Consider the following 72,089-nt stretch of genomic DNA (forward strand, 5'->3'; position numbering starts at 1 on the left):
TTTTAGATACAGTTAAAGCCAGATTTAAAGGGAAATTTACTGCCTTAAATACTTATCAGGAAAGAAGAGAAGCTGGGAGAAAAAAAGCAATATACCAAATTTCCATCTCAAGAAATCATAAAGGGATATACAAATGAACTCAAAGAAAAACAGAAAGAGAAAAATAATAAAATAGAGAGCACAGATATAATAGAGGAGATCAACAGTTAAAACTGGTTCTTTTTTTTAAGTTTATTTATTTTTGAGAGAGAGAACGCACTCATGCGCAAGAAGAGCATAAGCAGGGGAGGGGCAGAGAGACTCCCCTGCTCTCTGAATCCCAAGAGAGACAGAATCCCAAGCAGGCTCCTTGCTACCAGTGCAGAGCCTGACACAGAGCTGGATCTCACAACCATGAGATCATGACCCGAGCCCAAATCAAGAGTTGGATGCTTATTAACTGACTAAGCCACCCAGGTGTCCCAAGAACTTCTGAGACATGAAAATTACAAGTCAATCCTATTCATCAATAGAGATGTGAGAAAAAGAAAGGAAAGAGAGAGAAGAGCAACAAAATTTTTAAAAATGGAAAAACCAGGACAAGTGATCAGGCTCAAGAAGCTGAATCCCAGGCTGACAATGGAAAAAGCCAAGAAACAAATCAATCTACACTGTGTAACCCATAAAAAACTTAAAAACAGCACAAGGTACTGCTAGAAATAGGTTAAACTGGGGTTAAAAAAAGAAAAAAGTTCCAGCTGTGAACATGGTAGTAGCTGCTCCTTCCACATCCTAACAGAAAGCCAGAAGTTAATGTTCTATAAAGTGTACGAAAAGGATCTTCAAATTAGGGGAAATGCGGCACAGTTGTAAGAAGGAGAAACATACGTAAAACAGCAATTAGGTAAATGTATGAATTACTGGGTACTAAGCCTCTGCAACCTATTATTCCCATTGGGCTTCCAAAATGCTGACAACCAGCTCTTCACTTTGCAAGCAGGAGGAAAAAAAAAACCAAAAACCAAAAAACACCTTTCCTGAAAAATGAGACCAGCTGAGGAGGAAAAAAGCTAAACACAGTGAGAATTCCACACAAAATAGCCCCCATACATCATTTTATAAGCCTAACCCCCCACAGAGAACTTCCAATCGGCATTTTCATGCTCTACTATAAAATGTGAACAGACAATACGAACAGACAATTAAGGATCACAAGACAGTAATAAACGTCCTTAACGAAAGCTGAAGACAAACCCAACAAATAAAAAAATAATTAAAAAAAACAAACAAAAAACCAAGGGGTGCCTGGTGGCTCAGTTGGTTTAGTGTCCGACTTCAGGTGAGGTCATGATCTCGCGGTTCATGGGTTCGAGCCCTGCATCAGGCTCTGTGCTGACAGCTCAGAGCCTGCAGCCTGCTTCAGATTCTGTGCCTCCCTCTCTCTCTCTGCCCCTCCCCTGCTTGCACTCTTTCACTCTCTCTCTCAAAAATAAATAAACATAAAAAACAAACCAAAAACCAGCAAGAAAAGAATACTTTTAAATAAAAATACATCAAAACTACTCTCAGGGGCGCCTGGGTGGCGCAGTCGGTTAAGCGTCCGACTTCAGCCAGGTCACGATCTCGCGGTCCGTGAGTTCGAGCCCCGCGTCAGGCTCTGGGCTGATGGCTCGGAGCCTGGAGCCTGTTTCCGATTCTGTGTCTCCCTCTCTCTCTGCCCCTCCCCCGTTCATGCTCTGTCTCTCTCTGTCCCAAAAATAAATAAAAAACGTTGAAAAAAAAAAAAAAACTACTCTCAGTTTATAAAGAACTTGAGCAAAAGTTTTTAAAAACTAACAAAAAAACAAAAACACTTAAAAATTCAGTGGAAGGACTGAAAGATAAAGGAAATCTCTCAGAATATAGAGCAAAAGGATTAAAAGTTGAAAAATAGAAAATGCAAAAAAATTGGAGGACCATCCAAGGAGTCCCATATTAAATTTTTTTTTTTATGTTTATTTATTTTTGAGAGAGAGACAGTGAGAGCCAAGTGGAGGAGGGGTAGAGAGAGAGGGAGACAGAATCTGAAGCAGGCTCCAGGCTCTGAGCTATCAGCACAGAGCCCGGCGCAGGGCTCGAACTCACAAACCACGAGATCACAATGTGAGCCAAATTTGGATGCTTAATTCGACTGAGCCACCCAGGCGCCCCCAAGGAGTTCCATATTTGATAAATAAGATTTCCAGAAGAAAACAAACCAAAAAAAAAAAAAAAAAAAATCCATAAGAAATATTTCAAGAAAATTTATCAGAACTGAAAGATTCCAAATTAAGAGACTCAGAGTATTCAGCCTAATAGATTAAAACATCCTCGCCAACCTACATCAGTGTGAAAATTTGGAAAACTGAGAGGAAAAAAATTAAGATCTACAAGTTTACAGAAAGGCAAAAACAAATTTTCAATAAAATATAAACTATCAAAATGACATCAGACTTCTGAAGATCAAATTTGAAAGCTAATGCAATGAACAAGGACTTTAAACCTTTTCAAATCAGAATTCTATCAGCCGCACAATTAAATAAAACAATTTTTTTTTTACCTATCAAAAACCTCAAAAGCTTTACATCCTATACACGCCTTCTTATGTAGCTTCTAGAGTACACATTCCATCAACTAAGAAAAGAAGTAGGAGATTCAGGACAGAGAATCCAAGATAGAGAAAGGTAAAGAGAACTTCCAGAATAAAATAAAATGAGATCTTAAGATCTTTAGGGTAACCAATTTAGAACAAAGTAGGTCAAAATCTCAGGAGAGACTTCTGCAAGATACGGATAGAATTCCAATGTGTCTGAACACACCTGGAAGAGGAAGGTAAATGAAACAAGACAATTAGCACCTTCACGAAGACAAAAAGCTGAGCAGGGAAGGAAAAGAAACAGTGTTATATGACTCAGCTGTGATTACAATAAAATATTACTGTATATTAATGCTGGATATCTACCTTGACAAAATTATGTCCCTTTACTGGGAGGCTGGCTGGTGTCTATCTGTGTAACGGAGCACCAAATGGAAAGAATAAAATCTTCATCTTCCATAGTGGGAAGTCATTGACAGAGTATAAAACAGAAATACCAAGAAGCAGCAATATAAGCACATTACTAAGAGGAAAGGAGGTAAATACCAAAACAATTAGCTAAAAGAGCTAAAAATAGTTTCCATAAGAGAAGAGGCAACAGGACTAGGGGTAAAATACTGCAAGGCTACTGTTTTTTGCAACAAGCTTTGTAGAACTGCTTGATTTTTCTAAACAATGTACATGTATAATTTTAATTAAAAAACAAAAAAACTATATTTTTAAAAGGTAGAACACTTACCAGTATACTTTTCTTGCTTTCTGAATAGAGGTAACTGTTTGGACTTCTTTTAACGTTTGCTTTGTTTTTTTTTCTGCTGATTTAAATGCCTATTTATAAGAAAAAAGTTTTTAAATAATTTGTTGACAATGTATTTAAATAACACTAAGTAAATGATAAGACAAGAAATTATTTTTAAACGTCACAAAATGGCAACTATTTACATACATACACCATATACACACAAAATAAAGATTTGTACCTTAAATATTAAAATAATTTAAGTCAAAGGTTAATGTATACAAATATTTGCTCAATACCTACAAATTTTAAAAAGTTTCATTTGTTAACAGATACTGAGTATCTATCATACGATAGGTTCTGGGCTAGATGCTGGGACACAATAGTGAATAAGAGGAAGTTCTCACTCTCACCCTACTAGAGGGTCGAGGAGAAGACATGAATATCAAACACATAATCATTCAAATAAACATGTTAAGTGCTTCTAAGGATGCTATGAGAATATAACAAGAGAACCTAACTTATAAATGCTTGTGGTCAAAGAAGGTATTTCTAAGGAAATGGCATTTAGGCTAAAGTCTGAAGGGTAAATGGAATTATCAAGGCAAAGAATAGGAAAAGCACTATAAGCAGAAAGAAAAGGCCAACTTCACCAAGAAAGTAGTGATTACACAGTAAAATGTCAAGAAATGAGGTTGGAGAGAGAGATAGAAGACAAGTCATGAGGGCTACTCATTTAACAGATACACATATTTTTAATGTTTATTTGTTTTTGAGAGAGAGCGTGCGTGAGCAAGTGAAGGAGGGGTTTGAGGGGTGGGGGGTGGACAGAGGATCTGAAGCAGGCTCTGTGCTGACAGCAGAGAGCCCCATGCCGGGCTCGAACTCACCAACTATGAGATCATGAACTGACACGAAGTTGGACCAAAGTCGGATGCTTAACCAACTGAGACTCCCAGGCACCCCTCATTTAACAGATATTAATGTTACTATGTTCAAGGCAATATTCTAGGGGCTGGGACAAAGCAATGAACAAAACAAAGATCTTACTTTCATACAATCTACATTCTAGAGGAAAGACAGATCAACATATGTTGGGAGGGGTGTTTTTTAAGAAGAAAAATAAAGCAGAATAAGAGGGAGTGGTTGAAGGTACTACTATTCTTTTTTAATGTTTATTTGAGAGACAGAGAGAGAGAGAGAGAGGACACCAGCAGGGGAGGGGCAGAGAGAGGGAGAGAGAGAATCCCAAGCAGGTTCCATGCTGCCAGTGCAGAGCCTGATGCAGGGCTCAAACTCATGAACCATGAAATCATGACCTAAGCGGAATCAAGAGTTGGCCCCTTAACCAACTAAGCTACCCAGGTGCCCCAAGGGTAGTACTACTTTTAGTAAATATGGTCAAAAAGGCCTGTCTGGGGGCATCTGGGTGGCTCAGTTGGCTAAGTGTCTGACTTTGGCTCAAGTCATGATCCTGCGGCTCGTGAATTCAAGCCCCACATTGGGCTCTCTGCTATCAGCTCTGAACCGGCTTTGGTTCCTGTCTCCTACTCTCTCTGCCCCTCCCCAGCTCGTACTTTCTCTGTCTCAAAAATAAATAATAACATCAAAAAAAGGGGCACCTGGGTGGCTCAGTCGGTTAAGTGTCTGACTTCAGCTCAGGTCATGCTCTCACCATTTGTGCATTCGAGCCTGCATCAGGCTCTGTGCTGATAGCTCAGAGCCTGGAGCCTGCTTTAGATTCTGTGTCTCCCTCTCCCTCTGCCCCTCTCCCACTCAAGCTCTCTCTCTCTCTCTAAAAAATAAACATTAAAAAAAATTTTTTTAAACATCAAAAAAAAATTTTTTTAAAGAAAGGCCTCTCTGATAAAGTCTCATTTTAGTAGACATGCCAATGAATGGAAGGATCAAACCATGGAAACTTTAAGGGAAAAACATTCTCTGTAGAAAGAGCAACAAACACAAATGTCCTGAGAAGTCAGCATGCATCACTGTTACAGGAACACCTAAGATCCCAGTGTCGCTGAAAAGAGTGTAGCAAGAGGAATGCAGGTGATTAAATTGGAGGGGAGTGGATAAGGCAGGACCTTACAGGGCAGAAGGGCTTTGACCTGTCTTGATAAGATGGGAAGCAAATGGATTTTGAACAAAGAGAAATAACTTCATTTTTTATTTAAAAGGATCACTATGGCTACTGTTTGAAGAACAGACTGTAGGGGGGAAAGGGTAGAAGGCAGAGACCCAAGAAGAGGCTACTATTACAGTCTATGTGAACAGAAATGACGGGGGCTGGGATTATTGAGAAGTGGTCAGATTCTGGTTATACTCTACAAAAGACCTACAAGGATTTGCTGATGGACTGGATATAATTTATGAGAGAAAAGCCTAGGATGACTCCAATACTTTTAACTCAAACAAAGGGAAAAAGGAAGGTGCTGTTTATAGCAGGGGAAGACTGGGGAAGGAGCAGGTTTGGGGAAGAAAATAAACACTGGAAATACATATAATTACAGCAAAATTAAGTTTGAAAGTTATTTCTGAATTAGAAAACCTCATTTAAACGAAATAATTAAAGCCACTCATTTAAAGCAGAGAAAAAACAATTCACATTCACTCTAAGAAACAGTAAGTACCTTCTCAGCAGCTTCAACGGTCTTTTGTGTTTTCTTAGCAGCATACCTCTTGTGATCATAGTATCTAGAAAAATGCATTTCTCTTAATTTTAAGTAAAATTAAGCTATTAAAATTTTAAGTAAAATTAAGCTATTCTTTAGCTTTCTATTTGTTACTTCTGATTTTACACATTCAAATCATATGGAACAAATTTTGTGGATTATGCAGCTTTGTTTTGTATGTTTTGAAAACAAAGTCGTATAATGCACAAAGTTAGATTTTAAAAAGTGTTTTCACCCCAAAGCACATACATACGTAATATATATACATATATTGTCCTTATTATCCTGATTTATTGCAGATATTTTACTTACAATTCATACTTAACACTTACTTTTTGGCATTGGCATATGCTGACAAACTGAGATCAACATCAACAAGTAATGGCCTATTTTTTTGAGGCTTCTGCAGCTGTTTATTCTTTTGCTTTTTCTTTTTTCCTTTTGGTGCTTCGGTTTCATTTTTTTCAACAGTGATGTCACCATCAACATCGTCATCTTCCTCCTCTGATAACAAGTATGGATTTCTATTAAAAATATTCAATAGTATTTCACTAATGTCAATGACATCACTTTTTTATTTTCAATTTTTTTCCTCAATGAAATTATAAAGTATTTGCAGTATTTAAATAGTTGCATTATTTTAATGTAAATAATGTTTTTTCTGTATCTTCAAGGATAAACTTCCAAATACAAGAGAAAAAATTTTAAATGAATACAGTGAACAATTAAACAGCAAAATAAAAACAAGCATTAACTGCTTAACTAAGAATCAAACTCACCTTAGTAGCATTGTAACATGGTTTGTTTGTAGTTTTAATTCTTTAATTGCACTTGCAACAGGGTCTCCTTGAGCTTGGGCTTCTTTCACAATTAACCCAATTTCTGTCCAATCAATCTGGTTGGCTAAAGCACTTCGAACAACCTGAATAGCTCTGTCAACTATCTGTAGGTTCATTTCTATGAGCTCTCCTTTAAGTTTGTCTATTTCCTTAAGAAACAAAAACATTTACTGTAATACCATGTTAAAGTTATGTTTTTAGTTTTTATTTTAATTCCATTTAGTTAACATACAGTGTTTTATTTAAAGTTACCATTTGTGAAATCTGGGAAAAAGCTAAACAGAATACCTGAGCCTGTTGAAGAGCTTCTAATCTGTTTTCGTGATCCTTCCGGACGTTATCTAATTTCTTCAATGCTTGTTTTTCCTTTTGTGGGCAAAACATATTTTTTAAAAATTAGTTTTCTTCTGCCTTCTGCACCTTTCCTCTCTTACATCCTGAAACTCTCCCTCCTCCACTTCAACCCTACAATGCTGTCTGAGGTTCCTGCAGTCCAACACCCAGGTCTACCCTACCCCAAAGTGTTTCAAGCTCCCAAATTACCTCTCCCCACTACCTACTTCCCATTCCCTATATAGGAATGTATTCTGACTATAAGACATTTTCTTCTTATCACCTAACTGTAAAGTTTTAGGGAAATGCATTCTTAAAGAACACAAATTACCAAAAGAGCTTCTTTTTAAGTTATTGCTGCTTTTAATTTTCTCAGTATTATTTCTGCAGAGTACTCTTTTTCTTAAATTAATGCCACAAAGTCTCACAGTAGTTAATCTACCTTCTATATAGCATTTTAGCATTTATCATTTGCATTTCAAGGTTATTGATTTCAGGCAAATTTTCTAACACTAGTAACAGAATCATCAGTTAATGAAGGTTTGAATCATGGGATGTAGTATTTAAAAGATTTGAATCATAAGAATGGTGACTATTAAAAGAACACACAGTGATTACTAAAATAATTCATGAATATTCTGATGCACATAAAAACATGCAATCCAATGTTACTGCTAAATATCTGTTTACTAGCTAAAGTGCTGCCACCGTGTGGCAGGCACACTATTTAATTCACTCAACCCACCAGCTTTGAAATTGTGCTGTTAATTTTTTAAACAGAGGGGAGGGCACAGAGATTCATATAATTCCAAACTTTTGCACACATATTTCAAGAATTTATTAATATTTTTGAAAAATTAAATCCTCTTCAAATCAAGAGTGACTGTGGCTAATTTCTAAAACAACTCTGTGGCAATGCTCCAAAATCATGGTCAAATGTACCAAGAAACAGAGCATATTAAAACTTCCTGTGGAGTTTGAAAGCCCACTTAGAATAAAACCCAGTTTAATGAAAAATACACTTATTTGTACAGAAAGAACATTTCCCCTTCTTTTGGCCTACTTAAAAATCTCCTTGGAACAATGTTCCCTTAACAGCAAAGGTTGAAAAGCTTTGGGTTGCTGTAATAACCCATATTATACTAGGGAATAAATAACAGGACTCACCTTCCCATTGTATTTTCCATTTTAGAAAATATCTTACGTACAGATGGAACAAACGAGGGAATGCTTTTCAACAGTGAGATCTCCCCTGGACCATTATCAGTGAGCCAAGGGATCAGGGCATTCCCATACTACTTCTGAAACGTCACCAATTCCTATATGAAAGCATCGTCTACACAGCAAATCACACCAAGCCTAGTTAGTTTAATGTTTTTAACAATACCATACCTGTTGTAAAGCTTTTAAATCTATTTTCTGACCTTCTATCTTGGAATAAAATTCATCCACGGCCTTATTTAAAAAACAGAAAAAGACAGTAACTGGTTAAAAAAAAAACAAAACAGGGTCTCTATTTCAACTTAGATACACAGAATTTTAGAGTCCATTTTGTTTCATAACACTACCCAAAGAACTTGAACAGATTCCCAGGAAATGTATTATATAGCTCAAAGGGCCAAGAATCAAATTAAGTTCAAACCTTTGGTCCTTCATCTTGAAATAAAGTGACAATAAAAATTTCCAACAGTTTTTATTTGTGACTGCAATGATCTTTAATCCTCAGATACAGTGATTGTAAACCAGAAATATTTTTAATTTATCAATCAAATCAAGTTGGTGTTAATTTAATAACTCATATCATACTAACTGGTCAAAAAAACAGAAGTGGAAAACCCACCTTGTCAAATGATTCAAATTCTATATATGGACATTGTGAATGTTGAGAAAACAAGAAAGGATGAAATTCCTCATACCTGCAAAACATATTTATTACATCATTCAAGAACATTAATAAATATCCAAAGTAAACTGACTCATGCCTATATGCTTACGTGAGTATGTCTTCAGTTGGTTTATCTACTTCCAAGCTTGGTTTTATTTCTCTTTTCTGAATGATGTACCCCTACAAAAATCCAATATTAAAATTCATTTCTCTTCATAGTTAAGATGTATCTTCCATGACTGATACCGATTTTATTAAACTTACAAAATTATTCTAGTTTTAAATAATCTGCTACATTTGTCTATTGATTGTATCAATTCTCAAAATGATGTTTCTAGGCTCAATAAGTATTATTAAATAATACTTTTTTTCATATGGACAAGAAAAATAAGGAATAAAGAAAATTAAAACTAGCGATTTGATAAAATGATGGGATTATCCGTGTACATTTTGCTTTTTCTTCCTAATTTTAGATATTCTGCAACTTTAAAAAGTCAATAGCACTTTACTTTCAGGAGAAAAAGTCTTAGGTTTACTTTGTTGGTAAGAAATTTTAATTCATTTTAAAAACTGGGCAGGTGTATCTGCACTGAATTTAGCTGGAATTAATCAGAACTTCCTCTGAACTTCTAGTATAAAGTTATACTTTGAATAGGGAACAAAAACAAGATATGAGATGATTCAGAGGATGTTTACCTATTAGAGTGATGTAAATTGCTAATTTTTTAATTAAGTGCTAGCAATTAAAAAGTATTTCTCTAAATAAAATCAACCTAAGAGGAATTATTTTCAAATTCCTCAACTTTCCTGGTATGCCAATTGTGACCTGACCTAGTACTTTCTATAAAAAGAAGAGAAGAAGGATGCCTGGGAGGCTCAGTCAGCTAAGCATGTCACTCTTGATTTCAGCTCAGGTCATGACCTCAGGGTTCATGAGATCAAGCCCCATGTCAGGCTCTGTGCTGACAGGGCAGAAGTCTGCTTGGGATTCTCTTTCTTCCTCTCTCTCTCTCTCTGACCCTCCCCTTGTTTGCATGCTCTTGCATGTGCATTCTCTCCCTCTCTTAAAATAAATAAACTTAAAAAAAAAAAAAAGGAACAGAAGAAAAATTATAACCCAACAGCAATTAGGAAAAAAAAAAAACCAAAAACCCCTAGAATAAGCATATTACAGATGTTGAATTTCCAAATTAACAAAAAACTTACATGTAGTGATCCCTAATTAACTGTGAATTCTGAAAATCTAAAGAAATAAAACCACAATATACAATAGTACAATATACAATAAAAATATGTGGTACTACCTTTCCACTGAAGTTGGATGTTGTTTTCATATAGTCTTCTGCTTTCTGCAGACAAACAAGTACTTTTTCAAGGTCTAACAGAACAAAATGGAAAAAAGGAATGCCAATCAAGTGTCAATTAACTATTACAAAACCATACTGAAAACAGAAAAGTGCTTATGAAATAATAAAAGTGTTCAAGAAAATTAAATATAGTTACTTCATGTTTATAATCAGTATATGTAAATAAGAATATGTTTTGGCCAGCTTGTGATCCCAATAGTTTTTTACTGAATCCATCTTTACCCTCATGATGTTAAAGATACTTCGTTTATATACTAAATTCCCATATATATGTGGGCCTGTTTCTGAATTTTTCATTTTGTACTTTTTCAAAAACTATTAGGTTCTTAATATACCTTTATCTGTAAAAGGGTTATTCTCCATCACTACTACTATTTTCCAAACATTTCCTGAACATTTTCACATGCTTTTATTCCACAGTATTTATTTAAAAAACCAGAACACTGCAATTGCAAAAACAATACCACCTGTTGGCATTTTGATCAGGATTGCACTGAATTAGTATGTCAAACACAAAATCACTCACTAAAACATTAATTTGTATTTTTAAACATAAAAACGTTTACAGCATAAAAACTAATATCCCCAAATCTTAACTGATATGTAATCCCAAAATATAAACACGAAGAATATATTTTTGTAATTTTACATGAGAATCTGCAAATAAATTTGTCAAAAGTCAAGTCTTCCTTTTCCCTTATATTTCCTCTAATTTTTTACTGTCCTAATCTGGCAATTTAGTTAGATTCCCTTAAGTAGTTACAAAAGCCTAATTCATCACATAGACACACTACAGTTCTTATAGAATTAAAATGCATGAATAAAACTATTACTAAAAGCACTCCAACTTCCTAGTCAGAAGGTGAATAACTCAACTACATCAAGTGTTATACCAGATCCTACCTCAAGTATGGTAACCACTTCAATTATTCAGGGGAAGGAGAATACTGTAAAGTTGAAAAGTACTAAGGTAGGTCAAGAGACTGAACTGTGAGTTACCAGGGATAAAGTGCCACATTAGAGCAGGAAGGCAGAAATGCCATATGGATAGAACATTCATAGACCTGGGGCGCCTGGGTGGCTCAGTTGGTTAAGCGCCTGACTCTTGATTTCGGCTCAAGTCATGATCTCACAGTTCATGGGATCAAGCCCCATGTCCCTCTCTGCCCCTCCCCTGCTCGCATTCTTTCTCTCTCAAAATAAATAAATAAATAAATAAATAAACAAACAAACATAAAAAAAATTAATAGATCAAATATTTTATAGTTTTTACAGATTTACTACCTGCTCACTTTTATTACTTTCCCAGAAAGAATTTTCATAGTTTTTTACAAAAGGAAATACATGAAACATGAAAATGGGCAAAAATTGTAGCATGCAGGCATACCTTTACTTTCAAATTTTTCATCCACTTTGACATTGCCAGAGAATCCATTTTCTATAAGACAGTGTTCAATGAGAGCTGGTCCATAGGCTATAAAAGCAGAAGATATTATTTTTAGTATTCCCCTATATAATATTCAAAATATAATACGGAATTTACATCCCAATATAAATATCTACTCAGAAGTCAATGAAAATAACAATTTACTTATTTTGCTTTTTATGATTTTATGATTTTATTTTTTTACTTTACTTATTTTGAAATGTAATTAGAAATGATAATTCAAGTACTTACAAAAATTTGAGACTACAACTGCAGAAGTCAGTGCATAAATTTTATAAGAATTTAATGGAATTGAGCCACATATAAAGGATTTCAAATCAGGAATGAAAGATTGCTTTAGCATGCAAAAACTGGTTAATACAATACCCCATATTAATAAATTAATTTTAAAAATCCAAACTTAACAATTTTATGTATGCTATACTAACAGTTGGAAAGCTGTAAGGGTAACTTATTAACGCATTCTAATTTCAGAAGAGAGGACAAGTGACTCCCTAATGCCCAGTAATTGAGGATACCTGCCTGCCCAAGTCCTCTCCAGATTCATCAGTATAGGGATGAGTAATGATTTTTCAAGTATAAATTTATTGGATTATCTTTATCCTGACTGAAAGTACCTGACAGATTCTGGGGTACCCTGAGACACACCAATTAAAAACAAAAACAAAAACTCAAGTGGTTATTAAATCAAAGATTCACAATGAAAAGAAAACACAATTTCTGAGAATAGTACACTAGCACTAAAATGCTAGATAACATACTATCAGTTTATTTAGCTGTATTGCTTTTAAATAAAAGCTAACACATAAAGGTCAAACTTCATGTGGTATAACAAATTCCTCTTTCCTTAAAAATAAATTCTTATTTATTCAAAAGATAATTTTAAGCTCCCTTCTACATTATCAAGTTGTTGTAATACTCTCTTAAGTTATAAAAGATTTAAATATATTCCTGAAAACTACATTTTCTTGCAAACATTTCATTGCTCTATTTAGGCTTACTCACGAAGTAATGGATTAAGAACTCTCTTCAGTAGTTCACCTTTAGGTGCACTGGCTATTATTTCAGTCAGTCTGTGAAAACAAAATTAACACGCCTCTCATTATCTTTTATTTAATAAAACTTACAGCAATATTCATATTTACAATTCTTTCATTTCCATCAAATTGCCTAATCATCACAATACTCTAACATACAAGAAGAATTAGTTCACTTTGTAGGTAAGAAAATGGGTCATAAAAGTAATTTACCCAAGGGTAGTAGGTTCCTGAGCAGCACACTAGGACCTGAAACCAAGTCTTCTAAGAAAAATCAATACTTTTCAACTTAGTCATATTGTTTAATGAAAATGTGCCCATATGTGTTAAGAAAGAGATGTTCCTATATAACAGGTAAATGTTTGTAGAGCTTGGTGATAGATCTTAATACCTGGAATGGCTTTACCTAATTATGCATTTAGTAAGAGTTCTTAAGGATGCTGTTTGGCCACTCTGATCCCCAGATCAGCAGCACAAACATCACCTGAGAACTTGTAAGAACTGAAAATTCCTGGGCTCTACACCAGATCCACTGAATCAGAACCTGGAAGCAGGGGCAGGATATGTTTTATCAAGCCCTCCAGGTGAATGTGATGCATGCTAAACTCTGAGAACCTCTGCTATCGCTATTAGCAAAACCTTCCAGCCAGAAGAGTACCTAAAATCAGCACCTTATCCCACGGTACTCCCTTTTCTTAGCTAAACCATTTCCATTTGTACTCTGTGCAAGATAGCCATCTGTCTTCCCACAGAATAGCTAGTAAGTTCCCTCACTTTACCAAGAAATCATCAACACCTGAAGTAACACCAGACTTAGATTAAAAAGACACACAGCTGCTACTTGCAAATGAGGTTTAATTGCTTACATGCACATTTAAATAGTTCAAGCAGTCCAAATTTAGTTATTTTATGCAAATGAACAAAATATTTTATGTGACAGTTCTTTAATATTCTGACATATGATCTATTTTACCTTTTAATACAACATGAAATGAGTTTAGAAACGAAACATGTTACCTTTCCAAAGTAAGCAAAGGTTCAGCAGCTCTAGCATGATCAACTGGGTAGCGTTCACGAACAGCAAATTTAACATCATCTGACTCATCAGTTCGAAATCTTAGTATATTCAAAATTAGGTACTCATAATCTGTAAGAACAATGTTTCCCTGTAATAAAATAAAATAAAATATAATTTATTGCTTTTCCCAATCATTCTTGAAACTTCTTAAAAAGTGAGAAAGAAAATGGGGTCTCTTAAAAACCTGAATCAAAGCTACAATGAAGTTACAAACAAAAAGCACTTGAGTCACATCTAAACAGTGCTCCTTGCACTTGTCCATCATAGACTGAAATAAGATAAACAAATAAAGGACCCCAAGCAACTTTAAACTCACTGTCTGATCGTTCTACTGAGTCACTAATGGAAGTACAACAGTTATCACCTACTTTTCACAACTTTGCTTTACACCGCCTTGCTTTCTTTTTTTTTTTAATTTTTTTTTTCAACGTTTTTTATTTATTTTTGGGACAGAGAGAGACAGAGCATGAACGGGGAGGGGCAAAGAGAGAGCGAGGCACAGAATCGGAAACAGGCTCCAGGCTCCGAGCCATCAGCCCAGAGCCTGACGCGGGGCTCGAACTCACGGACCGCGAGATCGTGACCTGGCTGAAGTCGGACGCTTAACCGACTACGCCATCCAGGCGCCCCTTTTTTTTTTTTTTTAATTTTTTTTTTCAACGTTTTTTATTTATTTTACACCGCCTTGCTTTTACAAAAGACCTACATTAATACCGGTCTTCACTGACCGAAAGAAATCTGAAATTAATTTTCACTTTTATGAAAATAAGGCAAAAAACAAAAAAAAAAGCACTCAGTTTGTTTGGCAGTGACCTGTTATAGAGTCAGCAGGCAACTCAAGCAGTGAGTCAAACCCCATTCCCTGGGAACTTAACTCAGCATTTCAGCATGAAGCCATCATAGCTTTGAACTGTGAGCATCTGTGCTTTACCTCTACTTATTTTGTGCATCTATTAGTAAGATATGTCCTTAAAGTATCAGAAAAGCCTAAGAGAAGGTATTTTCTGGGGATGTTCAAAAGTTTTTCTATATAAATTGGTGACAACTGCTTCTTTGCTTTATGCCATTTCAGCTTACAAAAGTTTCCATATGAACGCTCTATTTTCGGAGAGCAGGAGAAACCTGTAGTCAGTTAACACCTTGATGATCACCAGCTAAACTTACTGTTGTCCTTGCAGGAGGTAGGTCTACAAATACCGTGGCTTATTAAAAACAATTCAGAACAGACAGATATTTCAGAAACCAAATGAAGAGATATTTATACTTTCATCTGCAATTTGTCTTTGGATAGCAATAGTTATCTGGCAAAATCAATACAGATAGTTACACTTCATACCCACGTGGTTCCACACTTGTAATGTAGCCTAATGTAAGAACTCCATAAAACCAAAAGCTATATGCTTAAAGATATTCACTGCAGTTTATTTCCAATAGAAAAAAATGGAAACAGCCTAAATGTAAAAATTGAGGAAATTGCTGAATTATGATATATCAACCTAACAAACTATTTAAAAGCTGTTAACTTATGAAGACTGTTTTGAAAAAGTAGGAAAATGTTTATAATCTTAAGTAAAAAATAGCAAGACACAGAAAAAAATCTGTATCCTAGGAAGTGGAAAGCAAATATATGGAAAAATGAAAGTATCTATTAAAAAGTTAAGATTAGGGGTGTCTGGGTGACTCAGTCAGTTAAGCGTCTGACTCTTGGTTCCAGCTCAGGTCATGATCTCACTGGTCTGCAAGTTCGAGCCCCACCTTGGACTCTGTGCTAAGCATGGAGCCTACCTGGGATTCTCTCTTTCTCTTTCTCTTTTTCTCTTTCTCTCTCTCTCTCTCTCTCTCTCCTCCCCCACCCCATCCCTCTCCCTGACTTGCAGTCTCTCTCTCAGAAAAGAAAAGAAAAGAAAAAGTTAACTGAAAAGCAAAGTTTGGGTGAGGGCTCGGAAAGAAGTCCACATAGGGTCTGACTGAAGAAGATGTAATTTAACGTGACTTGCAAAACAGACCCAGCCATAGAGCCTGGCACAGAGAAGGTGCTCAATAAATGTTTGTTGAATCAAAGTGTGCAGTTATCAAGAATATCTGGCAGATTCCAGCAAGGCAGTTACTTTCCTGAAAGTGTTTTTTGCCTTAAACCAGGGTTTCCCAAAACTATTCTGTAAGATGGTTCCCCCCACCTCCATAAAAAAAGAACTCTGAGCAAATAAAGTTGGAAATTCTGTGTAACATATCCTTCTCTAGGGGATATACACATCACATTATTGCATTAAGGCACTGATAAGTCCTAGAGTTAAAAAAAAAATTTTTCCCCCTTTATTCTCAAAGGCCCTCAAATTTTAATGGCTATGGGACCTATTTTTCTAGGTACACCTATTATCTAGGGAAGGTAGTATCTAAGAAACATACTTTGGGAAATACTGTGCTTGACTCTGATGTACTCAATAAACTACTTTCTGACCTTAACTTACTTTCTCCAGCATCTTTCTTGTTGGAATTTTATTGCAAATTAATAAACTGACTTTGTTAAATGAATTTGAGCAGCAATCACCTCTTTAATCAAGGTCTGATCAATTCTAGATAAACCATACATCAAAATTCCAGACATGAAGCCTAGGAGATCAAACCCTGGTATAAAGAGAGGGAAGAGCAATCTTCAAGATCTACTGTAAGAGTCAACCAACCTACCTCTCTTAAGTATCACAATAACTGCTGAAAATTCCCAAGCACATACTTTCATGTATAAAATCCTTAATCTGTATTTCCAACTCATCAATAACTGGACCTCTGAAACCTAGGCAGTATGCATACTAATAGCTCAAACCCCTCAAAATAGAAAGGCCCTAAATGCAATGGGGTATCCTGGATTGGATTCCAGAACACAAAAAGGATATGTACTACAAAAACTGGTGAAATCTAAGAGAAAGTCTGCAGTTTAATTAACAGTAATGTGTCAGTGTTAACTTCTTAGTTTTAACACATGTACTGTGATTATGTAAGAGGTTAACATTAAGAAAAATGAAATGAAGGATATACAAGAACTTTTCATATTATCTTCACAACTTTTCTATAAATCCTAAATTATTACAAAATGAAAAGGTTGTTTACATTTTTTTAATTAAAAAAATTTTTTTTAAGTTTATTTATTTCTTCTGAGAGAGGGAGGGAGCATGAGCAGGGGAGGGGCTGAGAGAGAGAGAGAGAGAGAGAGAGAGAGAGAGAGAGAATCCCAAGCAGCCTCCACACTGCCAGTGCAGAGCCAGACGCAGGGCGTGAACTCATGAAACCGTGAGATCATGACCTGTGAGCCGAAACCAAGAGTCCTATGCTTAACCAACTGAGCCACCCAGGTGCCCCTAGATTTTTTTTAATAATAGCAAAGATTACACAAAATCATTGTATGCAAAGAATTTTTACATATCGTTAAGGTCTAAGTTTAAATTGAAAAAGGAAAAAAAAAATGGAAAGGTCCGTGCCTGGTACATAAGTTTAAATTTAGAACGTAAGCATATTGACCGAAACCTAAGCATGCCTTCAGTTACATTCTAGAGATTTTTTCCCCCCACAGATGAAAAAAAAAAAAAAAAAGGTGTTTGGGTTTTTTGTTTGTTTGTTTTGACGGTGGTGGGAAGAGGGGAAGGAGATCATAAATAAGACACCATACATAACAGTGGTTACCTTGGAATGAGGAAATGGTTTGGGCTAGGAAGGGTAAGACTTTCCATTTTAATTTTATGTACTTCTCTATATACTGAGAATGTATTCATGAACTACTTGATAAACATATCTAATTTAAATGGTAGTCTAGATAATTCCAACCAATGTCCTACTGAGAAACAGAAAAACTGGACAAAATACACAAAGCTTGTATTTTAAGAAATCAAAAATGCAAGCAAGACAGGAAACCTTCACAGGACCAAAACCTAGGAGAAGAAAACTCAGAAAGATGAGTCACACATGGGGGGCTACTTTTCCCCTAGGATCGTTTGTCTAACAGTTAAGAAACAACTGATAGGCTGAGAAGCTGAGCATAAATTTTGATAGACTCACGGGACAACTAAGGGGAATAAAAACTGGAGTTCAGAGCCCAAGTGAAAGATGACTGGGGCAGTGGCGGGGGCAGATATCCTGATAAGTCCTGAGAAATCCAGTTCTGAATAGTGACTCATAAAGGTTGCTTCTTAAGGGAAGGTGTGAACCAGAAATATACCAGATTTTCCAGGCCCAACTTCTAATCAATTCAATTTTTGATTGGAGTAAGGTAATCTGGAATTAGCTGTACCCTTAGCCACTTGTCAAAAGCAATTATCTTCTCTAGAGAAAGACAAGTCATTCTGGATCTCAGACTACAACTACTGTTTTTTCTACTCAGTTCCTGGCACAAAATGAAATAACCAGGCATGTGAGGAGACAAGACAGTGTAATTAAAATCAAAAGAAACAACAGACAATAAAAATAGCAATTCCAAGTGATTCTTGTCTGGTAGCAATAAAATTAGTGAATTGGAAGACAGATCAAAGAAAATCGGGCTGAATTTCCCAAAACTGATGAAAAACATCAACTCAGATTCTAGAAACCCTATGAACCCCCAAAAGATAATTACAAATAAGAACTCAACTAGGCACAGCACAGCAAAAATACTGAAAACCAAAGACAAAGAGAAAAAATTTTAAAGCATCCAGATAAAAAGGCCAGATTACCTTCAAAGGAGCTGACAGATTTCAGTAGAAATAACAGTTGCCAGAAGACAATAAACTATTATTGTAACTGTCAAAATTTATTTAACTAATGAATAATAAAACCACTAGATGGTAAAACTGGTTGTAAGAGAAATGAAATAAATGAACTATTTACAATGAGAATAATTGTGTAAGATTGTCAATTCAAGGCAGTAAGACTGTAACCACTGAGGATATCTTTTCTTTGGACAGATACAATTTGAATCTCTACTGGATCAAATAACTTTCATTGCTATCAGGCAAGAATCATTTGCATTGCTATCAGTTTTCTACAAGTTAAAGTCTACACTTAAAGAACTGTAAAAAAACAAAACAAAAAACCCTAATCAATAGTAAACAGCAAATTCAAGATACACAACTCTAGAGGAAAAACTAACCCCCATAAGTGCCTGCTAGACAACACCCAGCAGGGTACTAAAATGACAGTTTGGTCCTTTTTGTCTCTTTTCAAATTTTAGATACTTTTTTACAGTCCTTTCTCATCATAACATCTAAAATTATTTTGATGACAAATATACATAAACACAAGCTACTCTCATTGCATCTTGGCCTGATTTACATAGGTCCAGCAAGAAATGTTAAGTAACATAAATATATCTCCTCAGATATAGTCAGCAAATCTAGAGTCACAAGGTATGAAGCAATTACTAAAGCCGTAATAATCACTGCTGCCTGGAGAATTCGTAAGAAATCTGGGGTTTTATTTTCAAAAGTTTTCTATTATCCCAGAGACTTAAAAATTAGTATTTGAAACCAAACAAAAATCACTACTGATTGTGTCAGCGGTAGACCTATAAATACAGGTAAATTCCTCTTTAAAGTTATTCAGATCTACAGTTATTCAAATCTATTCAAATTCTTTATCACCAATAGGCTAGGATCATATATGCCACAGAATAGGTAAAAGATCAGTTTCTCAGGATGTTTTGTGGACACTGCTTCTACATAAAAAATATAACCTTTGTCATACCTAGTTAAGTGAGACTTATTCACAAATATGACACCCTAAGTTTGACCTAGTTTGCACAATTTGCCTTATTATATCTTGGTAAAAAGAATTACAAATTCTTATTGAACCTATGTAAACATACACATTGCCATTAGCTGTAAAAAAAAAAAAAAAAAAAAAATCTCAGTAAAAAATCTCATTTGTTCCTAAATTCTAAAGGATCAATGAGAGCAAATCACCATTTAATTATATATCACTCCAATTTGCAGAAGTACAGACTACTAAGGATGAAGAGAAAGGTAAAGGGCTCTATCATACATCACCATAAAATACTCATCATAACACCAAAAATATTCTAGAAAATAACCACAATTAGATTCTCTCCAGTTTATTCAGTCCTGTGTAATTTATTCTGATCACCCTAGAACACAGGTTAGCACTCTATTTTCATGGAAGCACTTGCTTCTAGATTAAAATGAGTCTTATAAATCCTACCTTGGCCCTCTGATATATTTTGGTATTTGTCTACACACTATTGGCTCATACAACATGAGTCTATAAGAGCAGAGGCCAGCAAACTTTTTTACAAAGCAAACTCTGTAAAAGGCAAGACAGTAAACATTTTAGCATTTGTGGCCACATATGGTCTCAGTTGCATATTCTTTTTTGTTTTTTAAGAGCCCTTTTTAAAACATAATCATTCTTAAGCTCACAAGCTTTGTAAAAAGGGGCCACAGGCTGTAGTTTACCAACTCCCATTTAAGAGTATCTGGTATGTCCTTCTACCAAGGTTCTGAACCTGACTTCTTTGTTGAAGACCCAATTTATAATGACAAAATTATAGGGACAGAACAGATTGGTAGTTGTCAGGAGGGAGGGATGGTGGGAGGAAGAGGAGTGGGTGGGTATGACCATAAAGGGGTATCACCAGGAAGATCTCTGTGGTAATGGAAAAATTCTGTATCTTGATTGCAGTAGTGGTTACATGAATCTACAAAGGTGGTAAAATGAACAGAACTAGATGCATACATTGTACCAGCATCAATTTCCTGACTTTGATATTGTACTATAATAACATAAAATGTAACAACTAAGGGAAACGGACATCTCTATCTCTGCAACTTCCTGTGAATCCACAATCATTTGAAAACAATAAAGTTTTTAGAAAAATGTTTTAAAGAGGGTATCACACAAATTTCAATTGACCACTCACTACCTGGGACCACACACAAAAATCAATTTCAGATGGGCTACAGCTGCTGTTCCCTGCCCATATTTTACAGTATAATAGTATTACACAGATAATTAACAATACAACAATGAATTATCCTTCATCTCACCACCCAAATTTAACTTACCCTATCATAGAGCTCAATGATTAAGTGATAAGCAGCTTCATCACTTCCAAATTGAAAATCTACAATTCTATCCACACCAAGTTGTTTTGCACTGACTAATCGCCGACTCTTCAAATGTTTTCGGCACTAGTGGGAAACAGAAGAAAAGGGATTCATATAGTAGAAGTGAATTCCTAACCATTTGGTATTGGCTTGTAAATAAGCTTCCTCTTTTCATTTCCATCAAGAATAACATTTAAAAAATAGTAAACAAAAGCCTGCAGATGATAATCAAAGGAAAAACACTTTCTGTCAGGACTCTGACTGCTAACTCTAAAACAGTATTTTGTACTTTGCCCTATAGAGAAATGTATTGTTGTTTGTATCACTGCTAAATCTTTTTCTTACCCTGATGACCTCACTCAAAGCCACAACCTTTTTTCATAAAGCCTCTTTCCAGTCTCATCTTTTAAGGATCCCAAATTTCCTTTGTGTTCAATATTAATTAGTGGTTTCCACCAAACTTCCATTTCAAATACAAATTCTGAACCATGAGCTTATTGGTATTCTGTAAGTTCGTCTTCAACGTACATCCAATTACCTTCTATTCCCACAAATGTATTAATATAGCCCAGACAGAATTTTTCTGGTACTGTCTCCAAAGCTTTTGACCAACTTAGCTCAAATCCAAATATAATAACTCTTATTCCTTATCAAATCCCATTCTTCCTATCCCTAGTCATGATGTTCTTTTCTTATTAGCAATTAAAATACAATTAACGTTTTAAACCCAAATATAAATTACTTAGTCAACACCTATTGCTTTAGATTTAGTACAAATATTTAAGTATAATATGAACAGAAACAAGACTACTCTGTAGTGCCTAAAAATTCTTACCACTGTTTCTAATTCTTTAATTTGGAAGGTTGCTTACTCAAGACCAGTAAGAAAGAATGCTTTCAAGACTCAAATTCAAGATAAATTTTACAGAGAAGCTAATATAAATTCACCTTTAAAAATATATACAATCATTTTTAGAACCAATGCCAACTCTTTCATAACCAAGAAGACTTCTTCTCCAGACCTAATAGTTCAAATTGACAAAAATTCTCATTTTATGTACTTATACATTCAGGCAGATACAATAAGCCTTTTCAAACTTCTAACAATCTCTCCCTCCTATATTCAATAGTTCTAAGAGTGGTCTATAACGGTTTTGATTTAAACAGTGACCTACATATAGGGCTATTTTCAAACTCCCAGGGGAAAATCACAATCCTCCCAGGGGCCCCCAGTAGTATTTTATTCAAGAAAAACAAAGTTAAAATGGAGATAAAAGGCATCCTTGAAAGGAACAGAAATCCACACCATGGAATGGAGAAAAGGGAAGATTACTTATATCATGAGTATAGATGGGCATACAGTACATACATAATGTTTGTTTTATTTATTTCCCTATTAGCAGCTTGGTGAAAACAACAGTGCCACAAAGCTATCACTGGCATCCCCAAATGTGAGAATGAAGAACAATCACTGTGATTTGCCACAACTGAGCATGACTGTGCCATACAAAGGTAGCAGCTCTTTATTTTAAATTATTTATCATGTGCTTAACACTGTGTCTGCTCCATTGGAGGGTATCTCTCTATATACATTTAGATTAACATGTACACCTAACTCATAAAATTCTAACTTTTTTTTTTTTTTTAAAGAGTGTTTGGCCTCCTATTGGTATAGCCTGATTTGGGGATTTTTACACAATCCCAGTATCATGTATCTTATCATCTGTAAAACTAAAATAACCATTCTTCATATCCACTGACATATTAAACAGCTCAAAATATACGTTATTAATTTATTTTGAAAAATGCTATACAAATACCAAGTGTCACCATTATTAAGGACAATTCCCAAAAGAACCATTTGGGGTTACTATAAATTAAACTTTTTAAGAGTTTGATAATTTTGTGACAGGCCTTGTGATTTGGGAAACACTTACCTAACTTGTAATCCAAAACAGATTCTAAGTTGCTGGGGATAAGATTCTTCTCTGTAAAGCCTCTAATGAAATAACACAATGCCAAAACAAATACATTTCTGAAGGAAAGTGAGGAGGAGAGGAAGAAGGAAATTAATACATATGGAGCCCTAATATGTGTCAGGCATTGTGTTAGGTGCTTTACATGTTACTTCAAATAATCCTCACCAATAACCCCATGAGGGAGTTATTATCCGCATTCTACATTTAAAGAAACTAAGTTTCAAGAGGTTAAGTTACTTTTCTGGGTTATAAAATTATTTAGCGGCGAAATCATTAATTCAAAGTTAGGTATATTTGATTCTAATGTCTTTCTTCTGTACCACATAAACTTTCAGTATCTTTGTTATGCCAATAAACGGACAGGTAACATGTCCACAAATGGAGACTCTCTGTTTTAATAGAAAAAACAAAACAAGACAAAAGCAAAGAGAGAAGTGAAAAGTAAAAAGATATGATTGGTAACATACTAATGTCATTGAGTATTTCAATAAAATACAGATTGGCAGCTCAAAAGTGAGCTGCAGAAAACTAGGAAAAGGTTAAGGGGGGGCATATCACAGAAAACCAAGAATACTAGAAGACAGGATATGAATTCAGAAATTTGGGAATCATAAAAGGTAAGAAACTAATGAAAATGATGTTTTAGAAAAATTAACTCTGGTCTAACAAAGAACTGTTTTGATAGCAAGAAGTATACTGTAATTCAAAGGACTTTATGGGAATGTTATACAAGTTTCAACTAGAATAATGACTGTGAGAACTGAAAGATCTAGAGCATACTGGGGTGTGAAGGGTAAGAGGGAGAAGTCAATAAATGTCTACTTTATTCATCCCAGTATCTATCAACTATTTTATCTATACTTTATTCATAATAGTGAAGGAAAACCAAACATTTTAAAACTTAAATTGTTAGTGACCAATATCAGGGCCTTAAAATTTAGCTTCAAGTATAACTTAAAGTTTACCTTCATGGCAAAACTAGATGGCATCATATTCTTAGGCCACTCAAATTCTGTTGTGTGAATTCGTATGCCAGATTCAAGTAAAAGTGTAGCTTTAAAGTCTGGTCTGTGGAAGAAAAAAGTTAAATTTTTCTTTAAGGCATTTGTCAATGCTAACTCAATAAAACAGACTAAAAGTGCAGGTTAAAAAAAAATCAATAATCTCATATTTAATTACCAAAGATCAAACAAGCCTGTAAAATGCTCTTACTTTTGAAGACGAATAAGATAGGTCTTATTATCCACATCATAAACATTGTTTACTCTCATTCCTAGTAAGCTGCAAGAGAAAGGAAACACGTAACATGTGAAATACAAAACTTCACTCAAATTAAAGCCGCAGGAGGAAGCAGGGCCTTCAAAGAGGGGCTCTTCAACTCAAAGGATATGGAGTCAACCAGGGAGCAGAGTGAAGGCCACCAGGCATTGAGCCCAAAAGAAGTGTAACTTCTTAAGAACAAAAGTTAAGACAAAAAGAGCAGTCCTAGGAACACCATGCATTGCCCTGCGTCCTTGAAATGACCCGATATTTCTAAGGAAATATCTAACCCCCTTTATTACAAAAGAAAAAAAAGGTAACAAAACTCTGGGGAAAAAAATGGCAAAGCTCACACAGCTGCATAACAGAAACCAGATCAGAATGTTACTTTCAGCTAAAACGCCAATATTCCGTCTCCTAGGAATGAGGAGGAGTGTCAAAGAAACCAGGCCTCCGGTCTGGAAACCCCTGAGGCAAAAGACTGCTGGGCACCCCGGCGTCTACTTGGTGTCTGGTGTCTTAATAAAGGTTCGCTGCCAGACCGGGGCAACTCAGGCCAACAAGGCAAGAGCTCGGCGAGGGCCCCGCCAAAGCCTTACACAAGATCCGCCGAGACAAGCAGCCCGGGAGTGCGGGGTGTGGGGCATGCGGACGCTGGGGTCCCCAGATATCCCGAGGGCCACGGGAAAGATGTCACGCGCTCGCCCACCCAGGCCTAGCCAGGTCCGCAGAGGAGCACTGGGGGATTAAGTGGAAACATCAGGCTGGTCTTTTTTTCCACCACGGGGCACCGGCGTCTGCCTTCTGCATTCCCCGCAAGAGCCTAGTCACCTATCGCTCAGTACCTGGCATTCAGCTCCGCGAGTACCGCGCGGAGGTCAATGGTGCTGAAGCGAGTCTTCATGGCGAGGTCTGAGGGTCGCTACCGCAGTTTTCTCCACTGACTCCCTGACTCAACGCCGCTACTCTTATGCGCAGGCGCACTTGGCCGAAATCTACGGCCGCGCAGAAGACCCAATATTCCTTGAAGCGAACGTGTTTGCGTCGCTTTTCTGAAGAATTGGAATATCAAGCCGCCGTCAGCTAGCTTTTCGTTATACCAAAACAATTAGACATAGATCCAAACTATTCTCTTGAAACTGCATTCCTTCCTGGAAAGCTGACGGACTAGTCCGGTCACCTTTCCCTCTTGTGTTTCAGGACTCAAGCTGACCTCCCTAGCGACCTCTGCTGGTCATAACAATTTATGATGAGAGTCCTGGGAGGATTTCCCCCAAATGGGCGGTAGGGTTCGGTATGCAAGAGCAATGAGCCCTTTCCATTCGGTTAACTGGACGAGTAGAATTTTGAAATCTAACGAAACGAACTACCCTACAATTACCTACAATTACCCTCAACAATAAAGGCGAAGAAACGTTCAAAAAAGAGTTCCTATTTTGATGGACGCTCTCTGAAGAGCGTTTTGCGATGTCTTGTGGGATTTTCGTCTAACCTCCGTCTTGGCATCCCCTTGCCTCAGCGTAGTACCTGGTATACAATAGGAACTCCGTAAACGCTTGGCAACCTGAATATTCAGGTGTTTTGCTACATAATGTTTTGAAATGAGATACAAAATAATAGAAGATTGCCCCACCATGGGGGACTCGTGGGGTAGTAGGAAAACTGCCGGGCAAGAATGCAAGTATGTCACTTCTCGTTGTGTTACGATAGATACAAGGAAAGAACGCAAAAGAGACAGGGTCTCGCTATGTTGCCCAGGCTGGAGTGCAGTGGCTATTCACAGGCGCGATCCCACTACTGATCAGCACGGGAGTTTTGACCTGCTCCGTTTCCGACCTGGGCCGGTTCACCCCTCCTTAGGCAACCTGGTGGTCCCCCGCTACCGGGAGGTCACCATATTGATGCCGAACTTAGTGCGGGCACCCGATCCGCATAGCGCACTACAGCCCAGAACTCCTGGGCTCAAGCGATCCTCCTGCCTCAGCCTCCCGAGTAGCTGGGACTACAGGCGCGCGCCACCGCGTCCGGCAAGGATCCTGAGCCTAGGAGGATTCTCCAGCCTGCCGGCTGCAAGTCGTCACAATTTCCAACAGCAGAAGGCGACTGTAAATTCGAAGGGCGCCGATGCCGTTTCAGAAGAAACCGGGAATTGTAGATGCTAAGGGGTGCTGCCATAAGACATATGGTACAGGGCGTTACTGCATCGTAGGGCACAGTAAACCATGCTGAAGAACTCAAAATGTTAAATAAACCATTTGGAGAGTTTAGGAAAGAGTGGGAGCCAAGTTTGTGCTCCAAACTGCAAAAATGAGAGGTCCGGCTAGACATAAACAATACTAAAGTTATTATGTTGGCTCTGAAGGCATCCCCAAAAGATCGCCTAGATATCTTGCATAAAAACATACGAGTAAAACTCCACAGTGAAAGGGACGACACTCAGGTGTTTCTTTAAAAACAAAAACTGAAGTACTCAGCAAAACTCCCTCCTTAGGGCACTAGACCGATAAGATAGGAGCAGGAACACTAAGTAATACAGGGAACGTCTGCCTATCAACTAATTAATTCATTTCTTCTGCTTTGTCTGTCAAGGAAAGTGGGCATCAGAAAGAGCATGCAAGAAAATACTTAAGAGAGAGAAGTAGATCAAGATAAGAGTAAAAATGACCAGAGAACTGCATCAATTACTATTGAATTCTATCATTCTAGTTTTTGAATTTCTTTGAGAAAATTCTGAACCAGGAATACTTGAGGACTTGTTGGGGGGAAAAGAGAAAACAGGAGGTGGGTAAATCATCTGATTTTCAAACAGTAGATAAAAGTGACTATTTGAAACCACAAACAGATGCTATTAACATTTGGCCCAACCAAAAATTTAGAGAAAATTATTAATGGGTGACTTATGAGCACCTAGAATCATGATTCTCGAACTTTAGTGTGCATTCAGTAATTTCTGTGGAGATAATTAAAGCTAATTCCTGGGCACCACACCCAGAGTTATTCATTAACTTTGGCTCAAGGTATCTGCATTTTTCACTGCCAAGATGAAAGGGGCCTCTGGCCCATACTTGAAAGTTCATTGATCTCTAGAAGATGAAGTGGTGATCACTAGGAACCAATGTAGTTTCACTTAAAATAAGATATTTAATCTTACTTTCTACTCAATTCATGGAAATATTCTATATGTAGTCTTTGAGATTTTTTTAAATTTGAGGTAAATTCACTAACATAAAATTCACCATTTTAATTCATCATTTTAAAGTGCACAATTCAGTAGTTCTGAAAATATTTACAATGTTGTGCAACCATCTCTGCTATCTAGTTCCATAAAATTAGGGTGCATTTGTCACTTAAGACCTACCCACCCACTTTGGAAGTTTCCAGTGGACACTTTTCACCACAACAGTGAGAAATAAATTTGTGAGGGGAGCCTCAGCATCCTTGAAGAGCTCCGCGATCACATTTGTCTGTAGGCCAGAACCTACTGTGGGGAACTGTTGCTACTAGTTTGGGAATCCTAAATGCAATGGGAATAACTGGATGGTGAATTGTCAGGGTCCAAATGGCAGCATTCCATCACCAAAGGCAAACTGGGTATAATTACCATAGTGGGCAGCAAAGTCAAAACAGCAATCAGATTTGTCTGACTGGAGACCTGTTATGCTGTCTGTTTGATCATGGTGTTCCTAGCAGAAAAATATATGGGAAGCCTACTAAATTCTCACTTGATCCATATAAGAGGTCTAGCTCAAGTGAACCAAAATCTAGCCTGAATCATAAAAAGTCATAGCCCTTCAATCAATTTCCAGACTTGATCAAGTTTACAGGCCCAGCGCCCCTTGAAAGAAAGGGAGTCCAGGTCCCCTTAAGGAAGGACCCTAGTAAACTTCCAAAAGTTTATACTGTTAATCTCTCTCTTAGTCTTCCCCAAGGGGACCTATGAATGTTTAACAGGGTAACTATGCTTTGGGATAAAAAGAAATGGTCAGTAAATCATAAAACTGAGTGTTTTTATTTTATTTTTGAGAGAGTATGAGTGGGGAGGTACAGAGATGGGGGGGACTGGGGCGGGGGGGGGACAGAGTATTCAAAGCAGGCTCTGCACTGACAGCAGTGAGCCAGATGAGGGACTCAAACTCATGAACAGTGAGATCATGAGCTGAGCTGAAGTCGGATTCAACCAACTGAGCCACCCAGGCACCCCTGAATCATAATTAAAAAAAAAAAAATCCCTTTTGGGGATTGCTGGACACTGACTCTGACCTGACCCTAATTCTGAGACACCCAAAATGTCACCTTGGTCCACCAATCAAAGTAGGGGCTTATGGAGGTCAGGTGATAAATCAAATTTTAGCTCAGGTCTGCCTCACAGTGGCCCCAGTGGATCTCCAAATCTACCTTGTGGTTATTCCCCAATACTAGAATGTATGATTGGAATAGACATACTCAACAACTGTCAGAATACCTACACAGCTTCTCTGGCCTGTGGAGTGAGGGCTATTATGGTGGGAAAGCTCAAGTGGAAACCACTAAAACTGCTTCTACCTAGGGAAATAATAAACCAAACACAATACCACATTCCTGGAAGGGTTGCAAAGATTAGTGCCACCATCAAGGACTTGAAATATGCAGTGGTGGTGATTCTCCACATTCCATTGAACTCACCCATTTGGTCTTTGCAGAAGACGAATGGATCTTGGAGAATGACAGTGGATTACTATAAACTCAACCAGATAATGACTTCAACTGGAGTTGCTACACCATAGTCTCATTGCTTGAGCAAATCAACACATCTCCTAGTACCTGGTAGGCAGCTATTGATCTGGCAACGTCTTTTTTTCCACCTTTGTTAATAAAGACCACCTAGAGCAATTTGCTTTCACCTGGGAAGGCAGCAATCACTCTTCTACTTTAGGGGTATCAACTCTCCAGCCCTATATCATAATTTAGGTTCACAGGGTTTTGATCTCCTTTCCCTTCCACAAGATAACACACTGGTTCGTTACACTGATGACATTATGCTGGTTGAACTAGTATGTTGCACATGGTACAACAAAAAAGAGGTACAATGCCCGGTGGGCCTTTTGAATTTTGGAGACAACATAGCCCTCATTTGTGTATGCTACTCAGGTCCATTTACCGAGGGACCCAAAAACCTGCTGGTTTTGAGGTACAATAATGATTCCATTGAACTGGGAGTTTAGACAGCTGCCTTTTCCACTTTGGGCTCCTCATACCTCTGAATCAATGGCAAAGAAGGAGTTATGGTGCTTACTGGGGTGATTGATTGTTCCTGACTACCAAGAGGAAATCTGCTACTCCACAGTGGAGGTAAGGAAGAGTATGTCAGCAATACAGTAGAAATTTTTTATGGGGGCACCTAGGTAGCTCAGGTGGTTAAGCATCTCTTTTATTTAAAAAAAATTTTTTATGTTTCATTTATTTTTGAGAGCAAGAGAGACAGAGCATGAGCAGGGAGGGGCAGAGAGAGAGAGAGAATCCAAAGCAGGCCCCAGGCGCCAGGCTCCAAGCTGTCAGCACAGAGCCCGATGAAAGCCCGACACGGGGCTAAAACTCATAGACCGCAAGATCATGACCTGAGTTGACGTGGACACTTAACTTACTGAGTCACCTGGGTGTCCCTAAGCATCTGACTCTTGATCTTGACTCAGGTCATAATCCACAGTTTGTGAGATCAAACCCCTTTTTGGGCTCTGCGCTGACAGCGTGGAACTTGCTTGGGATTCTCTCTCTCCCTCTCTCTCTGCCTCTCCCCTCAAAATAAATAAATAAACTTAAAAATAAGTATGGTTTAGGAAGACATAAATGAATATCTAGTTGACAAGGGGTGGACTTGTGATAGTTAATTTTATGTGTTAGCTTGGTTGGGCCACCATGCCTAGATAATTGGTCAAACATTTATATTGTTTGTTGTAGTTGTTGTTTGTTTGTATAGTAAACCAAACACTTCAGTTTTTTTTTTTTTTACTGAACTAATTTTTTCCACTTTTTATTGTGTTTAAATATACTCTAAAGAAAATTTACCATCTAAACTATTTTTAAAATACATTTTTTAAATGTCTTTATTTATTTTTGAGAGAGAGACAGAGTGTGAGTAGGGAGGGGCAGAGAGAGAAGGAGACACAGAATCGGAAGCAGGCTCCAGGCTCTGAGCTGTCAACCAGAGCCTGACATAGGGCTCAAACCCACAAGCTGTGAGATCATAGCTTAACCTACTGAGCCACCCAGGTGCCCCAAATATATAATGTTGTAAACCATCACCACTATTCATCTTCATAGCTCTCTTTGTCTTGTAAATCTGAAACTCTATACCCATTAAACAACAACTCCCAATTTCCACTGCCCCCAGCCCCTAGAAACCTGCAAGCTAACAGCGCTACAACTTTGACTACTTTAAATACCTCATATAACTGAAATCATACATTTGTCTTTCTGTGATGGGCTTATTTCACTTAGCATAATGTTCTCAAGGTTCATCCATGCTATAGCATGCTAGAATTTCCCTCCTTTAAAAACATTTTTTTAATGTTTATTTTTTTATTTTTTTTAAAGAGAGTCAAGTTCGGAAACTTTTTTTAATGTTTATTTATTTTTGAGAGAGAGAAAGAGCACAAGCAGGGCAGGGGCAGAGAGAGAGGGAGACACAGAATTCAAAGCAGGTTCCAGGCTCTGAACTGTCAGCCCAGAGTGCGACCTGGGGCTTGAACTCACGGACTGTGAGATCATGACCTGAGCCAAGGTCGGACGCTCAACTGACTGAGCCACCCATGCTCCCCAATGTTAATTATTTTTAAGAGAGAGAGAGAGAGACATCTCTCACACACGCACGAATGGAGAAGGGGCAGAGAGAGAGGGAGACACAGAATCTGAAGCAGGCTCCATGCTCTGAGCTGCCAGCACAAGCCCGATGTGGGCTCGAACTCATGAAATGCGAGATCATGACCTGAGCTGAAGTAGGACGCTCAACTGATTGAACCACCCAGGCGCTCCTACAATTTCCTTCCGTTTAATGGATGAATAATATTCCATTGCATGTATATACCACATTTTGCTTATCCGTTCATTTATCAGTGGACACTTGAGTTGCTACAACATGTTAGCTATTGTGAATAATGTTGCTATGAACATGGGCGTGCAAATATCTTTTCAAGACCCTGTTTTAAATCCTTTTCAGTACGTACCCAGAAGTAGAATTGCTGGATCATATGGTAGTTCTATTTTTAATTTTTTGAAGAACCATCATACTGTTTTCCACAATGGCAATACCGTCTCACATTTCCACCAACAGTGCACAAGTATTCCAATTTCTCTACATTCTTACTAATGCTTCTTATTTTCTGTTTTTTTCAAATTTTTTATATTTGCCATTCTAATATTTATATATTTGCCATTCTAATGAGTGTGAAGCGATATCTTGTAATATTAATTGCTATTTCCCCAGTGATCAGTGATGTTGAGCAGCTTTTCATATGCTTATTGGCCATTTGAATATCTTCTTTGGATAAATGTCTATTCAAGCCCTTTAAAGCAGAAATTTCTTTTGTATTTAAAAATTTTTTTAACTAAAAAATTTTTTTTAGAATTAAAGCTAATTTAATTTAATTTAATTTAATTTATTTTTTTAAAATTTACATCCAAGTTAGTTAGCATATAGTGCAACAATGATTTCAGGAGTAAATGCCTTAATGCTCCTGACCCATTTAGCCCATCCCCCCTCCCACAACCCCTCCAGTAAGCTAATTTAATTTAATTTAATTTAATTTGTTTTAATTTGCATCCAAGTTAGTCAGCATATAGTGCAACAATGACTTCAGGAGTGATTCCTTAATGCCCCTAACCCATTTAGCCCATCCCCCCTCCCACAACCCCTCCAAGTAATCAACCTTCTGTTTGTTCTCCATATTTAAGAGTCTCTTATGTTTTGTCCCTCTCCCTGTTTTTATATTATTTTTGCTCCTCTTCCCTTATGCTCATCTGTTTTGTCTCTTAAAGTCTTCATATGAGTGAAGTCATATGATATGTGTCTTTCTCTGACCAATTTCACTTAGCATAATACCCTCTAGTTCTATCCAAGAAATTTCTTTAAAAAAAAAAACAAAGTTTATTTATTTATTTTGAGAGAGCACAAACATGCACGAGTGGGGGAGGTGCAGAGAGAGAGAAAGAGGGAGAGAATCCCAAGAAGGCTCCACCTGCCAGCATACAGCCTGACATGGGGCTAAAACTCAGAACCGTGAGATCATAACCTGAGCCAAAATCAAGAGTCAGACACTTAACCAACTAAGCCACCCAGGCACCCCTGGAAGCAGAAATTTCTAATTTTCCCCATATATGCAGTTGCTTTTGAATGTCATAGTCTTTGTCATCTGGCTCCCCAAAGGGGGAAAAGAAAAAGAAAAAAAATAAAAGAGGAGAAAAAGGGTGCTGACCCTTGCAATCCCCTGGAAGTTAGCAGGGGCTTCCAACAATGGTGGGAGATGCAACAACAATGGCCACCTACCTCTTTTCCTGCACCTCTGTGACCAGAAACTGCAATGGTCAGTCAGAGCATAGACGCTCAATATTTGGAAAACTGGGTCCTTTTGCACATTCTGGCTGCCAAACGCTATGTGCAAGCTGCTCCAGGAATATGTATACATCTGCCTGCTGTGGGGCTAGGCGCTGAAATGGACAAAATTTAACCACAGTTTACCATCCAAGACTTTTTCTGGAAGTTGCAGCCACTCAGTTCTGAAATAGGTACCCTAGACAGACTCTGCCAGTTGTAGTCTGCCATCCTTCAGTTGTTGTCTAGGTGGAGAGACAGATTCCTGGTGCTTCCTACTCTACTATTTTCCCAGAATCCTCTCTTTTGAACTAATTTTGGTAAGTCTTTATTTATTCCTTGTTGTTTGTGGCCACTGAAGTTCTGTTCCATTAGAATAATGTGCCACCAATGGTTTGACAGAGATTTCCTTAAACGTTTGAACCAACCAACCAAACAGACAAACAAAAGAATTCTTTCTGATTTTGCAGAATGGACTATGTTGGGGTACTTCCGACATTTAGCATGTCAGTTTATAACTCTGCCTTAGCCTTCATTTCCTTCTTGTTTTGAGCCTGAAGACCAGCCCAAAGTGAGAGCTTAGTGAGAGGTCTCTTCTGAGCATGCATTCTGCCTTGGGCATGTATTTAATCTTCTGGATTCCCTGGAATATACCAGAGTTGTCAGTCTATAGTCCTCCAAGTGCCTCCTTCCTCAGCTTCTTTCTTCTTAGCCTTTTTGATCTATTTTTTGCCCTATTAACTCTTGCCATGGCTGGCAGGAGCTAATACATTTCCCTTTAAATGCTTTCAACAAATACTGCTTGTGAAACCTTTCTGGCCCTGGAAAAGCTCCTATGTAGTTAAAACAAAGGAAAACTTTCGAAGTGATCCTTTAGGGAGCCACCAGGCAGGTCAAAATGGACAACAATTTTTTGATAATTATATCTGTAATACTTCATCTGCTGTCAGCACTTTGCACCAAGAATGTGAACCCCCTAAAAAGTAAAGAACAAGAAAAGCATTGTTTTGGAGAGACAGTGGTATTTTTAAATCAATGACATGTGTACTCTAAAGATAAGAGAGTTATAAACATTAATATGACTATTTATATGCTCTTGAGATGGATGAGGCCCTTCAAAGTAAACACCCAAAGTATAAACCATAAAGGTTAAGACTAATAAATAGTTGTGAATACATAAAACTTTTAAGTTAGTGTATATCAAAAATTACACCATTAACACAAACTCTTTTAAAAAAAAAAATGTGGTCAACATCATGATATACTGAATTTCTTTCATGGATATTATAGGAAATTGTAGTAAAGTATAACCAAGTATCAGGAGGGTGGCTGAAATAGACATTCTCTAATGGTGTTTTTGTACATGTTTTGTACAAATGTACAAGTGTATTTGTAACTGAAAACCATGCCTTAACCCAGGACAGAGTTTTTTGTATTGGCGATTTCAGGCATGCAAGCAGGCTAATGAATTAAATATACTCAGCAGAGCATAACAAGAATGCTAAAACTCACCTTACATGGATCATTTTTAAAAGATGGTCTCCTCCTCACCCTCAACGAGACAGAAGCTCTACAAGGACAATAATTTGTCTATACTGTTTCTGCTTATCTAGTATAAATATATGATCTGGTAAATATTCGGCACTTACTTAAACAATTTTTTGAATGGGTAGATGGCTAGATGAATGGATGGATGAGTTCTAAATTCTTATAGTTTAAAGAAATACAAACCATGAGAAAAGGTATCAACCCTAAAAACTGGTTCAACATGAAAAGTTCTTAAAAAAAAAAAGCACAAGTATATTACAGAAGACAGTTACTGTAATGAGTTCTTCCTGACCTCATAGGGGTTTTTTTCAGGTACAGACTAACCTTGACCCCTCTCATGTATTTTCATGTGTTTTCTATTGTTACCGTAGCAAAGTATCACAAATTCAGTGGGTTAAGCAACACACATTTATCATACAGTTCTGAAGGTCGGAAGTCCGGGATGGGTCAGCAGGGCTGCATTCTTTCTGGAGGCTCTAGGAGAGAATTGGTTTCCTTGCTTTTTCCAGCTTCCAGAAGCCGTCCACAGTCTTTGGTTGGTGGCTTTGCAGGACTCCAATCTCTACTTCCAGGCTGTATTTATCTTCTTCTCTGACTCTGATCGTCTTGCCTGCCTTCTTCATAAGGATTCTTGTAATTACACTGGGCCCCCTGGGATATTCCAGGATAATCTCCCCATCTCAAGATCCTTAATTTACTCATACCTTTTACCATGTAAAGTAATATATCATAGGTTCCAATACGAGGATGTAGACATCTTGGGGGCGGAGAGAGGTCATTCATTATTCTGCCTACCACACTTCAGTTACAGAAAGCTGAGAAGTTCTCCTAGAGGTGGTGGAAAAGACTGAAGGGGAATAGAAACTCCAAAACCAGCAGAGGTGGCAACTCAAATGCAGTCCTTATAGTCACAGTTAAGTCATTCTGGGCTAAATTTAGGGATCCATTGGGGGGGTTGGGGGGTGGGGTGGGGGTAAAAAAAATGTTCAAAGTATTTTTCTCCTATTTTCTGGGTGGAGTGGGGTAAAGATTTAAAAAGTAAAAATGCATTTCTGTATATTTCCATTTAGTGAAAGTGCATTGATTTGGAGGTGACTTTTAAAGTCTTCAAATGTCCTGAAGAATTGGAGTAGGACTTAGTCCATGAAGTTGTAGGGGGTAGACCCAGAAGCACCAGAAGAAGATATTTGTTCAAGGAGGGCCTTTTCTAACAGTTATTTTGTTTTAAAAAAAGAATCACCTCAAAAAAATGGAATACCATTAGCTTTATGAAAAGCTTGCTACACTGTCCCTTTCCTTGTTATTTTACAAGTGGTGTAAATCTGTGTTTAGTGCTTAGTCTTTAAATTCCCAATAGATTATCAGATTAACGTTAAGACTGATGTGGATATTTGATCAACTTCCGCAGCCCCTAAAATGTCTGAATTTAAAAGGGAATCCTTTAAAAGACAGTTCTTTCATAGAGGTGAAATTACAATCACAACCAAGAACTTCTGACAACTTGAAAATTCTATTCCTTCAAACTTTGCTCATGTATTTCCTTTTTAAAATGAGATAGGGACACCAGCCTTGCTCGAGGCAGCTCGGTGGCGGGCGCTGAGGTTTTGCTCCCCGCAACACTGAGTTCGCATACAGCCGCGCGCGGGGGGGCTCGAAGTTACCGGCGCTTCCTTCCATCTCTAACGTTGGCTTTTGGCAATCCAAGAATCGAGGGGACACCGGTGACAGCATTCGGCCCCGCTGGCCCCTTGCCTCTGCTCTCACAAGGGTGTCTGGGAGCCTCCTAAGTTGTCCCCGCCACCCAAGGAAGGAGTAGCAGGGTACCCCGTCGGAAACTCAGCCCTATCCATAAACAGTTGAATGTAAGGATTCGGGTGGAAGGCTGCTCATCTGTCAGATCTTCCGTCTGCAATATTTGAAAGCAAAAACTTTGACCTAACTGTGGTGAAAGAAGGTAACCTTTCCTGGCAGGACGTGGGGAGGAAAGGTCCGGGGAAACAGTGGTAACAGAGCAGCAAGCTGGACCGCCGCCAGGAGAACTTGGGCAATCTGGGGTCAGAGGCGCATTTTTTTGGTGCTGTGGTCCGGCAGCCATTTTCTCCAACAGGCTGTGAGTGAACGAGCAGCCCCTGTTGGCGGCGAGGGTGATTAACAGTCTTTAGCAGAGAAGTTTTGGTGATGGTCCGATAGGGGTCAGCAATGAGGTGGCTATTAAACGCCAAATATCTTGTGTCATCGGGTGAGTTTTAACCTACTAAAGGAGACACAAAATAGGAGACAAACGTAAAATAGTGGGGAGAGTCAGTAATATAGTCCACTTACATTTCACTTATTTTTAATGCGCCTATTAGTCGGCTCCTGAGCACATAAAAGATGGGGGGAAGCTTCTGCCGTTTATTTAGGAGACACAGGCTTCTCAAATCCAGAGAGCCAAACAAAAGAGACGGGGTCTCGCTATGTTGCCCAGGCTGGAGTGCAGTGGCTATTCACAGGCGCGATCCCACTACTGATCAGCACGGGAGTTTTGACCTGCTCCGTTTCCGACCTGGGCCGGTTCACCCCTCCTTAGGCAACCTGGTGGTCCCCCGCTCCCGGGAGGTCACCATATTGATGCCGAACTTAGTGCGGACACCCGATCGGCATAGCGCACTACAGCCCAGAACTCCTGGGCTCAAGCGATCCTCCTGCCTCAGCCTCCCGAGTAGCTGGGACTACAGGCGCGCGCCACCGCGCCCGGCGCTCGGAGAGCCTGCAAAGAAGTACTAGAGGCTGTGGTAGGATGACGTATCTGGAGGCGGAGCAGGGGCGGGGCTGCGGGAATGGATACGCCCAGTGCGAGGCGGTCCGGAGGCTGAGGTCGTGTGACGTCTTCGGGGATGGGTTGCTGTCCTGCTTTACTAGGCTCCGAGCGCGTGAAGCCGCTCTCCCTGTTCGGACTTAGGCTCTGGGCGTGTTGCTCCGAATGCTGTGTTCCTGTACTTAAGCCAGGCTTTAATACATACTGCACCTTTTCGAGGAAGTTACTTACCAGGGAACCATCTGTCCCTAAATGTCTCATTGTCCACAGCAAGCAGGTCCTTTCTCCGTACAGCTGTAAGAGGAAGTGTAACTTGTAGTAGCAAGGGGTTGGGGGTCCGCAAAAGTGCCGGGGCCCGCTCACTTTTCACTACTGAAATGCAGGAAGCCTAAGGGAACGATCTGCTTTTGTCGTCCCCGCATGTTCGTTGCCCGTTATTGTTGGAGAAAAATCGTGTCTGGGTGGATGGGCGCAAGAATTAGGATTTGGCGGCCTGGAGGGTTTTTCGGAACAGGTCTAGGTTAGGAAGGGGTAAGGAGAAGAAGGAAAAAAGGATTTCCAACCATAGTAGATCTCCAACCACCAGACTTCTCTGTCCGGTCGCGATCTTCCCCATTCCTGTTTTCTCCTGGAAGGTAGTCCCGACTTCCCCCTCTGTTGCATCACCTAACTGCTCCCTCCTTCATAGATAAAGGCCATCAGAAAAACTTTGTCAACTTCTTGCCACTCCCTCCTCTAATACATCTTCAAGGAAGGACAACTTTGTTGTCGCTTCCTATCTCAAATCCAGTATGTAAAAATTCCTCCATCAGTCATTTCCACACCCATCCTATCTCTCTCTCTTTTACTTGTGGAGATACTGAACTTTCTTTCATCTTAAAAGCTCTCCTTTGGCCTTGCCTCTCTTTTCAAATGGAATCTGTGTTGTTTTCATGGCTGCACTTTTTTGAAAGCATGTTATACAATTACTACATTCACTTCCTACATTCCATCTTTAGTCCACAGTCCACCTATACACTAAAACTATTCTGATGCTCCCATGCCTAAGCTCCCAACTGGCAGATCTAAGGGACCCTGTAAGACCTCTGTCCACATAATTTATCACCCCCACACCCAGTTTGTGTCATTTATGACCACTACCTCCTCCTTGAAATGTTCTTTTCCCTGGTTCTTGTTGACAGCCTCTGACAGGTCCTCCAAAGCTTTGGCAGTCTCTCCTCTGCCAACCCTATAAATGTTGCTGTTCCTTGTAGCTCCCTTCTAAATCTTTATTTTCTTGCTATTCTCTTCATGAGTGATCTCACCAATTGTCAAGGCTCTCAAATCTATAGCTCCAATATGATGCTCTTTCCAGAGCTCCAGATCTATATTTTTAGTGGCCTACTGGATGTCATCTTGAAATCATTCAACACTTCAAATTCAACTTTTGCAAGCAAAAGTGACCATCTTCTGATTCCTACCTCCAAACTTGCCTGGCCAATTTCCCGTATTATCACTCTTTGCCAAAATATTTATTTGGTCATTTCAGAACTCTTTCAGTCATCCTTGACCACTGTTTCATTCATTTAACAGCAGATATTTTTTTCTTGCCTATCCAATGACAGGTACTGTGCTAGATGATAGAGATGAGATGTGATGAAAACAGACACTTGGGGGAAACAAACAAAAAACAGCAACACACACACACACACACACACACACACACACACTTGGGTACTTATCACAGTGTATATGCTGTGATAAGTATCATTCAGGAAACAAAGTGCTGAGAGAAAAGCAATGATGGCAAGAATGGGGAAGGGACATACTTTAGAGAAAGTAGTCAGGTAAGCCTCCTTGAGAAAGTGTCATTTAAACTGAGACCTGAAGAACGAGCTATCAGTTAAGGTACTTCGATTGCCAGCAATAAGGGTTATGTGTAAACCAAAGTAAAGGAACTCCTCTGAAGAAGGAACTGATTTAAAGGAAATGGGGGAAATGTGGCAGAATGGTAGTTGTCCCCGTCTGTTCTCACCTTTTACTAATGTTTAGTTGGGTAGATGAAACCCCACTTAGAGACTGATGGGATTTGATGTAAGGTCCAAGAGTGAAAGGTCAAGAAACAATTGTTGAGACATTTTTGGTGCAAAAAAAGGTGGTTTTATTAAAGCATGGGTACAGAACCTGTGGGCAGAAAGAGCTGCACTGGGATTGTGAGGAACAACCAGTTATATACTTTTAAGTTTGTTGGGGCAGTAGAGACAAAGAAAGTTTCCAAAAGGATTTTCATTATGTTAAGACTTACAGGATCCTGGAGGCCTAGCTTCTGTCAAGCTAAGGTTCCTCTTTGCCACTAGTAAAGTATTAACATTAAGACAGTTGGGAGTTCCCAGAGGAATGTCATACTCTGTCTGAAGTATTTGTCAGTGGGCTGCAAGTTGTAAGGAAATTTAATTTTATCTACACTTTTTTTTGCCTTTGCTCTCCACATCAGAAATCACATTTCCCAGTTTCTCCCACAACCAAGTGTGTTCAAGTTCTCACCAATGGAATATGTGTGCAAGTGATAGTTGCAGCCTCTGCATCATTTGCTTACAAATAAATCTTTTGTTCTCTACTTCTGCTATTTTGCCCTTCCCCAGAGCTAGATGGCGCCAGTGCAAACCCACAGCAGTGCCCCAGCTTTATGCAAATGAAGAAAGTATCCTAGGGTGTATAGCAGAGCATCAAGAGGAAAGAAACCAGGGTCCATTAACGACCTAATGGAGCTGAGCCACCCTGCCAGCCTTGGTCACTTCTACCTCTGGACTGTTACATGAGAATTAAGCTTCTGTCTCATTTAAATTACTGTATTTGAGGGGGGAGTCTCCTATTATTGTAGCATACTCAATACTCTAATGGATATAGGGAAGCTCACAGATGACAACCCTGACTAACCAGAACTCAGAAAGGACAGGAACAAAAAGAGCTATAGGCATCTCCAGCTTACCCAGATTGGACAAATCAGCCTCAACCTCCTGTGAGAAGGGTCTGATTTTCTAGTTTGAGTCCTGTGCCCTCCTACAACCTCTTTATTCATATCCACTTTTATTATAATTATGTTGTAAATAAAACTTTTATGTTCTGTTTTTCTCATTTGTCAATATACTTTTAGTGGCAGTATAAGCCTCTCAATTTGATGCATAGCTTATAATGATTTAAATCTAACGATGGTCAATTACACTAACCAGTTTTCAATCATTCTATACATTTTACCTGCATTGTTTTATAGATTAGTAATATGTATAACATCCAGTGTTAAGTCAAGTATTCACAAGCCTGAATTGGTGTTTGCTTTTTTTTTTTTAAGGTTTTGTAACTTTTTCTTCCAGCTTTATTGAGATGTAATTTACAAATAGAATTGTAAGCTATTTAAAGCGTACAACATGAATATATATATCATATATATTAAAAGGATTCCTTCCATCAAGTTAATACAACCATTACCTCACATATTTCCTTTCTTCCCCCTTTGGTAAGAACATTTAAGTTCTACTCTCTTAGCAAATTTCAATTATGCAATACAGTGTTAAAGTGTTATAGTCACCATATTATACATTAGATTCTCAGACTTTTTTCATCTTATAACTGAAAGTTTGTACCCTTTTACCAACTTCTCCCTATTTCCTCCCTCCCCAACCCCTGCTCAACCACTTTTCTACTCTTGTTTTTATGAGCTTGACATTAAAAAAAAATTCCACATTTAAGTGATACCATGCAGTATTTTTCTTTTTCTGCCTAACTTATTTCACTTAGCATATGCCCTCCAGTTTTATCCATGTCACAAATGACAAGATTTCCTTCCCTCTCTCTCTTTTTTAATGCTTATTTCTTTTTGAGAGAGACAGACAGAGTGCAAGTTGGGGAAGGGCAGAGAGAGAGAGGGAGACACAGAATCTGAAGCAGGCTCCAGGCTCTGAGCTGTCAGCACAGAGCCGGAAGTGGGACTCGAACGCACAAACCGTGAGTTCACGACCAGAGCAAAAGTCAGACACTTAACCGACTGAGCCACCCAAGCGCCCCAAGATTTCTTTGTTTTTAAAGACTGAATAATATTCCATCATTATGTATATATAGATAAGCATTTTCTTTAATCCATTAATCCATTGATGGATACTTAGGTTGTTTGCATACCTTCACTATTGTAAATAATGCTGCAGTAAACACAGAAGTACAAGTGTCTCTTCCAGATGATGGCTTCCTTTGGATATACACCCAGAAGTGGCATTGCTGGATCACATGGTAGCTCTATTTTGCATTTCTTGAGGGACTTCTATACTGTTTTCCATAATGGTTGAACCAGTTTACATTTCCACCAACAGTGCACATGGGTTCCCTTTTCTCCACATCCTGGCCACCATTTATTATCTAGGTTGTGCCTTGTTGTTTTAACCTATGTGCACGTTTTTTTAAGTTAACTGTTATTTATTTAAGTAATCTCTGCACCCAGTGTGGGGCTCCAACTCAGCACCCAGAGATCAAGAGTCACATGTTCGTCCATCTGAGCCACGCAGGCACCCCTAGGTTGTTTACTTGTAAATAGTTCAACAAACTAGGTCCTGTCTGGCTATTTGAGGTTTTGCTTCTTGAAAACATAACCCGAATGAGTTAATTTTTAGGTGCTTATTAAACATTAGCACTCATCCCAAATGGTTTGTCTCCATACGTCCACAAAAATCCACTCCATGGAGCTCAAAACTTTTATACATTAGTCCTTCTGGGACACTAAACGACGAAGAGCGTGGATTCAGACGAAGAGGCTTTCTGCCCAGGTCGGGAGAAAAGGCTTTAGGGCAAGCGAGGTCCGAGCTTACGTCCTCAGCAGCCATCAGGCAAGAGTACCCGACAAGGCTGAGGCTGGCCAGGGCCGAAGAGGCCTCAGTTGCTAGGTCCGAGAGAACACCCGAGGAGGAGGCTCCCTGTGGCAGAAGAAAAGCAGGCTCAGAGGTCACAGAGAAAAATACTGGTGCACCCTGAGTACGATTGCCAGCCAGGATCGCCCAAGTTTACTCCCGGGCTGCTGAACTGGAGAGGAACCTGGGAGGGGGAAGGCGGGGCCTCCGGGAACTAAGGTGGGCCACCAGGGGAGGGAGGGGTGAGGCCACTTCATGGAAAGGTGGGGCCTCCAGAGGGAAGAGAGAGGCGAGACTGCCCTGGGAGGAGAAGGGGGCGGTCAGGGACCTGAAGTGGTTGGGAACTCTGGAGGCGAAGGGGGAGAGGGGGAAAGGAGGCGAGAGGCGGGGTTACCCAGCGAGCGAGGGGCTGGGCCCGCAGTGGAAGGGAGGGCGGCCGCCAGGGGGCGAGGCGGACAAAGTGCTCACTACCACCTGGGTCCCAGGATCTGGCGGTCCGGTACTGGGCTGCATCATCCCCCCAAAGGCTCACCTGTCCCTGCCCTTTGACAGGCTGCCGGTTCGCCGCTGCTGACCACAGGAGGATCACTTGCAGGCGGCAGGATTTTCCTCAGGCTAGGTTATTTGCATTTCAGAGACAAGCCCTTGTGGGCTAACCTTGATTCTATTACATTTAATAAACGAACAATGCATTAACGAGAACGAACACTTTGACATAATAAACGTTTACTTCTTGGGCACACCCTACATGGAGGAAGAGCCTTTAATATGGTTAATGATATCTCATATATCCAGAAACTCTTTTCTTGTGGCAGGTTTTAAAACTTAAGAACAAATCCTAGTAGTGGGCAAAATTATTCACCCTGTCACTCCGCTGGACCGATAAATATAAAAGTTAAATTTGGGAGTGCTATTTTCTTCAATTTGAATACGTTTTGACTTTCATCCGACGGTTCTGCGGAAATGTTTTAACGTTTTAGAACTTAGTAGAACTCCATCCGAGCCTGGCTATTTATTACATTGATTCTGATCTGGTGGAATAAATCACATGCCCACACCAAAACTTCAAATCCTGATATTTAACACTTGATCTCAGGTATTGATTCTTTACGCCAGCGTGGCAAAAGCTTTCTGCTGTATTTAATTTATTCATCTTGAGAGTATTAGAATGAATTAGAATGTTTCGTTTTCATCAGATAGCGTTTGGAAGAGTGCTTCCTTTGTTTGGGGCCTCCGTAGACTTAGGCTAATGTCACGGCCAGCCAGAATAACTGGCAAATTGACTTACTTTTTCGTGACTTTCTATTCTCAAGGCTAATTATTTTCCCAGGTTAATATATCAGAACAGCCTGGCTTTTGGTAGGAAAACAAGTACTTTAAGTTGCATACTGCTTTTACTGACTAAGGTGAGAGACGATCACTTTTAGCTTAAATCACTCTCATCCAACAACTAGTTATCGAGCACGTGCAAGGTGCCCTGAAGTGTTAACTGTTGGTTAATATTGGGGATAAAGGTTAATTTTGAGAATAAAAGTGTAAACAGGGAAACAATGAATCTGCTTGATATGAAACAAATAATGTGAATTGGTTTATGTCTATTCACCTTGGACCCTGAGAAAGGGCATAATTTCTGAGAGGAATGACGGGAAAAGTATCTAATCTTGCATGACTGCTGGCCCCGAGTATGGCTAATATAAAAATCCTGAGGTTTTTCCTATGTGGAGTTGGTGAGGAGGGAAATATATTCCCCTAGACTTCCTCCCCTTGTCATGAATGGGTGGAAGAACACTGAGACCTTCCCATGTTCAAATAGCAACCTACTTTCACTTTTATTTTGGAAGGGGGAAATTTTAAGCTTTTCTCTGAGTGTCCATCAACTGAAGAAGGGGTGGACTAAATGTGGAATGGAATATTACTCAGCCACAAAAAGGAATGAAGTTCTGACACATGCTATGCCACAGATGCGCCTTGAAAAAACATCGTGCTAAGTGAAATAAGCTAGACACAAAAGGACAAATAGTGTATGACTCCACCTATATGAAGTACCTAGAACAAGCAAATACATAGAGACAGAAAGTAGAAGTTGAGGGGAGCAGGATATTATTGCCTAATGGATATAGAGTTTATGTTTAGGGTGATGGAAAAGTTTTGGAAATAGATGGTACTGGTTGTACAACATTGTGAACATAATCAGTGCTTCTGAATTGTATACTTAAAAATGGTTAAAATGGCAAATTGCATGTTTTACATATTTTACAATAGTGTATGTATGCGTATACATATGTATGTGTATATATACATATACACAAATCAGTTGGGCATATTTGTGTGAGTCTGTACCTAGATTCTCCATTGTGCTCCATTAATCTATATGTCTATCCCTCCATCACGATCAGAGTCTTTTACTGTAACTATATAATAACAAGTCTTGAAATTGAATAGACTGATTTCTCCCGCTTTTTTTTTTTTAATTGTTTGGCTTTTCTAGTTCCTTTGCTTTTCCATATATATTGTACAGTAATTTTGTCTATAATGACAAAAAGTCTTGCTGGGAATTTGTAGGAATTGCATTAAACTGAAGAAAATTGACTGGAGAAAAATTGACTGGAGAAAATTTACCATGTTGAATCTTCCAATCCATGAATGCAATACATCTTTCCGCGTATTTAGATATTCTTAGATTTATTTAGCCAGTGTTTTCCAGTTTTTAGCATACACATCCTGTTCATGTTTTGTTAGACTTATTCTTAAATATTTCAATTTTTTGAGTAATTATAAACATTATTGTATCTTTAATTTCACTGTCCATATGTTCATTACTACCATATAGAAATACAATGCATTTTTGTGTTTATCTTGTAATCCTGCAGTCTTCTGAACTCACTAATTAGTTGTAGAAGGTTTTTTTTTTTTTTTTGTAGGTTTCTTAGGACTTTTCTATGTAAGTAATCATGTCTTTTACAAATAGAGGCAGTTCTATCTCTTCCTTTCCATTCTATATGACTTTTATTTCCTTTTCTTGCCTTAACACACTGGCTAGAACTTCCAGCACGATCCTGAATAAGAGGAGTGAGGGTAGATATCTTTGTCTTGTTCCTGATCTTAGGAAGACAGCATTCAGTCTTTCATCACTGAATATAAGGCTAGTTGTAGTGTTTTTTTGTAGATTAAAATTTAAAAAAGCAACTTGGGGAAGTTAGTTCCTTTTTTTTTTTTTTTTTTTTTAAGAGCATTCACCATAAATAGGTCCTGGGGCACCTGGGTGGCTCAGTCAGTTAAATGTCCGACTCTTGATTTCAGCTCAGGTCATGATCTCATGGTTTGTGAGTTTGAGCCCCACATTGGGCTCTGTGCTGACGGTGTGGAGCCTGCTTGGAATTCTCTCTCTCTCTCTCTCTCTCTCTCTCTCTCTCTGTCTGTCTCTCTTTCTGTGCCCCTCCCCTTCTCTCTCTCTCTAATAATAAACTAGTAAAAAAACATAAATAGGTGCTGAATTTTGTCAAATGCCTTTTCTGCATTGATAAATATGATTGTGTGCTTTCTTCTTTAGCCTGCTAATATGGTGGAGTACATTGATTTTTCAAATACTGAGACAACCTTACATCTCTGAAACAAATTCCACTTGGTCATGGTGTATGGTGCATGATTGGTGTATGATTTTTTATTTTTTTTTAGAGAAAGAGAGAGAGAGGAAGAGGCAAAGGAAAAGGGAGAGAGAGACTCAAGCAGGTTTCACACCCAGAGCAGAGCCCAATGCGGGACTCGATCTCAGAGCCCTGAGAGGATGACCTGAGCTGAAATCAAGAGTTGGATGTTTAACCAACTGAGCCACCCAGGTAACCCTGGAGTATGATTTAAAAAATATATAGAGAGTAAAACCTTGGATTGCGAGTAACTTGTTCTGCGAGTGTTCCACAAGATGAGAAAACATTTCTAATAAATTCTAACTTGATAAATGAGCGATGTCTTACAATATGAGTAGTATGTGATGCCAAACATCACATGATCACAACTGAGCCAATGGTTCTTCTCTCTCTTTTTCTTTCACTCGCTGTGGGATTGTGGGTGATCGTCTCTCCTATGCTCAGATGCTCGGTCTCAGGCCAAGGTGTTTGGGAGAAATGAGTGATTTTTCAGAACGCTGGAAAGTGCCCACAACTAGCACTAGTGTATTTTTGTCACTTCAAAGCACCTATGGACGGTCCTTTGCTTTTCCATACAAGAGTAAGCTTAGGAATGCTTGGCTTCATTCTAGGTCAGGCTGCCTTTAGATATAGAACCTTTCCTTTTCTGCCTTATTGCCAGCTACACTAAATACAGTATATGACAAGAGTTTATTAATACTATACTACAGTCAACATCTGAGCAAACACATACAATGGCCCCCATGCAGAAAAGATTCCACTGAGCCAATAGATAGCAGTGATTCCATCAGTGATAGTGAAAGTTGTCCTACACAATAACCCTCCTCTCTGTCTCCTTCACACCAGCCATGAAGGTTTTCAAAAGTAAGTGTAGGTTAATTTATTTTTCTTTATATTTTGTGTTTTCTTTATTATTTTGTATTATATTACAGTACTGTAATCATTTTTATATGAATATTTTGGGGTTGTAGAACAAATAATCTGAGTTTCCATTATTTCTTAGGGGAAAATTTGCTTTGATATATAAGTGCCTTGGATTACAAGCATGTTTCTGGAAGAAACTATACTCACAAACCAAGGTTTTACTGTATATTGCTGAGTTTTATCTGTTAACATTGTTTAATCATTTTGCATCTTGGGGCCCCTGGGCAGCTCAGTCAGTTAAACGTCTAATTTTGGCTCAGGTCATGATCTCACGGTTGATGGGTTTGAGCCCTGCATCGGGCTCCACACTGATAGTATGTAGCCTACTTGGGATTCTCTCCCTCTTCCTCTCTCTCTGCCCCTTCCCGACTCACGCTTTCTCTCAAAATAAATTAAAAAATATTTTTTGCATTTTTATAAATGAGTAATATTGGCCTGCAGCTTTGTAATTATTTGTTTTTCATATCAGGCTAATACTACTTTTATAAAATGAATTGGGATGTGGTCCCTCCTCTTCTATTTCCTAAAAGTCTTCAAATGTTTGGTAGCATTCTCTAGTGAAACCATCTGAGCCACCAGATTTCTTTTGTAGAGTTTTAAAATTATTCAATTTCCTTAATAATTATAGGGCTACTCAAATTATCTATTTCACATTAGGTGTGTTGAGGTAGTTTGAACTTTTTAAGAATTGGTCTTTAATTTGTCAAATGTATGTGTGCAGAGTTGTTTGTAGCATTCTATTTTTATCATATTGTTATCTGCAGGGTCTATTGATATCTCATGTTTCATTTCTGATGTTAGTAATTTGTGTCTTTTTTTGGTCAGTCTTGCTAGATAGAGGTTGTCACCTTAATTGATTTTTCCAATGAACAAGCTTTTTTGTTTCATTGATGTTCTCTATTGTTTTTCCGTTCTCAATTTTATTAATTTCTGTTTTTTAATATTTCCTCATTTGATTACTTTGGATTTATTTTGTTCTTTTTCTAGTTTTTTAAGATGGGAACTTAGATTACTGATTTGTGACTTTTCCTCTTATTCTCATGTGTGCATTCTATTGCTATAAATTTCCCTCTCAGCACTGCAGAAGCTGGTCCCACAAAATTTGATATGTTGCATTTTCATTCATTTCAATGTATTTTTCTTTCCCTTGAGACTTACTCTTTGACCCATAGGTTACTTGGAAGTGTGTTATTTAGTTTCCATTTAGAGACTTTCCTGTTACCTTTCAAATTTTCCAGTTTGATTCCATTGTGGTTGGAGAATATACTCAGTATTATTTCATTCCTTAAAATTTTCTGAGATTTGTTTTATTGCCCAGGATATGGTCTATTCTGGTGTATGTTCCATGGGTAAGAATGTGTGTTAGGTGAAATATTCTACAAATGTTGATTATATCCTATTAGTTGATGCCACTGTTCAGTTCTATAGCCTTGCTGATTTTCTGTCTAGTTTGTTCTATAAATTGTTAAGAGAGAGGCACTGAAGTCTCCAACTATAAGTGTAGATTTATCTATTTCTCCTTCCAGTTCTATCAGTTTTTGCTGCACATATTTATGTTCCTTCTGTTTATATTGTAATTGCCTTTAATACATTTCCTCTATATACATTTAGAACCATATCAGATAGTGGTATAAATTTTTGATGCGATCATCAAATGTAATTTAGAAAACTGAAGAAGGAAAATCTATTGCACTTACCTATATTTTTGCTTACTATGTCCTTTATTCCTTCCTGATGTTCCAAGATTCCTTTAAAAAAATTCCTTTTCTTTCCATTTAGAGAAATTCTAACTTCTGTTGGACGTTTTTTTAAGGCTAGGTCTGCTGGTGAAATTCTCTTAGTTTTCCTTCATCTGAGAATGTTTTGATTTCCCTAACAATATTTTACTGGATATAGGGTTCTGGGTTGACAGTTTTTTTCTTTCATCACTTAAAACATGTTATGTTGCTTCCTCCTGGCCTCTATATTTTCTGGTAAGAAATCCACTATTGTTTAAATTTTTTTTTTCCCTTGTGGGTAAGGTGCTTTTTTTCTCTGGTTGCTTTGAAGATTTTTTTTGTCTTCAGGTTTTAGAAGTTTGATTATAATGTGCTTTGGTGTATCAGATTTATCCTATTTGGAAGTTCTTTCAACTTCCTAAATCTGTAGGTTTATGGTTTTTGGTGAATTGGGGAAGTGTTTAGATATTACATCTTAGGGAACTTTTTAAGCCCTACTCTCTCTCTCCTCTCCTGGGGCTCCAGTGATATGAACATTAGCAGTTTTGTTATAGTCCCACAGGTCTCTGAGGCTCTTCTTGATGTTTTTTACTCTATGTTCTCTCTGTTGTTCAGATTGGGTAATTTCAGTGGCTGTATCTTCCAGTCCACAAACTTTTCCCTCTGTCCCTATCATTCTGCTGTTGAGCCCATCAACTGAGCTGTTTGTTATTATATCTTTTCAGTTCTGAAATTTCCATTTGTTTTTCCTTGTATCTTCTAAATATTTGCTGAGACTTCCTATTTCTTTGCTGAGACTATTTTTTCAGTTGATTCAACTGCGTTCACAATTGCTCACTGAAGCAATGTTATGATGGCTGCCGTAAAATCTCTGTCAGATAACTAACATCTTTATCGTTGTAGTGTTGGCATTTATTGATTGTCTTTTCTCACTCAGTCTGAGATCTTGGTATGATAAGTGAATTTTGGTTGAGATCTGAATATTTTGAATATTATAACAATCTGGACCTTATTTAACTTTCTGTTTTAGCTGGCTTCCTCTCACACCTCTCCAACAGGAAAAGTGGAGCACCATCTAATTACCACCAGGTTAGGTAGTCCTGGTTCAGAAGTCCAGGTTCTTCACTCAGACTTTGTTGACACCCTAATGGGAGGCTCCTTGTTACTGCTGGGTAGGGGTGGGAGTACTGGCTTCCCACCAGGCTTCCAGTGATACCTCCCTGGTTGGAAGGGATACGAATACCTCATTACTGCTCCCACATGTTTTTTCATTAACACTACACCACAAATGGTGAGGGGTGTTGGGGATGAGTGAGGTGTTGGGAAGAAGGGGTGGCCTTGTTACTATAAAAATACTGACTCTCCACTAGGACTTTTCTGATTCTACCCCAGCAGACAGAAAGGGGTGCCTCCTGTCAATGGACGTGGAAGTCTAGTTTTCCATGTGGTCTCCACTGACACCAAGTGTTTGCATGGGGCTTGTTACCCCCTGGTGGGGATAAAAGCCCCTATTCTCTACTCCACCTAGTGGTGGTGCACCTCATGAAGAGTCCAGCAAGGGTAGCAGTGCCTGGGTGGCTCAGTCAGTTAAGCTTCTGACTCTTGACTTTGGCTCAGGGCATGATCTCACAGTTCATGAGTTCGAGCCTAGTGTCGGGCTCTGTGCTGACAGTGTGCACCCTCTCTGTCTCTCTCTCAAAAAAAAAAAAAAAAAAGAAAAAGAAAAGAAAAGAAAAGAAAAAAAAGAAAAAGAAATTCCAGCAAAGGTGGAAATCTAAGCTACTCACCTGGCCTTTGCTACCATGGGTGAAGGTAGGGCCACAGTCTTTTCTTTGTTGTTTGGCTGGAGTACAGTGGTTATTTTCCAAAAGTTTTCTGTCTTGCTAGGTTGCCCCTTTCCTAACCCTTTGGCTAAAGAGAGCATTCTTTGGTTAGAGTTTTTTGTTTTGTTTTTGGCATTTCTGACTTCTTAAGCTCCAAGTCTGGGATATATGAGGAAAAAGCAAACCCAGGGAACTCACTACCATGTCACTGCTTGGTCTCTAGTCCAGCTAGTCTGCTTTCTTCTCTCCGTCTTTCAGAGTTTTCTTATGCTTGTTGAATATGTAATGTCCAGGGATTTTTGCTGTACTTAGAGAGTGGAACTGGAAAAAGTATGTCTACCCCATCTTCCCAGAAGCGGAAGTCTATTGTATTAATTTTTATAATTGCCTTCTGTTTAGGGCAAGTGATGCTAATGGAAAAACTCCTCCAGTGATTCTCTGATGTCCTTTTCTCCTCCCACATTAAGATAACTATTGCTATAATGTATCAGAATACATTAAATTATTCTAAGAGCTCTGGGGGTGCCTAGGTGACTCAGTTAAGCATTTTCTGTCTTCAGCTCAGGTCACGATCTAATGGTTCGTGAGTTCAAGGCCCACATTGGGATCTCTGCTGTCCGCGCAGAGACCCCTTCAGATCCTCTGTCTTCCTCTCTCTCTGCACCGCCCCTGCTCATGCTCTCTCAAAAATAAAAATAAAAACTTAAAAAAATTATTCGAAGAGCTCTATAAAGCAATTCAGGGAGAGGTCAAAAGACCAGGTTACAGACTTGTTTAGAGCTTTTTATATAATGAATTAGATTTACCAGTAGGCCACTCGTTCCCACCCTAATTCTAATGTGGTTTTATTATGCAACAGTGATGGCAGTTATTATGCATTAGATATTTGTATATCGTATATAATTCTTCATAAGGCATAAAAGTCTGCAACTTTGATACATTTACTTTATTTTTAAATTTTTTTTTGCTTATGCACTACATTGTCATATTTTGTAAAGTTCGTACTTTTATTTGTAAGTAACAGCATCCTACTGGAGCTCCCTTTAGCAAGAAGAAAGGTAATTTTATACAAAGATACAGGATGTCTCATAAAACTCAAAGGTTGGTATGCAGACAGACACCAAGAAGGGCCTGGAACTGTGCACTGGAACCTAGGAAATAATCTGTTTTGTCTCTGCTCCTTTCTGTATATCTGTTTTTTTCTTCTTTGTCCCTGAAGACTAACTTTTGTCTGCCACCCACACTCAAAGCAGAAAATGGCCGTGACCAAGTCCCTAGTTAGTAGGATATGGATCCACTGGGAAGAGACAGACTAATATGGTCCTTCTTCACATCTGATTTTAAATTCTCAGGAATGAGAATCTGATTGGCCAATTAGAATAATGAATCTACCTGTGGTCCAACTGGTATGACCAGAAATGTATGTGTTGAAGAGTCTCACGGAAAAACAAGGACTGTCAGGAATCTACTCCTATATTCCTGTGGAAGGGGGGCAGGTAGCTGTTTCCAAAGACATCCTATGCACCGGGCATAGGCTTATGCCTCTATACCACCCATATGCATCAGGAAACTTGTTCTACTCCTAGAATCTTTGATATACTGTTAAGGATGTGTCCATATCAAATTGTTATAAAGTCTCAGGTTAACCTTCTTATATAACCAAGGTTATTACTGGGTAAGCACGTTGAATTCATGACTTATAATGTCAAAAAGATATAAGCAGTGGAAAGACCCGTGTTTACATTTAAAAATGAAGTCCCAGGGTGCCTGGGTGGCTCACTCGGTTGAGCGTCCGACTTCAGCTCAGGTCATGATCTCACAGTTCATGGGTTCGAGCCCCGCATTGGGCTCTGTGCTGACAGCTCAGAGCCTGGAGCCTGTTTTGGATTCTGTGTCTCCCTCTCTCTCTGTGTCCCTCCCCTGCTCGCGCTCTGTCTCCCTGTCTCAGGAATGAATAAACATTAAAAAAAATTTTTTTAATAAAAAGAAATAAAAGAAAAAAATGAAGTCCCAATATCAGAAACTGCTTCAAGAATTCTAGAACTTTCCTTTTCCAGCAATAATCTAGTTCGTTTGGGAAGGTGGCACACTGGGTAGCTGACCTTCCTTCCACAGTGAAGAGACCACGAGCACTGTTGTCCTAGTTCACCAGAGAGGGTCATAGCACTCTAGACTCCAGTCTGTGAAATTGTAATGTTACCCTGAAGCCAGATTTTGGCTTAGTAGGTTTATATTATCTATTACTGTGGACACACAATCCAGTAGGTGTCTTTCTAAGCCTATTGAAACATAAATCTTTCTTAACACAGAAAGGAAACAAACCCATAAATTTTGCCCAGATAAATCATTGTTAAATTGGTTATAGTGCAACATTTACCTAGGATTTTACAACCATTTCCACACATAAATTTTGGACACTGTGCTCAAAACTGTATCTTAGAATAGGACCTACTACAGACAGTTGTATACTGAAAGTCCAAAGGTACTCAACAGCAAAAACTGCTCCCTTGTTTGTTCTTGGTATGCCTATGACGTGTACACAAAGCAAAATAAAAGAAGGTTATGGAGGAGGAAATCTCATCTTAATCTACCTGGTTATGTTTTTCTAAGGAATCTTTCCTTTCTAACCCAAAGCTAGGTTTGGATTAGGTTAAGGTATCAGTTTACAAGTTTGCCAAGCTCCCTTTTTCAACACAATTATCTCCTTTTCTCCTTTATTCCTCCCTTCTTTTTCTTCTTCCTTCCTTTCTTCTTCTTTCTCACTCATTTTTATATTCATTCATTTGTTCTCTCTCTGAAGCAGCACTGTGTGGCTTTTAAAATTATTAAATTAAATTAAAATTTATTTGGTTTCTAATCCATAAACAGTTTTAAATTTAGTGGCTTACCACCTTTTCTTGAGATTTGGAAGATTAATTTTTTCTCTGGGTCCTGTAACATGGAAAGTTCTTCCATCTTTGCTTTCACCACCAACTTGGCCATTAGAAAGATCTCCTTGAGAAGCTGAATCCCTTACCAGCAAGTCAGGAAGTAAGGCAATCAAATGCAGAGTACTATGGTAAAGGAAAAAAAAAACTAATATAAAGAGCTAATATTGCATGATGTTTTAAATCAGTAAATCTATTTGTTTAGTACCATTGTGACTCATTCATCAATCAGAGGTCAGTATTTTACTTACATGCCGTTTCCTTCATATATCTCTAACAACAGGAGAAAACTAACAAAACAGAAACAAAACAAGATAAAGCAAAAAACAAAGCCTGTAAATTAAGAAATTTAAAGCTGGAACCACCATAAAGATAGAACAAGGTTAGTTTTAGCCCTCAGCTATTTGGTGTCCCTTGAATATCTTCCTGAAGAGCACACTATCTATACCAACACACAGCCATACAGTATGTTATTGTATAATAACAACACATCTGAGTAACTGATAGTACAGAGCCCGACAACTCTTACTGTAAACACTACACACAAACTGTTGTTTTATTACTTAATTACAAAGCTTGGAGGATTCAGTTAAGTAATCTGAATGACTTAGCTGCTCCGTTCTTAAAAAAAAAAAACACAACTTTTTCAGAAAATCAATATTGCACTTTTTGTCAGTTTAGACAGAAATAATAATCTTGTTTTAGCTTAAAAATACTTTCCTGATACCTAAAACCAAATTTCTGACATGATATGCTTCTTTTTTTTCCCCCAGAGAGAGAGGAGGGTGGGCGCAAATGAGGGAGGAGCAGAGGGAGAAGGAGAGAGAGAATCTCAAGCAGGTTCCATTTCCAGTGCAGAGATGTGGGCAGAGATGTGGGGCTCCACGCGGGGCTGGATCTCACAACTGTGAGATCATGATCTAAGCCAAAATCAAGAGTCAGACGCTTTAACAGCTGAGCTACCCAGGCTCCTCTATATGCTTCTTCTTAACAGGAAATGTTATGATTATCTCCAGGAAATGAAATGTTTCCCACTCCAACAATCTTAATTCAAATGGTTGGTATAAAAATGATAGTCATGTACTTCCATGAGAAAAAACACAACTTTAACTGGTTGGAAATGATGATTCTAGAATTCTACTCGTCTGACTCCATCTCCAAATGGCCACATAATAGTAAAATTACTAGCATAATCAGATCTCTAGTTTGCACAATGTTAAAGATTGTTTACTCATTTGTTTATTATTTTTTCATGTTTATTTGTTTTGAGAGATAACGCACAAGCACAAGCGGGGGAGGGGCAGAGAGGGAGGGAGAGAGTGAATCCCAAGCAGACTCCATGGTATCAGCTCAGATCCTGACCCGGGGCTCCATTCCACAAACTGTAAGATCATGACCTGAGCCAAAATCAAGTCAGACGCTTAATCAACTGAGCTACCCAAATGTCCTAGTCAAAGATTTTATTTTTCATTCTTTAAATTAAAATGTTTGCCATTCAGCATTCTTTTTTACAATCAAACTGACCATGGTTAACTTGAACTGAAAATAATTTTATTGGAAGTATATTAGGAGACCAAAGAATTGTCAGGAAGATTGTAGAGACAGAGAAAAGGCCCTGTTGAGACTATGCCACAGAAGAGTTTTCTGGTGCTTTTACTATAACACTTGTTGCCATTGGCACTTCTGCCACCATCTTATTGGACTCAGTCACTCTGGGCACTTGTCACAGCAACTCTGTAATTCTGAATCTCTCAAAATTCAAAGCTGGTAGTAGGACATTGATTAATTAAGTGGTTGAGCCCACTTACCCAAACCCTAGCTACCAGGGAGATAGGAAAAGGAATGCATCTATTTGCCCGCCTTCTTCTTCCCTTCTACCCAGTTTGGGATTAAATCAAATAGGAGAGGTATTGGGGCGCCTGGGTGGCGCAGTCGGTTAAGCGTCCGACTTCAGCCAGGTCACGATCTCGCGGTCCGTGAGTTCGAGCCCCGCGTCAGGCTCTGGGCTGATGGCTCGGAGCCTGGAGCCTGTTTCCGATTCTGTGTCTCCCTCTCTCTCTGCCCCTCCCCCGTTCATGCTCAGTCTCTCTCTGTCCCAAAAATAAATAAATAAAAACGTTGAAAAAAAAAATTTAAAAAAAAAAAAAATAGGAGAGGTATTTGCATACTGAGCAGCCAAATGGCAAGTATCCACAGACAAGTTAATCTAGAGCTTATGAATTTGATCATCCTATGGTTGCCAAGTATTCCATCTTACTTTCTTTTCATTGGCGCTGACTAGTTGAGAGTGGTTCCATTAATAATTCAATAACTTTGGCTATAATGTTAGCATATTTTCAGAATACTTTTTTAACAAGAATCTCAGAAATATTTATGCCTTTTTCTGACAGGTCTAATATCTTGGTAAGTTATACCAGTGATTAAAGTATTACTGCACTATACTATGCAAGAAATTGTGGGTGGAGATATGTATCTTGGGGATGAGGAGTAACAAAATAAGTAGAGTTCAGGATTCATAGACTTTTTAATGTGAAGGGAAGTTAGCAATTAGTTCAGTCGTTTCCAATTTTAGCGATACATTAGAATCACTCAAGGAGGCCTTAAAAAAATACTGGTGGGTAGAACTTCCAGCATAGATATTTTGACTTCATTGATGTGGGGTGGGACCCAAGCATTTATGCAGTTTTAAAATGCTCCAGGTGATTTAAATATGCAGCCAGGGCTGAAAACTATTGATCTAGTCCAGCTTACTGAGTTCACACAATTATTTGGTACAGTAGAAAAAAGAACACCAGACTTGGATCAAAAAAAAATCTTAATTTGAATCTCCTCTGTACCATTTTATTCATCTTAAGAAAGTAGCTTACCCTTCTCAGTGGCTCAGCTCTTTCAACTCTAAAGGGAAAAAATAAATACTGCCCTAATCAATTAAGAGATGTCTCCATTGCAGAAATAGAACAAAATGATGATCAGTGAGGATGAATAACTTACCCAGGTTAAACCTAATCAAGGAGTGTTGGGAGTAATTTAAGGATGCCATTCAGCCTTTTCTATTCACTTGTGCCACTAGAACATGTTGTCTCAGTTTCTTTTTGTGGTCTGAAGCAGTGACTATTAAGCAATTTGCTAAAATATCAACTATAATTCAATGTGCTTTTAGCTTTATCATTTTCACCTTTAATATTGCTAAAAATGAGATGAAGTCTTCGTACTCAGGCATAGCTCAAGGTTTTGATTGGAATATAACTTTTTTTCTGGTTAAAGAGGAAGAACTAGAAAGTGATTTCTTAGCGAACACAGAAAGAGGACAAACGAGTGAACTATTATTTTGGTTCCCAGTGTCTCTTCAAATATTTTTAAATATTTGTATCCATTAAAGTTACCAAGAATACTTACAAATTAAAATTGTTTTCATTGTCTTAATTGGATTTTTTAGTTTTATTTTTGAGAGTCTTGATCTTCACTACGTTATCATCAAAAAATATTTGAGACTTGGGGTGCCTGGGTGGCTTGGTTGGGCGTCCGACTTCGATTCAGGTCACGATCTTATGGTTTATGAGTTTAAGCCCCGCATTGGGCTCTGTGCTGACAGCTCAGAGCCTGGATCCTGCTTCAGATTCTGTGTCTCCCTCTTTCTCTGTCCCTCCCTCACTTGTGCTCTGTCTCTCAAAAATAAATGTTAAAAATTTTTTTTTAAATATTTGAGACTTTATTTTACTATATGCCCAGTACTCTGGTAGGGACTTAGGGTTCAAAAATGAAAAGGACATGAAACCTCTCTTAGAGAGCTTATAAACAGATATGTATAATACCAAGGGAGGGCTAATTCTCCTGCCTCAGTGTTTTGGTTGGAAAGGATTAGAAATTTTTCTAAAGATATGCTTTATAATAGCTTCTTATTTATTCTTTATTTCTACCGCTAATAGTATTTCTGGGGCTCTAGTCTTCTTTAAACTAGATAGAGCTCAATGCTGGGTACGTCTAGACTAAGGGCTCAAAATGAAGCCATAAACAAGGGATGCTATCTTCCTCAAACAGGTGTGTAGTCTCACCATTCTCACTGTATGATCAGAATTGTCATTACCACTGCACAGGATAAAAAGAAATATATGACTTAGTCATACAGAATGAATGATTAAGAGCTTTAGGAATTCAGAAATAGGGTAAATAGCATGGGCGCTATTGTTACAGACTTGTTCATCTTATTTGAAAAGCAAAAACCTAAGCCATTTTTATAAGTAAATCTTTTTCATATAACATGGTATGTTAGTCAGGAATATCGTAAGACAACATATGTGGTTGTTCAACAGATTAGAAATTATGGGGTTTTCTGAAAGGGGAGCCTTGTTTCTAAGTAACCTGGAGAAATCTTTTCATTTATAGGCTTTGAGTTAAAAAGCAAAGATCAATTTTTCTGTAGTGTTGGAGCATTCGTGTTTAAAACTTAAAAGAGTGAAACAAGGTACATATTGAGAAATGTAATACTTTGTTTCATAAATGCATATTTTAGTTTATGTGTAAAATATTTCAAAGAATGGAAATGTTTTTAAAATTTATTATTTTTGAATTGCTCTTTCAAGAAGAAATCAAGAAAATGTTTCATCAATGGTATGATTTAATAGTTGCCTAAATTGTTACTTTTTACAGATATTTTTGTTTTATTGAAATTCACTTACTTTTCAACTGCCATGATTGTATATACAAAGTTAAAATGTTCACTGTATTTTCTGGCCATTATATTGTTTACGATTATTACTTAAAATAATTTATTGTATGATGACCCACCCTAGATATCCAATACTCTAACCCCAGACAAAAATAGTATATCCCTTTCCTTTTTTGTTTGGTCTTATTTGTGTGGTATAAATGACATTCATTCATTCAAATAATGATATCCCTGGGGGACATTATGTTGACAAAATAAGGTCTCTGCCTCAATGAAGCTTGCATTCTGGTGGAATATAAATGGAAGATGGCTTTCAAAAATAAACTTTTTAGCCCTAACACAGTGCCAGTGCCAGGTAGATGCTAAGTCTTCAAGCTGCTTCTGTTTTTCATTACAACACTCCTTCCATTGAAAAATAAATCTAAGCCCCATCAATCTCCCATCAACTTGGAAAAACTGGAATCTGCTATCAAAAACTATTATGTTGGAATGCAACAAAATACAATCCCTCTATTTGCCACATATAAATATATAACAATATACATGTAACTATATACATAGTCAAATATAACAGTACTGTAGCACTTTATAAAGTACTTTAAAAATACTGTAATTGAGATTCTAAAGAATTGTGTGAGGTAGTCAGGGAGATAGCATAATGTGGAGGTTAAGAGAGGGTCCTGTAGATTCATGATTTAATCTCACCTATGACCTCCAAAACACAATTTATCCTCTTTGTCCCTGAGCTTCCTCATAGGTAGAATACTAATAATATTCAAAGTTACTTCACATGGTTGCTGTGAAGATTAAAAATATATATTTAAAGTACAGTATTTAGTACAGTGTTTGCCATAACTAACACTCAATAAATGGTGACTGTTTTTGTTAGTGATCATTCTTTGTCTGATTTTATAAAGCAAATGAAGTTTATGAAGGTTGAGGATTCAGAGCTATAAACGCAAGGCAACCCTTTGAACTCTAATCTTCTCACTCCCAAAATCCTTCTTTCAGTTTTATGACAGCGCCTATTAAGGCAGATGGAAAGTAAATTAGACCATTGTCAGAATATTAGTAACTCCAGTAAGTTTATTTTAGCTGGAGCTTATAAGGTTATCATTCAACCAATCTACCATTATCAAGTTTTCTTATATTGTTAAATAAGTATGTTATCCTATGCTGTTATAGCATCTTCCTTTTTAAAAAAAGCTATTTCCTGTTTTTCCTCCCCTTGGTTCATTTATTTTAAGCTTTCGCCTAGCTTTAACTCTAACTTTATCTCTAACCATTTGATACAAAAAAGGTTTCCTGAAGTCTTCCACAAACATTTTGTTATTTACCCTCCAACAGAGTACAAAGAGCAAGGTCGGCATTACACTTGGTTTACACATGAGATAACAAACTTAGCAAGGTTAAATGCCTAGATCCAGGCCTAGATCTAGTTAGTCTTTCTGATTCTAAACCGTATGCTAAGATTATTATCACTAGGCTTCTAAAAGTCAAGAGAGTGTGGGTGAGAAGTTACCGCTTATCACACTAAAAGGACGTAAATACTTGAACAGGAAAAGTTTTCACCTTAAAAAGCTGAAAATGCGCCAAGGCACGGGAGCTCTTGGTTAACACTGTTACTTTTAAGTAACGTGGACCGGTCCTGAAGAGATATATAAAAGACAGGGCTCAAACACTCACAAGAAGTGTTTCATTGGTAACCCAAGCCTAGTAAAAGCGCCGCACTGTCTAGCAGATTCCACACAAAACACGGGCCTCCCACTTGTCTTTCAAGAAATGAACAGAACACGAGGGATAAGGGAGGCCAAGGAGGAGTTGGGGGAGACGCAGAAACAGCAGGACTGTAACAGCAGGCTGTTGTAGGGCTTTCCTGGGAGACTGAGGACGCGCGACGGCTGGGGCGGGATGGAGGGAACTCGCGTAGCACCCGGCGGGCACCGACGTCTGAGAACAGGTCTGGAAGTAGCAAGCGTGGGGAGGCCTTGACCGCGGGAGCGGGCTGCCCGCGGCCCCACCCTGTAGAGCTCCCCAGTGGATTTGCTCCTCTGGTTCGAGGGGAATGGATGAGGAGAGCACGCGGAAGAGAAACGCAGAAAGTACTGGGGCCGCTATTGTAGCGACAGGTGGGCGCGGGCCAAAGTCCGAGTTTCGCGGGTCTAGGGTCTGGCCGCACCCGCGAGGCCTCCGAGCCGCCGTAGCCCCGCCCCCTCCGCGCGTGGCGCCCCTGACGCTTGGCGCGCGGGCCGCTCTCCTTACAGAGGTCGCTCTCGTTGAACGGTCGGCCTTGTTGCGCCTGCGTTATCGGGAGGGGAAGTGAGGCGGTTTCTTCGGCGCCTTTTCCGGCGGCGGCGGCGGCAGCGGCAGAGCTGGGAGGAGGCGGAGGTGGAGGCCAGAGGGAGCCCGCGCTCAGGGCGGCGGCTGGAGGTAACCTCCTGGACCGAGCTGGGAAAGCGGGCCACCTCGGCCTCCGCTCCCCTCTGGTGCTCCGCCAGTAACTCCCTTCTTCCTCTCTGTGTCTCTGCAGGCGGCGCACCAAGTTCCCGCGAGGATCAATGACCTGACGAGGCGCCGGAGCCGCGCTGACTCTCGGGTGGCCTGGGTCGGTGAGCCCGGTGCTGGTGGACCGGCGGGCGGGCCGGAGGGCCTCGGTCTCCCGCGGCGGAGTGAGGAGAAGGCGGAGGAGCGGGAACCGCGGCGGCGCTGGCGCGGCGCTCGCGGGGGGAAGGGCAGTTCCGGGCCGGGCCGCGCCTCAGCAGGGCGGCGGCTCTCCCGGCGCAGACTCAGGGCCCCGGCGGCAGCGGCGTCTGGAGGAATCAAGTTGTGCGGTCGGTGATGCCCGAGTGAGTCGCGAGCCCGGGCCTCTGCCCCGAGGAGGAGGCGACTCCCACGCAGGCCGCACGGGCGCCCTCGCGGCCGGGAGGCTTCGTTTCGGTTTCGCGGCGGCTGCGGCGTTGTTGGCTGAGGGGACCCGGGACACCTGAATGCCCCCGGCCCCGGCTCCTCCGACGCGATGGGGAAGGTGCTATCCAAGATCTTCGGGAACAAGGAAATGCGGATCCTCATGTTGGGCCTGGACGCGGCCGGCAAGACAACAATCCTGTACAAGTTGAAGCTGGGCCAGTCGGTGACCACCATCCCCACAGTGGGTTTCAACGTGGAGACGGTGACTTACAAAAACGTCAAGTTCAACGTATGGGATGTGGGCGGCCAGGACAAGATCCGGCCGCTCTGGCGGCATTACTACACCGGGACCCAGGGTCTGATCTTCGTAGTGGACTGCGCCGACCGCGACCGCATCGACGAGGCCCGCCAGGAGCTGCACCGCATTATCAATGACCGGGAGATGAGGGACGCCATAATCCTCATCTTCGCCAACAAACAGGACCTGCCTGATGCCATGAAACCCCACGAGATCCAGGAGAAACTGGGCCTGACCCGGATTCGGGACAGGAACTGGTATGTGCAGCCCTCCTGTGCCACCTCAGGGGATGGACTCTATGAGGGGCTCACATGGTTAACCTCTAACTACAAATCCTAATGAGCATTCTCCACCTATCCCCCGGAAGGAGAGAAATCAAAAACCCATTCATAGGATTATCGCCACCATCACCTCTTTCAATTGCCACTTTCTCTTCTTTTGAATTTGAACTCTGGAGTTACTGTTCTACGGTTGGGGAGGGGGGGGTTAGGGGTTTCCTTTTTTTGTTTCTTTTTTTTTTCGTTCTTTTTTTTTTTTTTTTTTTTTTTTGCTTTGCGTTAGGAAGCTCTGATCTGACATTTGCCATGAACACAAAGTGCTAGATGCTCTTAATGACTTCCAGCAAATGGGATGGGGGAAATATAGCAGTTTTTGGTAAAGTCCTTTATAATAATGGTTTGATTTTTTATTTCGAGAGAATCTTTTTTGCAATGTATGCTTTTTTCCTTTTTGCCCAGTTTCCTTATCACTTGCTGTAGATGGCTTATTTTGCATTCATGCAGACTATGTTGCAAGTCTGTTTCATCTAGTAAACTGAAAATTATTGCTTAATCAAACTGCCGTTTGTCTTTTATATTTAAGGCCTTTACCCCTCCCTTCTGAGTTTTACCTTTAACTTAGTAATTTCAAATGTGACCTTTTATATCTAAGACCAGTGTAGTAAACTTAGCCTACAGTGGCAAATCATGAGTAATATCATTGTAATATGTTCCAGTTGCACATCAGTATGTTAAACAGGTAATGTAAGAAGTTTTTTGAAATGTCAGCTATTAAGTTCTGAAACATACATCATGCATGAGTAGGGATAAAGCTCAAGTTCCTTATTACATAGCCAACTTACACTGCATAAAGATACGAAAGTGTAACCCGTCAAGAACACAGGTTTTTTTTTTCACTGCAAAGTTAGCAACTTTGCTGTTTTCCCTCTTTTTTAACTTTAAAAGTAGACTTTTCCCAGAAAGTGGAGCAATAATGGTGTATGCCACACACAGATGAGATCTCTGTAGATATCTTACGTGACTTTGGGGCAAAACTGGAATATATATTTTACCACGTTGTGAATATAACTAAGACCAATAGTTAAAAAAATTATTAGAATGTTTATTTTGTCCATTAATAAAGCATCTAACAATTCAAATTAAATACACCTTCTACCTAGTTGGAAAAACACATTCCTGTTTTCACGTTAGAGCAAGTGATTAAGCTGAAGATAGAAGTCTTTTTTTATAGATGAGTGATCCACATCTCCATTAATTAGAACACTGGAAAAGATGTTTTATGAAAAAAGTATTTAATTCTGTAGGATTAACTCATACAAAGAGTAAGTCAGATATCCTGTTGGTTCATTAATACACTATCTCCTTTAAGGAAGGAAATGTGATGAATGAATTATGTGTAGACTTGAGGAATGACAAAGGGGAAGTAGGCTGAAGAAAACGAACCTACAGATGACAATGAATGTAAACTTATTTTTCTTCAAGGGTAAGCATTGTGCTCACTGGTGATATCCAGGTCCTAGCAAGATTACTTGCTTAGCTTGTTAGGACCGGTAACTAGGTTATTGAGACCACTATGATTGATACTTGGAACCAAATGTTAATGCTTGATAAAGAATTGTGAGCAGCATCTGGTTCTCATATAGCCTTAAGGATTAATTTTAGAGATCCTCAAGGAATTAAACATAGGGAATTTAAGAAATGTAGACTGCAAAGGCAGTATACAGGAGAAGGTAGAGTGGGTTTTGTTCGTGAGGGTGTCTGAAAACTAAAATGGAGCGGGATATCATGGTACATAGTTGGACAGTATTGGTCCTTCGTGCTTTGGCCATATTGTATAACGGAGCTTTTACCAAAGATGTATGAGAAGCATAAGGCTATAAAAAGTTAACTATTCAAAGTAAAACTCTTGACAAACATTTTACTTAAAGCAGATGAGAAAAGGTGCTATGTTGTAGGCTCCTGATGGTGCAGAGGGATTTTTGAATTCAAAATGCAACTAAGGTACAGAGTTCTCAGTTTTGCTTTAGAAAGATCTCTAGAAATCAAGCTGACAGACACATCCGAGAACATTTTAGTTGCTTTTAAAATTCCCAAAGCTCCACCATAAATTTAATTCTTAGTGTTTTAAGTGATTGCATTTTAAAGGTATATAAACATGGGTTATACAAATATCAATGCTATAGTAACATCCTTAGACAAGACAAGCACAAAGGTATAAATGCCTAAACTGGAGGAAACTTGAAACCCTCATCTTAATTCTTAAATGTAGTATTTCTAACTTGTGACAGACAGATTGATAGGCAGCCATTTTTTTTGTGTTTTAAAATACCTGGGAGCATAGTTAAAATTTTATACATCAAGTGATTGCTATTGAATGTTGCAGGTGAGATGTGGTGGTTACTTTTAGTTTATTTGAACTGTCTAACTGAAGGGGGGAGGGGGGAAGCAAATATTTGAAATTTGGAAAACCCTAAACTTTTTGGTAAGAACTTGTAATTTTCATTTACATTTTCTTGAAGGATATAAAAGGTGGATAATTGATGTAGTTAAATTGAACCATAACTATTGGTAATCACGGGGCAGGTAATTATAGCCTGCAGAAAAAAGTTACAATCTAGAATTTAAAAAAGATCCTGAAGTTTTTGTTTAATTGCATCAATTTCTGTATTTATGTGAATTTATAAACTGCAGTAAGTTTTTGAATGAGGTTAATCTTGTCTAATATAAGTAAATGAGTCTGTAGACTGTGATCTCCCCAAACTAAAAAGTACAGTACTTGGAATTGTGTTCTTTATGGTTGTAGTCTTGGTAAAGCACTAATATGCAGAAAATAAAGGAATTACACAGTGCAGTTTCTCACGTTATGTTACTCGTTTGGACTAGATTAAGTGGGACATGTGGTGTGTTGGGCCATGTTATTCTCCAGGGAAATATGGTATAAATGACTCAATTTGGGAGTCACCTAGCTTTTATAAGAACAAAAAAGATTCAGTTTGGTTTTTACAATGCTGAGTGTATAAAAACGTTTTGTACTGATTTAATTCCACCAAACTTACTCTGATTTTATGATAATTTAGGACACAAAAGCACTTGAAAATAATTTTGAAAAATTAAGCTTCTAAGCAGTTTCTATTCTACCATTTTTCCAAAATACAACCTTAGTGTTTTTAGGAGTAGAGAATTGTATCTCTAAAGAATTGGCCTACAGAGTTGTCCTAACCCTTGACAAATGACTTTTAGATTTTAGAGTTTGTCTTCTAAACCCAAAGTTGCTTGTCTCCTAAGAATGCCTGAATTGTAGCCATTTAGAAAGTAGGAGTAGATGAAGAATAACTTGTTGGATAAAAGGATTTTTTTTTAAAACACATTTCCTTTTCTGTAAGCATTCCCTCTTATATCAGCAATTTTTATAGCTTGATTTTAGAATGTCTTAGTGTATTCTCTAGTGTGATTTACTCCCCACATTAATATTAATATATTTAGTACTGTGATTTACTAATGGCTGCCAAGTATCAATTTATCAGTGCTAGAAGTAGAAAATATTTTTCTCTTTAGTGGGTTTTTATGTTTTTCATATGTTTAGAAATATAATAGCCATGGGCACCTGGGTGGCTCAGTCGGTTAAGCATCTGACTTTGGCTCAGGTCGTGATCTTGCAGTTTGTGAGTTCAAGCCCTGTGTTGGCCTCTGTGCTGACAGGTCAGAGCCTGGAGCCTGTTTTAGGTTCTGTGACTCCTCTCTCTCTGCCCCTTCCCTGCTCACTCTCTCTCAAAAAATAAATGTTAAAAAAAAAAGAAACATAGTAGCCATAATCTGAATGGTGGTGGAGCTTCCTAAATTCCCAGTTAACCCTCAGTATCTTGCCAAGTATCTGTCAGGGTATGGTAAGACAAATCTTGTTGCTTGTAGGGAAAAATTGTAAAACCGCATACAACAATTAGAAAACTTTTAAGTCTGCCTAATCACTGAGCATAATGCATTTGGAGTATAACCTTCAATAGAATTAATTTTTTGTTTATATTGAATGCTGAAGACAAAGTAGGAAAGATTGCAATATTAGGAAGTTTATGAAAAAAGAATGGTGGGACATAGAACTGTAGAAGAGGTAAAGTAACTTCTCCCTGATGTGCTAAACTTTAAACTTGCCAAACTAGATTAGTGAGTTCAGTGGGCAAGGAATACATACAAGTGAGATCAAAGAGGCAGAGCAAGTCTGTAGAGAGGTTTAGGAATGACAACTGAAATATGTTATAAGTAAGCTAAAGTAATGGTAACCTTCCTGGGAATTAGTCTGTAAGAAAAACCATTTTGTGGGACAGTAAGAAAATGCTTTAATTTTGAATATTTTTTTTCCTCTAAAATGTTTTATGACTACTTGAAACAATTTTAAAAGCAAAGTATTTGTCAATCTTGTCCTTGAAAACTTTTCTACTAGTTAAATTATTTCATTTGGATATATATCTCCTCCGTAGTATTTGTTTTATAGTTGCAAGAGTAGATTTATTTATTGAGAGCCTACTGATATACCTGCTACTGGTCTAGGTACAGGAGATCCATCAGTGAAAAAAATACAATATCTGCTTTCATGTAATTTATGCTGGTGGGGGTGGGGTGGGGGGAAATGACAAAGATCAAATAATGACTTAAGCTATGTAAGGTGATGTACTATGTATTACATAGTATGTTATATATATATAGGAGGACAGGTAGGAATGTCTTCAGAGGCTTTATTGAGAAAGTGACATTTGAGCAAATACTTGAAAAATATCAGTGGAACTGACATAGTAACAGAAAGATAATACTGTATGGTATAGAGCAGGGGTGGGGAACTGAGCCTAGGGCAAATGTGGCTGTGACCTGTTTTATAGGGAGTAAAGGAATTGTTTTTACATTTTTTTTTCTTTCTTTTTTTTTTTTTTTAATTTTTTTTTTTCAACGTTTTTAAATTTATTTTTGGGACAGAGAGAGACAGAGCATGAACGGGGGAGGGGCAGAGAGAGAGGGAGACACAGAATCGGAAACAGGCTCCAGGCTCCGAGCCGTCAGCCCAGAGCCTGACGCGGGGTTTCGAACTCACGGACCGCGAGATCGTGACCTGGCTGAAGTCGGACGCTTAACCGACTGCGCCACCCAGGCGCCATTACATTTTTAAAGGATTTTTAAAGACTGAAAAAACAAGGGTGACTAGGTGACAGTAGTTAGCCTGAAAAGCCTGAAATATTTACTATCTGGCCCTTATTAAAAAAGTTGGTTGACCCCAAGTCTAAACCCCAGTTTTTAAAATATTACCAAAATATATAGGAAATCCAACAATCCAAAGTAAAAGACCATGGTTAATGAATGAATGAGCCTTATCAAAACTTTAAGGAACAGCACACACAATTTACCACACTTGAACATTTAGTGATCCTTGAGACTTGTGATTGAGTAGTCTAACCTGGAGGTTTTTTTCTCTGAAATTTAAATGTGTGGAATCAGTAGTTTTTCAAGTTCAATTTTAACATTCTTTAAGATCTTGTGAATCATTTCATTAAAATTGTTTCCCTTATTTTTATGGTAGTCGTGCTGGTTTTTGGATATAAGTTAAATGTGTTTCCCTGTTGAAGGGCCCTTTCCTCCAGATAACCTAGATTAGTTTGGAATAGGTTCAGATAACATCATAGAACGGACTTTTATTCAGTTGGTATTACTGTAATCAAGTCCTGAGTCCAGTATTTTATATTATGAAACTTTGTAAGAGGAAGTGTTTTGTTGACTTGGAAACTAACATGTCACAGGATATTTGGTTTCTTCTGGTGTTAATTCCTCCAAGTGATATAAAGTAGGAAATTCACACATGAATTATTTCTTGCCTAGAGAGTTGTTCTATACTGCTTACATGGTAGAATGTAAGAATCTGTAACTGTCTTAAAAGAGAAACTAAACAATAATTTAACAGGAGTTATGGGAGTAAATTTTATGGAGGACATTTACAAATGGGCTTTAAAAAATAAAAGCACTTGTAGTTCATAGAAAGATCTATGTGAAACTGGATATTCATGACCATAAAAACTCTTTCCCATTATAACTAAATAGACTGTCCTGAGAAGGTCATAGCATTATGAGAGGGGGGAAAACCATTAAAGGAGTTACAGAAGCAGGGATTTAGATCTTTGATGTTTGTTCTAATTTGGCAAACTAAAGTGCTTTTTCTCTATATCTTTATTTCTAAGTCAGTTTTGTAAATAAGTCCTAGGTTCGAGCTAGGCCTAAAGATACCAAATTGGGGAACATTCTAAAAATATTAAGAGTTAGCATCTTTTGAATGTTTGCCACGTGCCAGACATTGTTCTAAGCATTTCATGCATATTCTATTCATCCTCACCAAAACTTGGGAGAAAAGGCTCCCATTTTATAGTTGAGAAAACTGAGGCTTAGGAAGGTATATGTTAATAAGTGGCAGAGCCAGACTTTGGACTCCAGCAGTCTGTGCTATACTATGAGTATGGCTGAGGTGAACCAGTGGTTAACGATGTGCTTAATATTTTGTGTGTGTGTATTGCTTATGAAAAGGTTACTTTGAGTAATATAATTTCATGTTTGTCCATCACCCAGTTTTGAGTCCCTATATAATTTGAGCCTTCTGTGTAATGGAGAATGTAGTATTGGACTCTGAGAATTATTTTTTTTCTGTAAAAATCACATGTGACTACTTGGTAGATTGCAAATTTTACAGATAGTCATGAAAAAATAGAAGTTAGTTTTCGCCAAGTTGATTATTTGCATGCTTGTTTATACAGAGCCTCCTTTTGATTTAAGAAAAAGGTTTTAGAAAATTTAGAGTGTACGATTTACATTGTGTTTCCACCTAATAAATTCACGACTACAGACATTTAGGTGTTGTTTAATAAGTGAATTTCTTGCTTTTTAGATCCTATTGTAGCTCACTTTTTGTATGTGAGATTTACTTAAAGAACATTATATCCTCCTATCAGCAAGAACCTGGAGCCCAAGGTTACCTAGAGTGCTTTAATAATGTACTTTGGTGTTTAAGCCAGGACTTAAGAGTAAAATCTGATAATTTTGCTAAAATGCAAGATGCCATACTGAAAAATCCTGTTTTGTCAGTAATTTCTATTTGAGGTAGAAATTTAAGGCTAGGGAAGACATACACTCGAAATGTTCAGTCAGTCATCAAGTGCTCTATCAAATACTAGACAGTGCAAAGAAGTATTATATTGTGGGCTGGAATGGGCGAGGGAAGGCCAGTGGGAACTGAGTTGGACCCACAAAGGGGAATTATAGCATTATTGATTGTATGCTCACTGTGTGCTAGGCACTGTTCGAAGGGCATTATTTGCACTATCTCACTTAAAATGTATAAGTAAAAGTGCATTGGTGGTATATCATATAGTATTTAGGAGATGGAGAATAGACTTGTCTGGCTAGGGTTGCCAGATTTAGCAATTAAAAATACAGAGTGCCTTGGGTGAAGGAGAGTGGGAGGCACAGGCTTCCAGTTTTGGAGCGACTAGGTCATGGGGATAAAAGGTGCAATATAGGGAACACAGTCAATGGTATTATAATAGCATTGCATGGTGACAGATGGTAGCTACGGTTGTGGTGAGCATAACATAGCATAAAGAGTCGTAAAAAGCACTATGTTGTACACCTGAAACTAATAGAACATTGTGTTCAACTCCAATAAAAAAAGTAAAAGGTGCCCAGTGAAAGTTCAATTTCACGATCTTTAGTGCAAATATATTCCATGCAATATCCTAAAATTATATATAAAATATTGTTTATCTGAAATTGAAATTTCACTGGGTGGCCTATATGTTATCTGCAATCCTTTGTTTGACTTGAGTGGTAGAGGAGGAGATATGGTTCAAAATAGAAGTTGAAAACGCGGTTTTTAGAAGGCCTCAAGAGCTAGAGCAAGTAGTTTGGACATTTTTGTGTGTGTGATGTGAGCCACTAAAGTTTTAAAATATTCCCATAGTAGGAGAGACTCACAATGTTTAGGACTATTAAATCTAGTAGCTTTGTGTAGAATCCTCAATCAGGGTCATGAATAGAAACTGGAAGAAACAAATCCTTTCAAGAGACTTAATTCAAGAGAAAATGCAGACAAAGTATAGGATACAGAAGATGAGAAACAAGTGAGATGAAATAAAATGGTAGACATACATTACTTGTGGAGGGAGAAATAATTAATGATTTTGATCCTTAATTTCTATGCAAAAGATAATGATGACATCATTGATAGAAAGAAACCAAGATATAGAGCACCTTTGAACAGAGACACTTTAATAATTGGGTAAAATGCTTCATTTGCAATCTTGATATTAAGTCTGTTAGGCATACTCTGTTTTGTAATTATTCTGTCTTAGAGCATTTTTGTACAATATAAATATAATGCAAGCTGCCAATGTAATTTAAAATGCTTTAGCATCACACTCTAAAAAGTAAAAAGAGGGACGCCTGTTTGGCTCAGTTGGTTAAATGTCTGTCTCTTGAGTTTGGTGCAAGTCATGATCTCACAATTCATGGGATCTAGCCCTACATCGGGCTCTGTGCTGAAAACATGGACCCTGCTTGGGATTCTCTCTCCCTTTCTGCCCCTCCAGCTCATGCTCACTCTCTTTCTCAAGATAAATAAATAAACATTTAATAAAATTTAAAAAGGTAAATATAAACAGGTAATATATATTTTAATGTTTTATTTAGGGGCACCTGGGTGGCTCAGTCAGTTGAGTGTCAGACTTGGGCACAGGTCATGATCTCCCAGCTTGTGACTTGGAGCCTCACGTCGGGCTCTGTGCTGACAGCTCAGAGCCTGGAGCCTGCTTCAGAGTCTTTGTCTCCCTCTCTCTCCGCCCCTAACCCACTCGTGTTCTGTCTCTGTCTCTCTCAAAAATAAATAAACATTAAAAAAAATAATGTTTTATTTAACCCAACATATCAAATATATTATTTCAATGTCACTAGTATAAAATAATAAGATACATTCCTTATTTCATGCAAAATCTTCAAGATGTAAGTGTATATTTTATACTCGAAGCACATCTAATTTCAGACTAGCCGCATTCCAGAGCTCAATAGTTATATATGGCAGGTGGCCATCATATTGAACAGTTCATTCTTAGAGGGTGGTTATTTCTAATACCATGCCTACAATTTCAGAAACTGTACTAGAGAGTACCAGTTAAGATCACTGAAATATGATGAACCTTCTAGGCCAGGGATTCCCAAAATATGGTCTATGAGCCAAATCTGGCCCACTGCCTGTTTTTGTAAATAAAGTTTTATTGGAACATAACCATGGTCATTTATTTGTGTATTGTCCAAGTCTGCTCTTTCACACAACACAAGACCATACGGCCCACAAAGCACAAAACATTTACTCTCTGGCCCTTTATAGAAATTTGCCAATACCTTTCTAGATCCCAAACTAAAGTTTCAGGGATAAAACACATACTATAACATTTAAATGAGTTTTCAGAAATAGTATTGAAATAGTTAAAAGGTAATGTATATATATATTTATCCATTTATTCACCAAGAATGTATTTACTATGTTCTAGGCACTGCAGTAGGCCCAATAAACAGGAATAAATAAATGTCATTAATCTTTAAGAAGGTCATAGTTTCGTTGAAAATAGGGATGCATCCATAGATAATTACAAAGATGTCCTATAACACATGGTGCATTGAGTGTACACCAGTGAGACACCTTTCTCTGGCTAGGGAATGGGAGGTAGAGGAATGGAAAGCTGCAGAAGAGGTCTGTCCGAGGTGAATTTTAAAGGATGAATAAGAATTATTCAGAGAGGAGGTGATGACATTTTAGTCAGCAGAACAGTTATATGCAAAAGTCAGGTGTTAGCATAACACCATCACGAATTGACAGCTTCTTATGCCTGGAGCATAGGATGGACTTGTATTAGATGAAGATGGAAAAATGGTCAGGGGCTGGATTATGAAGTGCCTTCGTTTTTTATAGGAATTTTGGATTTTATAATTTGGGTCCTGAGAAAACCTTGTGGGATTTTTAAGCACAAAATTGCATGAGACTTACATTTTAGGGTGCTTACCAACTACTGTAAAGGATGAATAAAGGTCCTAGGCAGGAAACCTATTGTCGACTAGTTGAGAGAGGTTTCCCTAGTTGAAGCAATGGGTATAGGGGTGAAGAGGAGAGAACATATTTGAGAAATATTTGAATTACATTTTGCAAAGTATATTCTGTAGAACACTGATCACCAAAGATAATCCTTTGGAAAAAGGCTTCCAAACTCTTTGGGAAATGCTTCATATTATATCTGCATTTGAGAGTCACAAGTCACGTTAGCAGTATATTGAAGGGTCTTAGAAGTCTTGCTTTAACCCAGCATTTCCCAAGCTCATTTGATCACAGAACCCTAATAATTTTTTTAAAAAACTGTGCTGTGGAACAAAGATTCATTCCAAGAACTATAGTTTAGGAAACCCTATTTTAGGCAGAATCAACAAGTTTTGGCCAATTGAATGAAAGGGAACAAGGGAAAAAGTCTACATGAGTGACTGTTAATGAAAATTAACATTTATAAAGACAAAAATTAGAGGGAAAAGAGCAAGTTTAAAAGCAGGAGGCCCAGTTTTGTCAGCAAGTTTTGGGTGCCTATGGCATGGACATCTACATGGAGATATGCAGTAGAGAGGTCAGGAGACATCTAGTCTACAGATTGAGGTTTACGTGGTAGCTTGTAAATGGGTTCTTGAAACCACAGATGGTAGTGAGATTTCCTGGGAGAAGAATGAAGAGCAGAGGATATGGAAGACTTCCC

The 72,089-nt window shown here is 38.5% G+C and overlaps 2 protein-coding genes and 1 long non-coding RNA gene across 4 annotated transcripts in view; 1 reads left to right on the top strand and 2 right to left on the bottom strand.

Moving 5' to 3' along the window:
- Window positions 1-25,537, bottom strand: part of NEMF (nuclear export mediator factor) — a 56,139-nt gene extending 30,602 nt beyond the window's left edge. The window contains exons 1-16 of one of the 2 annotated variants that reach the window (XM_058738969.1): window positions 25,163-25,537; window positions 24,270-24,338; window positions 24,023-24,125; window positions 21,037-21,162; window positions 13,933-14,081; window positions 12,884-12,951; window positions 11,819-11,905; window positions 10,369-10,442; window positions 9,174-9,244; window positions 9,020-9,095; window positions 8,572-8,634; window positions 7,135-7,212; window positions 6,787-6,995; window positions 6,340-6,531; window positions 5,966-6,029; window positions 3,333-3,421 (exon numbers count right to left, since the gene is read on the bottom strand). In XM_058738969.1, coding sequence (XP_058594952.1) covers window positions 3,333-3,421; window positions 5,966-6,029; window positions 6,340-6,531; window positions 6,787-6,995; window positions 7,135-7,212; window positions 8,572-8,634; window positions 9,020-9,095; window positions 9,174-9,244; window positions 10,369-10,442; window positions 11,819-11,905; window positions 12,884-12,951; window positions 13,933-14,081; window positions 21,037-21,162; window positions 24,023-24,125; window positions 24,270-24,338; window positions 25,163-25,221 — 1,577 coding nt within the window. In that variant the 5' untranslated portion in view covers window positions 25,222-25,537. The remainder of the gene's footprint in view (window positions 1-3,332; window positions 3,422-5,965; window positions 6,030-6,339; window positions 6,532-6,786; window positions 6,996-7,134; window positions 7,213-8,571; window positions 8,635-9,019; window positions 9,096-9,173; window positions 9,245-10,368; window positions 10,443-11,818; window positions 11,906-12,883; window positions 12,952-13,932; window positions 14,082-21,036; window positions 21,163-24,022; window positions 24,126-24,269; window positions 24,339-25,162) is intronic. The other variant, XM_058738970.1, reaches the window with a different exon arrangement.
- A 13,804-nt stretch (window positions 25,538-39,341) lies between these two features.
- Window positions 39,342-53,036, bottom strand: LOC131517180 (uncharacterized). Its single transcript, XR_009264442.1, has 2 exons — window positions 42,629-53,036; window positions 39,342-42,162 (listed from the first exon to the last, which is right to left on the bottom strand). It is a non-coding gene; the product is annotated as an uncharacterized LOC131517180 (long non-coding RNA).
- Window positions 53,037-60,544: 7,508 nt separating this feature from the next.
- ARF6 (ADP ribosylation factor 6) lies at window positions 60,545-64,132 on the top strand. The gene has a single exon (XM_058738975.1). It carries the CDS (start codon window positions 60,815-60,817, stop codon window positions 61,340-61,342), a length of 528 nt encoding a protein of 175 aa, XP_058594958.1. The 5' UTR covers window positions 60,545-60,814; the 3' UTR covers window positions 61,343-64,132.
- Window positions 64,133-72,089: the final 7,957 nt, after the last annotated feature.

Source organism: Neofelis nebulosa, chromosome 7, assembly GCF_028018385.1.
Source record: "Neofelis nebulosa isolate mNeoNeb1 chromosome 7, mNeoNeb1.pri, whole genome shotgun sequence".
NCBI lineage: Eukaryota > Metazoa > Chordata > Mammalia > Carnivora > Felidae > Neofelis > Neofelis nebulosa.

What these genes read in the sequence shown, in the direction of transcription:
- ARF6 (XM_058738975.1), top strand. Translation starts at nt 60,815, where the DNA reads ATGGGGAAGGTGCTATCCAAGATCTTCGGGAACAAGGAAATGCGGATC.